This window comes from Malaclemys terrapin, chromosome 1, assembly GCF_027887155.1.
Source record: "Malaclemys terrapin pileata isolate rMalTer1 chromosome 1, rMalTer1.hap1, whole genome shotgun sequence".
In the NCBI taxonomy this organism is placed as follows: Eukaryota; Metazoa; Chordata; order Testudines; family Emydidae; genus Malaclemys; species Malaclemys terrapin.
The window spans coordinates 137,232,553-137,303,723 of record NC_071505.1 but is presented as its reverse complement, the minus strand read 5'-3'; the positions used below and the strand labels follow the sequence as shown (position 1 = coordinate 137,303,723).

General features: G+C 47.4%; 1 protein-coding gene and 1 long non-coding RNA gene across 17 annotated transcripts; one reads left to right on the top strand and one right to left on the bottom strand.

Moving 5' to 3' along the window:
• Positions 1-13,961: 13,961 nt before the first annotated feature.
• TAPBPL (TAP binding protein like) lies at positions 13,962-37,558 on the bottom strand. 2 transcript variants are annotated; one of them, XM_054040537.1, is made up of 7 exons: positions 37,419-37,558; positions 36,357-36,608; positions 19,599-19,874; positions 18,288-18,629; positions 17,744-18,073; positions 16,892-16,987; positions 13,962-15,832 (listed from the first exon to the last, which is right to left on the bottom strand). In XM_054040537.1, exons 1-7 carry the CDS (start codon positions 37,465-37,467, stop codon positions 15,792-15,794), a joined length of 1,386 nt encoding a protein of 461 aa, XP_053896512.1. In that variant the 5' UTR covers positions 37,468-37,558; the 3' UTR covers positions 13,962-15,791. The 2 variants fall into 2 exon arrangements, with proteins under 2 accessions (XP_053896512.1, XP_053896521.1); XM_054040546.1 differs by having other exon boundaries at positions 36,357-36,605.
• Positions 37,559-40,097: 2,539 nt separating this feature from the next.
• LOC128843562 (uncharacterized) lies at positions 40,098-56,719 on the top strand. Of its 15 annotated transcripts, XR_008446314.1 has the most exons (8): positions 40,098-40,403; positions 46,615-47,024; positions 52,207-52,250; positions 53,069-53,315; positions 53,421-53,523; positions 54,289-54,407; positions 55,010-55,098; positions 56,448-56,719. It is a non-coding gene; the product is annotated as an uncharacterized LOC128843562 (long non-coding RNA). The 15 variants fall into 15 exon arrangements; XR_008446313.1 differs by lacking the exon at positions 53,069-53,315; XR_008446298.1 differs by lacking the exon at positions 53,069-53,315 and having other exon boundaries at positions 51,979-52,250.
• The last annotated feature ends 14,452 nt before the right edge of the window (positions 56,720-71,171 follow it).

The window sequence follows — 71,171 nt, the reverse complement described above, 5'->3', positions numbered from 1 at the left end:
CCTGATGATAATAACCCACCTTAATTATAGTTGGTATGGCAGCACCCATTTTTTCATGTTCTCTGTGTATATATATCTTCCTACTGTATTTTCCACTCCATGCATCCAATGAAGTGAGTTTTAGCCCACGAAAGCTTATGCCCAAATAAATTTGTTAGTCTCTAAAGTGCCACAAGTATTACTCGCTCTTTTTGGTAAAATATCATAGTCACCTAAGACAACAAGTAGCAGGCATGTGGGCTTGCACGTTCCGGGCTCTGATGGTGTGTGAGGCTCATTTGGGTAGTTCAGCCAGAGTAACATGCGGGCCCTCATGCCTGTCACGCAGGTCCTGAACATGCAGGAGTGCCGGGTGGGCAGAGCAGGGCAAGCCCCTGACCCCACTCCCCAGCTGGAGCGCCGGAGCGGGGCAATGGAGCTTGAGGGCCGGATTAAAAGGTCTGATTGGATGGATGCGGCCTACGGGCCGTAGTTTGCTCACCCCTGTTATAAAGAGTACGGTCATCAATTTTTCTCCATGTCCACTGAAGATAGGACAAAAAGCAATCTGCAACAAGTGAGATTTAGGTTAGACATTAGGGGAAACTTTCTAACTATAAGGATAATAAAGTACTGAAATAGGTTATTAAGGGAGATGGAATCACTGTCATTGCAGGTTTTTAAGAACAGGTTGGGCTGTTACCCCAGAATTTGGCATTCCTGCATGTACCCCAGAATTTAATAATACTGCCATCAGCAATTTTGCATGATCAGCCATTGCCAGCTGAAAAGCAAACATCACATACTGTAACGATGCTACCTCTGGCAGGACACAGCTGAGAGTATCAATTCAGGACAAACTGCTTAGAGCAGGGCAATTACAGCCCAAGGCTGGGGTTTCTCCACTTCTAAAGCAAACCAAACCAGCCAGACAGGGAGGACTTTGATTTTACCCAACTGGCTAACCAGAACTCACACAAGCAATTTCCTCAGACACTGTAAAATAAATGCCTCTATAAAAGATAAAAGGTTCTCCCGATCCCAAAGGACCAAGTCCCAGACCAAGGTCAATATACAAGTTAGCTCTTACCCACAAATCACGTTGTTGACAATCCTTTAGAATCTAAAATCTAAAGGTTTATTCATAGAAGAAAGAAATACAGATGAATAAAATTGGTTAAATGGAATCAATTACATACAGTAATGGCAAAGTTCTTGGTTCAGACTTGTAGCAGTGATGGAATAAACTGCAGGCTCAAATCAAGTCTCTGGAGTACATCCACAGCTGGGATGGGTCATTCAGTCCTTTGTTCAGAGCTTCAGTGTAGCAAAGTTCCTCCAGAAGTAAGAAGCAGGATTGAAGAAAAATGGAGGAGTTTCCAGGGCCTTTTATATTCTTTACCCTTTGGAAGGACACCCCTTTGTTCTTACTGTGGAAAATCCTAGCAGCAAGATGGAGTTTGGAGTCACAGGAGCAAGTCACATGTCCCTGCATGACTCAGTTCTCTGCAGGCCGATGCCATTGTTTACATGTTAGTTTGAATGTTACCAGGAAACCTCAGGGTATGTCTACACTACGAAATTAGTTCGAATTTATAGAAGCCGGTTTTATAGAAATCAGTTATGTACAGCCAATTGTGTGTGTCCCCACATAAAATGCTCTAAGTGCTCTAGTCGGCGGACCGCGTCTACAGTACTGAGGCTAGCATCGACTTCCGGAGCATTGCACTATGGGTAGCTATCCCACAGCTATCCCACAGTTCCCGCAGTCTCCGCCGCCCATTGGAATTCTGGGTTGAGATCCCAATGCCCGGTTGATGCAAAACAGTGTCGCGGGAGGTTCTGGGTACATGTCGTCAGGCCCCTCCCCCTCCGTCACAGCAACGGCAGACAATAGATTCGCACCTTTTTACCTGGGTTACCTCTGCAGACAACATACCACGGCAAGCATGGAGCCCGCTCAGCTCACCGTCACCATATGTCATCTGGGTGCCGGCAGACGTGGGACTGCATTGCTACACAGCAGCAGCAGCTAACTGCCTTTTGGCGGTAGACGGTGCAGTAGACTGGTAGCCTTCATCGGCGATCTGGGTGCTGGCAGCTGTGGGGCTGGCAGCCGTAGGGCTGCATTGCACCAGCCCCTTGCCTTTTGGCAGTAGATGGTGTATTACAACTGGTAACCGTCCTATTACAAGTTGGATCATTGCACATTAGCAGAATCTTCCCTGAGCAGCAGATCGCGCAATAGGCCTGAAGGCCATCGTAGTACACTAACTGCCAAGCGCCCAGTATTTGCTGCCAAACACCCAGAAGACGCCGAGGGCTATCAGTCATGCTGCACCATCGTCTTAAGATGTAAAAAATAGATTTGTTCTGTATTCATTTGCTTCCCCCTCCCTCCCTCCGTCAAATCAACGGCCTGCTAAACCCAGGGTTTTCAGTTTAATCTTTGGGGGGACCATTCTGTGTGACAGTTGTTTGTGTTTCTCCCTGATGTACAGCCACCTTTCTTGATTTTAATTCCCTGTACCTGTACGCCATGTCGTCACTCGGCCCGCCCTCCCTCCTTCCCCTGGTCCGTCAGATACTAGTTTCGCGCCTTTTTTCAGACCAGGCGCCATAGCTAGCACTGGGATCATGGAGCCCGCTCAGATCACCGCGGCAATTATGAGCACTATGAACATCACGCGCATTGTCCTGGAGTATATGCAGAGCCAGGACATGCCAAGGCGAAACCCAGACCAGCCGAGGAGGCGATTGCAGTGCGGCGAAGACAGTGATGAGGAAATTGACATGGACATAGACCTCTCACAAGGCACAGGCCCCAGCAATGTGGAAATCATGGTGTCACTGGGGCAGGTTCATGGCGTGGAATGCCGATTCTGGGCCCGGGAAATAAGCACAAACTGGTGGGACCGCATCGTGCTGCAGGTGTGGGACGATTCCCAGTTGCTGCGAAACTTTCGCATGCGTAAGGGCACTTTCATGGAACTTTGTGACTTGCTTTCCCCTGCCCTGAAACGCCAGAATACCAGGATGAGAGCAGCCCTCACAGTTGAGAAGCGAGTGGCGATAGCCCTGTGGAAGCTTGCAACGCCAGACAGCTACCGGTCAGTCGGGAATCAATTTGGAGTGGGCAAATCTACGATGGGGGCTGCTGTGATCCAAATTGCCAGGGCAATGAAAGACCTGGTGATATCAAGGGTAGTGACTCCGGGCAATGTGCAGGCAATAGTGGATGGTTTTGCTGAAATGGGATTCCCAAACTGTGGTGGGGCCATAGACGGAACCCATATCCCTATCTTGGCACCGGAGCACCAAGCCACCGACTACATAAACCGCAAGGGGTACTTTTCAATGCTGCTGCAAGCCCTGGTGGATCACAAGGGACGTTTCACCAACATCAACGTGGGATGGCCGGGAAAGGTACATGATGCTCGCGTCTTCAGGCACTCTGGTCAGTTTCGAAAGCTGGAGGAAGGGACTTTCTTCACGGACCAGAAAGTAACTGTTGGGGATGTTGAAATGCCTATCGTGATCCTTGGGGACCCAGCCTACCCCTTAATGCCATGGCTCATGAAGCCGTACACAGGCAGCCTGGACACAGGCAGTCAGGACCTGTTCAACTACAGGCTGAGCAAGTGCCGAATGGTGGTGGAATGTGCATTTGGACGTTTAAAAGCGCGCTGGCGCAGCTTACTGACTCGCTCAGACCTCAGCGAAAAGAATATCCCCATTGTTATTGCTGCTTGCTGTGCGCTCCACAATATCTGTGAGAGTAAGGGGGAGACATTTATGGCGGGGTGGGAGGTTGAGGCAACTCGCCTGGCCGCTGATTACACGCAGCCAGACACCAGGGCGGTTAGAGGAGCACAGCAGGGCACGGTGCGCATCAGAGAAGTTTTGAAAACGAGTTTTGTGACTGGCCAGGCTACTGTGTGAAACTTCTGTTTGTTTCTCCTTGATGAACCCTCCAACCCCCCCGACCCGGTTCACTCTACTTCCCTGTAAACCAACCACCCCACCCTCCCCTCCCCACTTCGAGCACCGCTTGCAGAGGCAATAAAGTCATTGTTTTTTCACATTCATGCATTCTTTATTAATTCCTCACACAAGTAGGGGGATAATTGCCAAGGTAGCCTGGGATGGGTGGGGGAGGAGGGATGGAAAAGGACACACTGCATTTTAAAACTTTAACTCTTATTGAAGGCCAGCCTTCTGATGCTTGGGCGATCATCTGGGGTGGAGTGACTGGGTGGCCGGAGGCCCCCCCACCATGTTCTTGGGCGTCTGGGTGAGGAGGCTATGGAACTTGGGGAGGAGGGCTGTTGGTTAAACAGGGGCTGTAGCGGCGGTCTCTGCTCCTGCTGCCTTTCCTGCAGCTCAACCATACGCTGGAGCATATCAGTTTGATGCTCCAGCAGATGGAGCATTGACTCTTGCCGTCTGTCTGCAAGCTGACGCCACCTATCATCTTCAGCCCACCACTTGCTCTTTTCATCCCGCCATTCAGCCCGCCACCTCTCCTCTCGTTCATATTGTGCTTTTCTCATGTCCGACATTGACTGCCTCCACGCATTCTGCTGTGCTCTATCAGCGTGGGAGGACATCTGGAGCTCCGTGAACATATCGTCCCGCGTCCTCCGTTTTCTCTTTCTAATGTTCACTAGCCTCTGCGAAGGAGAAACATTTGCAGCTGGTGGAGGAGAAGGGAGAGGTGGTTAAAAAAGACACATTTTAGAGAACAATGGGTACACTCTTTCGTTACAAGGTCGCATTTTTCCTCTGCCTGCCGGTTTGGTATGAGAGATCACTCACGCAGTGCCAGGCAACATATTTCGGCTTGCAGGCAGCCATGGTAAGCCACAGTCTTTTGGCTTTTTTAACCTTCTTAACATGCGGGAATGGTTTCAAACAGCAGCGCATTTCCCATGTCAAGGATGAATTGGGTTGGCCATTGAAAATGGGTTTTCAATGTAAAAGGAGGGGCTGCGGTTTCCGGGTTAACATGCAGCACAAATCCAAGTAAACCACCCCCCCACACACACACACGATTATCTGGGATGATCACTTCACCCCTTCCCCCACCACATGGTTAACAGCGGGGAACATTTCTGTTCAGAAGAGCAGGAACAGGCACCTCTGAATGTCCCCTTAATAAAATCACCCCATTTCAACCAGGTGACCGTGAATGATATCACTCTCCTGAGGATAACAAAGAGAGATAAGGAATGGATGTTGTCTGCATGCCAGCAAACACCGGGACCATACGCTGCCATGCTTTGTTATGCAATGATTCCAGACTACGTGCTACTGGCCTGGCATGGTAAAGTGTCCTACCATGGCGGATGGGATAAGGCAGCCCTCCCCAGAAACCTTTTGCAAAGGCTTTGGGAGTACATGAAGGAGAGCTTTCTGGAGATGTCCCTGGAGGATTTCCGCTCCATCCCCATACACGTTAACAGACTTTTCCAGTAGCTGTACTGGCCGCGATTGCCAGGGCAAATTAATAATTAATCATTAAACACGCTTGCTTTTAAACCATGTGTAATATTTACAAAGGTACACTCACCAGAGGTCTCCTGTGTGCCCTGAGGGTCTTGGGTGAGTTCGGGGGTTACTAGTTCCAGGTCCAGGGTCACAAAAATATCCTGGCTGTTGGGGAAACCGGTTTCTCCACTTCCTTGCTGCTGTGAGCTACCTACAGTACCTCCATCCTCATCTTCCTTGTTCCCTGAACCCTCTTCCCTGTGTGTTTCTCCATTGACGGAGTCATAGCACATGGTTGGGGTAGTGGTGGCTGCACCCCCTAGAATGGCATGCAGCTCCGCGTAGAAGCGGCAAGTTTGCGGCTCTGCCCCGGACCTTCCATTTGCTTCTCTGGCTTTGTGGTAGGCTTGCCGTAGCTCCTTAATTTTCACGCGGCACTGCTGTGTGTCCCTGTTATGGCCCTGGTCCTTCATGGCCTTGGAGACCTTTTCTAATACTGTGCCATTTCTTTTACTGCTACGGAGTTCAGCTAGCACTGATTCATCTCCCCATATGGCGAGCAGATCCCGTACCTCCCGTTCGGTCCATGCTGGAGCTCTTTTGCGATCCTGGGACTCCATCACGGTTACCTGTGCTGATGAGCTCTGCGTGGTCACCTGTGCTCTCCACGCTGGGCAAACAGGAAATGAAATTCAAATGTTCGCGGGTCTTTTCCTGTCTACCTGGTCAGTGCATCTGAGTTGAGAGTGCTGTCCAGAGCGGTCACAATGAAGCACTGTGGGATAGCTCCCGGAGGCCAATAACGTCGAATTCCGTCCACACTACCCCAATTCCGACCCGCAAAGGCCGATTTTATCGCTAATCCCCTTGTTGAAGGTGGTGTAAAGAAATCGGGTTAAAGGGCCCTTTAAGTCGAAAGAAAGGGCTTCGTTGTGTGAACGTGTCCAGGCTTAATTCGATTTAACTCTGCTAAAGTCGACCTAAACCCGTAGTGTGGACCAGGCCTGAGTCTCGGGCTGCCTCAAGCAACAAGGAGAACATTCTAGATGAGGAAGAGGAGGAGAATGAGAGACAAGGGTCCATTCTCCCCAAGAGCCAGGAGCTATTTTTAACCCCAGAGTCCAGCTGTTTGCAGGACAGCATGGTGGTTGAGCATGATGCTGGGGAAGGCACCTCTGGTAAGTATGCAATTTCAATCAAACTGTAGGGGTTATATACTCTTATATTTTATGTTTAATGTAAAGAAAACGTGAAGTGTAGTGAGTATCTGCTTCCCAATGGCTGCTCCATCTACGCAGAGGGTGGCCCCCTTGAAAAGACTGTTTATGTGCACCGGGATGCCCAGGAATCCTCCATGGAGATCTCTAGGAAACTTTCATGGAGGTACTCTGCAATCCTTTGCAGAAGGTTTCTGAGGAGGGCTGCCTTATTTCTTTCACCATAATAGGACACTTTCCCATGCCACTCCAGTATTAACTCTCCTGGCATCACTGTGATACACAGCAGAGCAACATAAGGACCAGGTCTGTACCCAGACGCTTGCGGCATCCGCTCCCTTGCTACCTCTGTTACCCTCAGGAGACTGATATCACATAGGGTCACCTAGGGGAAACGGGGGAAGTTTTCATTACAAGTGCTCATAACGCAAACAATAGAGCATGCGATCCAGCACCCTAAGTGATTTCAGGGTCCCTCAACCATGTTTTCCCTAACATGTAGATGGTTTGGTTGGCAGGGATTGGCATTGACCTCAGATTCTGCACGTTTACGGCAACTACTACCTCCAGCGTGGCTGTACTGCCCTCAGCCCCACACCTGTCCCTTCCATGCAGCTGTCTGAGTGGCTGCATCTCCTGTCTGGGGTCTGTACACCCTCACCGGAGGACAGGGCTGGGGGCAGTACTGCGGAGCCGGAGGAGCTGCCGGCGTGGGGTGCAGGCTCCTGAGAGTGGTGGCTTCATGTTCTGCTCCTTTCGCCGCTGCACTTCCCGGGAGAGCCCTGCGGGTTCTGCGGATACCGATTTATATCCGCGGATATCCGCATCCACAGGTATAAATTTGTATCTGCACAGGGCTCTAATTAGAAGGGGGGGAAGAGGATGTGTGTGTGTCGTTCTACACCCCAGGGAAATGCCCTGTAACCCTCATATTCATTATTTGTATATAATTGTGATATTTCAGGCAAAGCATGCCATGTGAGGTATCGTGGGAAAGATTATGATCTGCTCAAACCCACTGTTCCATCTAAATATGCATATCATTAATGCATATGAAGTTATGCAAATTGTATTGTATGACTGTCACAAAAATATGCTGTGGGTTTGGGAAGTCACCAGCTCACCAAAGACAATAACCAGGGGGATAACCAACACCCAGGCAGGTGTCGAACAACCATCAACAGCCATAGTCTAAGAAAGGGAGCCACAATGCAATGACTCAGCTGCACAAGGCCACACTTGCTCAACCTTGCCTGGTGACTCAGCAATGCCCACCAGACATGCCTGGACTTGTGTTCTCCAAACACATGGTGGGACTAAGGATATAAAACAGACCACAGTGCCCCCATACTTCACCTTTTCTCCTCCCCTCACCTATGCTGCAAGCAACAAGGACACTGAGAAGACTGAAGACTCCAACAGAGGAGACTGGCCCAGGTTTCAAGGGTGAAACCTGTGTACTATGAACTGCAATATCTAGTGGGGTGAGAAAAATTGCTTAATCTAGATGTTGCCCAGTCTAATAGGGTTGAGAGTTTAGATTGCATGCTTATATTTTAGTTTATTTTGGTAACCACTCTGACTTTTTGCCTATCACTTATAATTGCTTAAAATCTATCTTTTGTAGTCAATAAACTTGTTTTACTGTTTATCTTTACCAGTGAGTTTGCCTGAAGTGTTTGGTAAATCTGCACAGGTTTACAAAGGCTGGTGTATATCCACTTTCCATTGATGAAGCGATGAACCAATTAATAAACTTGTATTGCTCATCAGACAGTATATTCCTGAGGTACAAGGCTGGGAGCTGGGGGGACTTGGCTGGTGCCTTTCTCTGTGTGATTCATGAGTGGCTCTGGGAGCATTCATGCAATCTAGCTGGGTATGGGACTCCATATGCTGTCGTGCTGAGTGATAACATCACCTGAAGGGGTTTGTTGCTTGTCACTAGCAAAGCATTGTAAGAGCTAGCTCAGGCTGGAGAGTTCAGGGGGAACAGTGGTCCCACAGTCCCAGGCTGCACCCCGGGGATCCTATCACAGTGTGATGATATGTTTAGAAAGACAATAAGGCCTCTGGGACAGCTGAGACAGGGCTAAGAGCTTGGAGGATTTCATTGTCTGAAAAACTGGACATAGACATGGAAAGCAGGAGAGCATTCCAGGAGCATGAGCATGTCATGCAGGATGAGATGCTGTGGATTATGAAGAACTAATCCGACATGTTGAGGCATCTGGTTGAGCTTCAGGAAAAGCAGCTTGAGGCTAAAATCCCTCTGCAGCCCCTGCAGAACTGCCTGCAAGCATTGTCCTGTTCCCAATCCTCCTCCCCAAAACGTTCCAGGAGCTGGGGGTGGGGTGTGCAGTATCTCTTCCACTCAACACTGAGGAGGGTACTAAGAACAAAAGGCAACCATTCAAAGACCTTTGATGGGCAAGACTTCTGTGCTTTCACAGACAAACTGACTTGGTTTCTCCCGCCCCCCCCCCCAACAATATTATTCCATCATTTGCCCAAAGTTAAAGAAACAGAAAGAACAGGAAAATAATGTATGTGTGTGCAATAAAAGTATTTGTTTCGAGAATGAAATGCTCTTTATTTATACCAATCATTGAGGTTTGGGTGGGGGAGGGGGTACAGAGAAATTGATTCAATGGAGGGGATGGCACAACACAGATAAGCGGTGCACATTACTGAAACAGGTTTTCAAAGCATCCAAGGGTACATCTACACTACAGCGGGGAGTCGATTTAAGATACGCAAATTCAGCTACATGAATAGCGTAGCTGAATTCGACGTATTGCAGCCGACTTACCCCGTTGTGAGGACGGCGGCAAAATCGACTTCTGCCGCTTTTTGTCGGCGGCGCTTACTACCACCTCCGCTGGTGGAGTTAGAGCGCCGATTCGGGGATTGATTGTCGCGTCCCGATGGGACGCGATAAATCGATCCCCGAGAGGTTGATTTCTACCCGCTGATTCAGGCGGGTAGTATAGACCAGACCCAAGAGATGCAGAGCTCCTTGCTGGGCTCTTCTTATTGCCCTGGTATCTGGCTGCTCAAAATTAGCTGCCAATCTATCTGCCTCCATACCCCACCCCTGCAGAAACTTCTTTCCCTTTGCCTCACAGATATTATGGAGCACACGGCAGGCAGTGATAACAATGGGGATATTGATTGCACTGAAATCCAACCTAGTAAGCAAATTGTGCCAGCAACCCTTTAAATGTCCAAAGGCACATTCCACCACTATTCTGCATTTGCTCAACCTGTTGTTGAAATGCTCCTTACTGTTGTCCAGGTGGCCAATGTTTGGCTTCATGAGCCACAGGAACAAAGGGTAGGCTGGGTCTCCCAGGATCACGATTGGCATGTCAACATCATCAATGCTTATTTTGTGATCTCGAAAAAGTCCCTGATTGCAGCTTTCTGAACAGACCTGTTTTCCTAAAGATGAGCGCATCATGCACCTTTCCTGACCCTCCCACATTGATGATGGTGAAATGCCCCTTATGATCCACCAGTGCTTGCAACACCATTGAAAATTATGCCTTACGCTTTATGTACTCTTTGGCAAGGTGGTCTGCTGCCAAGATAAGCATATGCGTGCCATCTATCACCTCACCGCTGTTAGGGAACCCCATCGTGACAAAACCATCCACTATGTCCTGTACGTTGCCCAGAGTCACTACCCTTCTTAGCAGAAGTCGATTAATGCCCCTGCATACTTGGATCACAACAGATCCCATGGTGGATTTACCAACTCTGAATTGATTCCCACTGACTGGTAGCAGTCTGGCATTGCAAACTTCCACAGAGCAATCACCACTTGCTTCTCCATAGTCAGAGCAGGTCTCATGTTAGTGTTGCTGCACTTCAGGGCTGGGGAAAGCTCTGCACTAAGTTCCTGGAAAGCGGACTTATGGATTCAAAAGTTCTGTAGCCACTGCTCGTCATCCCATAGCTGCATAACAATGCAATACCATCACTCTGTGCTTGTTTCCCAGGATCAGAAATGGCGCTCCACCCTTTTCAGCTGCTGCACGACTGCCAGCAGCAACCAGGAATTTTTTCATCCTATGGCTTGCAGCAGGGCTGCTTGCATGCCTTTCTCAGCTGTGGAAATACTGCAGGATAAGGCAAAAGGTGTTTCTAATGCTCACAACAGTGCACAGCTGAATGAGGTCCATGCTTCTTGGGGTATGACATGCACATGGCTAAGCCAGGCTTTCGGAAAAAAAGGCATGAGAAAGTGCCATTGATATCAGGGTAAGGAGGGAGGTAGGAAACTGCATCATGGGAAGCCAAAGCCATGTTCCCCTTCCCCCCGCATCAATGTTTTGGTCCCATGAGGCACTGTAAGCTCTTCCCAAAACCCCCTGTGGCTAGTTGCACTGTGGGATAGCTACCCATAGTGCACTTCTTTGTGTATCAATACAAGTGTTGCTAGTGAGGACACACACACAACCAACTTAATTACTGCGGCGGCTGGATGTCAACTTACCTTAAGTTGACTTAACTTTGTAGTATAGACATACCCTCTGTTACATTTTAGCCTGCAGTACACCAACCACCAAACCCATGGAGATAACTTTCATAAAATTAATACAGATATCTCCCAGTTTCTTCACAGCAGTATTTTAGTAGTGGTTTTACCAATGAAGTCTACCAGTATACACTTCCCTAGTACTACTCATTACTCCCCTCCAAGGAACTTTTTGCCACAACATTGCTTTGGGATTTCATGATTCCTATATCCCTTTCAGAGCCACTTTTTTCCAGGAGATCTTATTTGGTTGCATTCTTTCTTCTTAGATATATGACTTAAACTTTTGCTGTATTAAAATGCTTTCTGTTTGAATGAGCTCAATTTACCGAGAAATCCAGACCATCTGGATGACTGCCTTGTCCTCATTTACCACTCTGCTAATCTCTGTGTCATCTGCCAATTTCATCAGCAGTGATTTTATATTTACTTCCAGACCTTTGGTAAAAATATAAAATGTCATCTGCCTTGTAGAACTCCAATAGAAACACCTCCATTCAAAGATTATTCCCACTGATCATTCCTTTTTGAAATCTGTCAGTTATATCTGTCCATATAACATGAGCTTTATTGATATTGTCTAGATTTCACCAGCCAACTCTTTTAGGGCTCTTGTTATCTGGTCCTGATGCTTTTAGAGCAGTTGTCCCTAGTAGATGCTGATTTAACATCCCCCTTAGTTACTAATAGATGGGGAAACAGTTCATCATCCTCATGCAATCTGAATACATCAGTTGGCTTCCTTCCAAATATAGAACAGAAATATTTATTAAACACTTCTGCCTTTACTGTATCATTTTATTGACAATTTTACCATTTTTACCTAGTAATGGGCCTGTCCCATTATTGGGATTTCTTTTGTTCCTGGTATACTCAAAAACCTCTCCTTATTGTCCTTAGTTCTGCAGCCATGATTTTTTTCTGGATGTCTTTAGCTTTCCTTATCAATTTTCTACACTTCATAACCTCTAATGTATATTGTTTGCCATCTGCCTCACTTTTTTCCATAGATATATCTGCCAGATGGAGTTGGCAGCAACAAGGGCTAGGGCTCAATGTCTATGGGTTCCTCTTACCAATACAAAAGAGAACCATCTCAAGCCCCTATCCAATAATCTGATAAAACTAATTAGCACCCTTGGGCACCTCTAAGAGTCAATACTTACCCACTCAGAAGCACTGAGTCTGTGTATAACACAAGAAAATTTTTGTTAAAAGGGAAATAGAAGCCAGCATTACTTTGGGAAAACACCACAACCATGATTCAAAAGCATGTAACCATAAACAACACCCACCTCACAGTGCATTGGGGCAGTGTCCTTTGTCTCAGTTTCCCATCTTGCAGCATGAAAGTCTGACAAATAGATGTTCCTTTAACACACCACTCCCCTCTCCCTGAACTGCACCCTACTCACAGTTGGCTGTCCTTGGTCAGCGAAGACCGTTAGTTCAGAGGTGCATTCACCTAGATTCACTTCCCACCCCTGAAAAGGAGCGGGCGTGTCAAGCAATGTCTGCTGCTGCTGCTGCCTCTGCAACAAGCTGACTGCTTGCACTGTACTTTGCCATCACTAGCTATGTGCTACCACCTCTGTTGCTGTTATCTCTGCTGCTGTACAGCTCTGCTGCGGTCGTCAGTGCTGCTTGCCACTCACTGCCACTTCTGTGATGCCCCATTCTGAGGTTCTACCACTTAGCCCAGCTCTTAGTGATTTCTCTGGACAGTGAGGAATCTCTCTACTGTTGCCTCTTGTCTTCCATTGCCACACTGTCTTCACACCAGGTTGAAGACTTAAAGCTGCTCATCAGTGATTTCAGCTCTGATAATCACTCAACAGAAACAAGAACTTTTAATTGAGTTTACTCAACTCTCCCTTTGAACACTAAAGAGAAGAGAACCAAATAGTATCTAGAACCCTTCAAAGCAGAGCCCACACCACTAAATAAGAACATCTGTCCATAACCATCTAACTTTCGCTGGGATGTGACATCCCTACTCCCTACTTAGCAAGTGGGTTTGAGGTTAGGGTGACCCCCTCAATCAGGGCATGCTAAGCACAGTTCTGCTGCCCTTTACTCATACAGTAAGGATAACAACATTTCATTACCCCTGCATTCTAAGTGATTTGTATCCCCAAACCAGCCAAAATTTATCACTTTGGCAACAGTAGCTCTGTCTGCTGAACACCTAGGTGTGTGTATGCAAATATAATCTGGTCCTGAGGTCTTCCCCCCCCCCCCCGTTTCTTTTTGCTGAATTTTCTTTCTGCTGCCGTGGTTGAAACTCCTGCATGGGGATGGGGATCATTACTGAGACAGCCCCTTTACCCCAGTTTGTTTCCTATTGGTTACACTTCATATTGCTTGTTAGGATATAGATATTCAGGCCTATTTCCGATCGAAAATAAGGAGAAAGGAACTTGGGATTTAAGCTTGCTGGAAGTTCACCCCAATAAATATTGAACTGTTTGTACCTTCGGACTTTGGTTATTGTTGCTCTCTGATCATGCAAGAAGGAGCAGGGAAGTGGGAGGGTGAAGGAATAAGCCCTCTAAACATTGCTCTTTACAGAATGAGGCTGGGAATGAAATACTTAATTTTTACCTTATTACTTTTGCAGAAAAGGACAAAGAAGAGAATTGTATAATAACTAGTAAACCTCTATTGTGATCTGTCACTTTGCAATTTCACCCTTCCACCTCTGCTGAGAGGTGGTGGCATGATGATTCTCCCTCCCCAGACCTTCCAATTCAGGTGAGTTTGGAGTTAAAGTGGAAATGTGTTAGAAAAATAACAACAGGGTTTTATTCAGAAGTCAAATTCAAACTAGCACAAAGTGCAGTGAATACCGTATCTCGTTTGAGCCAGTTACAGAGTGAACCCCACTCCTCACCCACACCCTCTCCCACCCTGAGCTTCCCAAATACAGTATTTTAGCAAGATACTAACAAGGGATGTAACTGGCTCTCAATGTCTCCTGCTGAAGAGCCTCTTCATATAAATAATTAAATATTCATTGGATAAGAAAGAGGAGACAAAGCAGGAGTTTGACTCTAGCTCAGTGGTCAGGGCAATCCCCTGAGATGTGAGAGAGGCCCAGCTCCAAAAATATTTCATCTATATCAAGTGGAACAGCTTCAGCAGGGAAGACTGAGACATAACCACCCCAGAATACTCAACAACTCAGTAGTTAGAGCACTCACCTGGGATGTGGGAGAACTGACTTCAAGTCCCTGCTCCAACTCAGACAGAAAAGGGATACAAACCTGGGCCTCTTACATTATAGGTGAGTGCTCTACCCACTAAGCTAATAATGTTATTAAGTTGCATTATTGTAGCACATAGGATCTCTAGTTGTGACCAGGATCCCATTGTGCTAGGCACTGTACAAACAGAACAAAAAGACAGTTCCTGCCCCAAAGAGCTTACAATCTAAGCGTAAAGCAAGAGACTTGTAGGGGAATAAAAGGAAACAATGAGACAATAATGGTCAGGCTGATCAGCATTCTAACCATTGTCAATATATTACAGGCATCATGGCAAAGGAGAGTTTTGCGGATGTATTTGAAGGTGGATGCTTTGTGAATGTTTTCAGGGAGCCCCTCCCAAGTGTGCTGAACAGCATGGGAGAAAGTAGAAAGATGCTTGTCTGAAAATGTAACCCGTGGCCAATGGAGGCTGGCATGATGGGCCCATCAGAGATGAGCATCAACATTCAATACCAAATGAGAGATGCTAGGTAGGGTGGGAAATGGCCAAGAAGGGACTAGAAGATGAATACAAGCAGTTTATATTTGATGTGATAGAGAAGGGAGAGCCAGGGGAGGAATTAAAAGCTAGGGATGACATGGGCAAAGTGATGGTGTACACATACACCCATACGTGTATACATACACCCACCAAATTTTTGACCTGCTTGCTCCTAGCTGTCTTTGTTCAAGGCCTGATCTGAATCTGATAGGTATGCTCCGAACATGCCTCTGGGATCAGGCCCTGCAGGTGACAAAGGCAGGGTATTGCTTAGGTTGACAATCCTACTAGGGGTTATGCATGAGCTAGGGAACCAAGCAGCTCAGTGGCATCAGGAATTAGGTGATTTTGTGTATGTCCACAGGCAGAACTTAGGTGCTTAGGGGACTTTTCCAGCAGAACCTTAGGTGCACTAGGAATTTAGGCAGCTAAAGGGTTAGGCACCAGCTGAGCAGAGGTTTGAGGATCTCAGTGGTGCCTAAATGTTGGACTTAGGCACCTAAAATGCCTACATCCCTTTGTGGATCTAGCTCTGTGTACCTGAAAGTGTGAGAAGAACAGTGTTACATGGAGTTTAATGATATTACCCCCACGCACATGATGGAGACACCCCCTTTTCTCTGACTCCACCTTTCCAGGGTCACAAGGGTCCTCCTATTCCTTCCTACAGAGCTGCAAGGGAGTCCCTGGAAAAGGTGACAGCTCCATTAATGTAAAATGGGAGGTTAATTTCAGAGTGGTTGGGTCTTCATCTGGTCTGGGGTCTGTCAGAGGGGGCGCAGGAATAAGGGTAACTGAGTTAACTGTCCCTTTTATCCTGAAGTGTCCAGAGATTTCTCAGACTTTGGATCAACTGAAAAGAGAAAAATAATGAGATTCAGGGTGACAAAAACAATCAGTAAAATGTCATTCTCTTCCATGTTCTGCAGCTACCAGGGTGATGGTAGGCTAATATTAACGGCTTTCCCTTCCCCCTGCCCCAGTTCTTGTCATGCAAACAGAAAGCAGAAGACCAGTAGTAGTGCACCTTTGATCCTACCCCTTATAATTTATGGTCATTTTGGAGGGTTTGGGGTCTGGGGGCTTTAGTACCACTTCTTCTGTATCCCATGGGAGGAGTAAGGAGTGAGGTTGTGCTCCAGTCAGGGACAGGGACTTCTTTGGATTTTAGTATTTCTTACACCTTCACCCCCATTCCTCTTGCCTCTCCCGACTGGCTGCTTGACCTTATCTCGGGAGAGGAGTTGAGGCAGGACTGTCCTTCAAGTGTCTGCTCGTATATTACACACCCATTCTGCCCAACAACACTTTAGCTCTATCTCTTCTCTCTTTTCACCTGATCTGCTTGTGAGCAGATGTAACACACAGTGTCTTTGTTCATACATATTAGTAAGAATATAAAAATATCAAAAGTCAAATGGGCAAACAAGACCTAAAATTCTGTCTCAGGCAAATATACAGGCCTGAGTACTACGTTATCATCACTAACACTCCTAAGAGCTACCCCCTCTCCTCCCTAGCAAGAGGCACTGTAAGAAGAGAAGCAGGAGAACTAGCTACGGAATGATCTCCCGGTTACTCCATTTCCAGCTTCTCCCTCAAGGAGGCACAATGGAAAGGAGGTAGGAGCACGAGGTATGAGGGGAGCTCCCAAATACTCCAGTCTGGGCTTCTTCCAGCAAGGCTGCTGTAGGGAAGGAGGCGGGACAGCTGGTTGTGAGGGAGCTTCCAGCTATGCTACTCCCTACAGGAAGCACTGTAATTAGAGTGGCAGGAGCGCTAGCTGTAGCAGGTGCTCCAAGCTACTCCAGTCTCCGCCTCTCACAGCCAGCGGCACCGTAGGGAGCAGGGCAGGAGCTCTGACTGTGGAACCTCAGACTAGGGAGAGGGCTGAAGTGCTTTACACTCTTACCTGTTTTTCTTCTCCTGAGCAAGAGGCCAACGAGAGCAGCAAGGAAGATGAAAGTAGCAATGAAGGCTCCCACAAGCTCTTTAGATGTTTTTTGCTCTGTTGGAGAAAGAGGGGGAGTCAGTGATGTGAAGCTCATCTGAGTCTGTTTCAGAGAGCTAAAATTCTTCACACAGATCACACACAGGGCAGGGTTGGGATCCTATTGGAGGAGAGATGTGGAAAGTTCCTGGGGAAAGATTAGGATCTCATTAGAGAGAAGTGACAGTCCATAGGGCAGCATCAGGTCCCATCAGGGGGAGAAGTATGTGGTGGGGGGAGGGCAGAGTATGCTTTCAGGCAAAGCTGACTTCTTATTGGGTAGAACAGTGCCACAGGGAGCAGGGACTATGCTGAGTTCCTATTGGGGAAGGAAGGGGGTGAAGGCAAAGAAGGTCCTGGTTCCCTTGGAGACAACAGTGTATAGGGGTCCTTGGGGCATGGTTGGGTTCCCAATAAGGAGTCCGCCGAGCAGGAGCAGGGTCCAAGTGCTGCCTTTTTGCTCCCTTGAAATGACTGCCCCCTTAACAGTGTAAGGTGCTGCACGATGCAGAGAACATGCTTTACAAAGTGCTTTAGAGGATGCAATAAGAGCTGAAGAAGTGCGACTGAGAAGCCAGGAGAGGAAAGAAGGGATGGGGAATGAGGGCAGGCAGGGAAATTGGGAGAAATTGGAGGTGCTCCAAATGGGATGGGGTTATAGTACCCACCAACTGAGAGGTGAGGGAAGAGCTGGAGCTAGGAGATCAGAGGGTTGAAGCAAAAGCTGAGAGGCGGGGCAATAAGGAGCACTCACCCTCCTTTCCCCCTGTTTACCTGGTGCTCTGAGCTGGGCACTAGCTGTGATTGGCTCTTCAAGGGCCAGATGCGAGACATGACAGCGGTAGGTGATAGGTCCCAGCTCTGTGGCTGTGTTGATACTCAGGTATGAATTGATGCTGTAGGTGCCATCCTGGGCTTGCCTATGGCTGGAGAAGTATGTGCTTGAGCCTGAGATAGGGACCTTGTCCTTGTCGTCAGGGGCCTCCCGTGTCCACTTCACCGACACATCCAGGGGGTAATAGCCAGAGATCTCACAGGTCAGGGTAGTGGCTCCATCCCCCTCACGTGACACCAACTCTGGGAACAAACGGACTCTTGGGGGCTCTGGAGGGGGTTAAACATGAAATTAAATCCAGCCGGTGATAAACTGTGTTTGAGGGGATGGAGTAGTACAGAGGAGTCCCTCAGCCCCACTGGGTGGAGCTGGGGAAACAAGGAGGGGAGCAGAGAGATAGGGGGAAGGGTGAGGTTCTGGTGAATGGGGCCTGTCTCCCCTATTGCCCCCTGACTAGGTATCCTTAGAGCATCATTGCCTCACCGACCAACTGCAGCTGGATGATGTTCTGGGCCTGGTGCTGGGGGGTGGACAGTAAACAGATGTATGTCCCTTCATCCCCCACACCCACTCCATGCAGGCTAAGTGATGCATCTCCAGTCTCCAGCAGCTGCACCACATCCACGTGGGCCGTTGACTGTTCTGCTTGTGCCACGTCCCCTGCCTGGTAGTGAAAAACTCTACGTCCGCTGCCTCGGTGCTGCAGCCTCCACTCCAGCGAGGCCAGTGGAGAGGTGGAAGCCAAGGCAAAGCTGCAGTCCAGGGTGACGGAGGTGCCAAGTCGGGTACGCAAAGTAGGTGTGCGAGATGACAACTGGAATTCAACTAGGAACAAAGAGAAGGAGAAAGATGAATAGACTGAGAGAGTGTTAAATATATGTGGTTATGGAAGACTCCCCCTGGCAGGACATCAGGGACTGGGTCACAGTTCCACCCACCTGGAGGAAGCATGCTGTGGACTGATTGGCCATGCTGGGTTGAAAGGTTGGAGATGTGTCTCCCCCCAAGAAGATCCCATCCTGCAGGCTGCAGCACTATTAGCAGGGTATGGGGAGTACATGCATATTGCTCTCCTTGCTACACCAAACTCTTGGAGAGCAGACATAGCACTTGCCAAGGGTCACAGTGGTGTGGCAAATAATGAACATAAGAACATAAGAACGGCCATACTGGGTCAGACCAAAGGTCCATCTAGCCCAGTATCCTGTCTACCAACAGTGGCCAATGCCCCAGAAGGAATGAACTGAACAGGTAATCATCAAGTGATCCATCCCCTGTTGCCCATTCCCAGCTTCTGGCAAACAGAGGCTAGAGACACCATCCCTGCCCATCCTGGCTAATAGCCATTGATGAACCTAACCTCCATGAACTTATCTAGTCCCTTTTCAAACCCTGGTATAGTCTTATAGTGACAGTGGTAGGAGAACAACGGGGCCAGAATTGGGAAGTCAAGGGGCACAGAAATGCAAGGGCACAGTGATCAAGGGGGCACATTGGTGGCCCAGCAGTTACATCCTGCAGATAGCAGGAGGCCCAGAGGGCCTCGTACATTTGAGTTTCCCTCAAGAAGAGGATTATCTATCCTGCTAACTCACAGCATGTGTAGTCCCTTTCTCTAGTTCCCTTAAGTCCCGGACTACAGAGTGGGGTGGTATTCCTGGGGTCTCTAGTTCCCCTAGCACTCCTTGGTGTGGAGGCTTCAGCCCTGGAGTGTCTGGCTCCCCTAGTACTCCCTGGTGCAGTAGGTGCATTCCAGCACTAAGGTCTTTTCCCCTCATTTGCCACTTTCTTTACCTGTGGTCAGCACTGTGCCCTCCTTGCTTACAGGGACCTTCAGCCTTGGGTGCAGCACAATCATTCTGTCATCTTCCTCCCTGTCACTGCTGACCTTCAGCACCAGGGCTATGCTGATCCCACTGGACAACTTCAGGGTCCCCATGAACCAGGAGGCCTGGCTGGGCCCCTCATCTGCCAGGTGTAGGCTGTATGGAGAGATCTCACAGGTCACTTCCTCCCCAGCACAGTCTGCATGCAGCAGGGATTCCGCATACGGGACGGGTACCAAACTTGCTGTAATGAGAAAGAGAAGACATGTAGTTTGATGAATGGAACAGGAAAAACAGGATCAAGTTTCAGTAGGGACCTATTCTGGTGAGACGCCAAGGGCTGTCTACACCTAGTGTAAAATGGGGTCAGGCTGCTGCTATGCAAACACAAGAGCCTTAGCATGTAACATTGGTCTCCCAGCTTGTTTAAAGACGTTCTTGTGGCGAATGAAGGAGTCATATGTATTATTTTTATGAATATCATATATTCTTCAGTTTACCTGTTTGCTTTAACTATGCAGCCAGACTGGATAATCACAAAGGCTGTTGGGGGAAAACAACAGGGAACAAAACAATAACAGATAGACGATACCTTAAGGGAACAATAGGGAGAACTATAATTTGGGAAATACCTACCTGCCTACATACCAACCATGCTAGCAAGGTTTATTCTTCCCAAGCCTAAACCTAGGAGCAAAGGGGATGCTGAAACATTAAAGGTCCCAGCCTGAAAAAGGAAGAGGTATTGAGGGCACAGCAACAGCTAGAGATGTGTGTCTGTCAAAGAGAAAATCTACTTGCCAAATCAATTATTGTTACTGAAGCACATGCCAATCTTTCTTGTTGCCTGCACTCTCTTCAGCTATACTCCACGTGACAAAATATGGGAGTGCTTTTAATAATTTGTTAATACTGTATATTGGTCTGGCTCTGGTGAGGTGGTTTTTGTGAGAATGTCTTTGATTAAGGTCTTCCCAACAGGTGACCATCTGGGATGGTCCAGGCAGATAGGAGAAGATGATCCTGTAACAGTTTTGCCAACTTTTTCTTATAGCCCCCGCTGAAATCAAACATTTGCAAGAAAATTTCAGCTTTGATTTAAAAAGTAAGTTTCTAACCATTGTGATTGAGGAGAAAAACTTTGTTTCAACCGCTAAGTAAAAATATTTTGTTTTAAAATATTTGATTATTTTGTTGGTCATTATCACTGGTCACAGGTTCCCAAGGGAAGGAAACACAAGTGCCCAAAACCTAGCTGGACCTACACCGTGATAAGCAGCTGTCATACATGGGGCACTGGTCCCAGCCCTGATCCAAGTATGGAAGAATCACAAGATTCCATCCCAAAACAGACAAGAGCAAGAGGCCCAAGACCTGATTTGGGTTCGCTGAGAGAGACTAGAAAGGGGACTGAAGTGCAGCTAGTCCTGTAGCTGTGATACTCCCCTTCTTGCACCCTCTCCTCTCCTTGTACCCCACCCTTATACCCCTGGCAAGTTGCAGACCCAGGGTGAAGTGTACTTTCTTCCACAAAGGAACTCTGTCCTCAGTTGAAGGCAGCAGGTTCTGTGGCTTGGCATCTAGGTGGGACATGAGGGCAAGGAAATGTATAGTCTAGACCATGAGCATAGCGAGATGTTTCAGAGATAGTCCAAATGTATAACATGCAGCCAGTTTGAAAGGTGCACAGTGAGGAAGGTGCTTGCAGAGCCCGGTGAACAGGGTAGCTGTAATTCTGCTGCTGGTTTGATGCATATTCATTATGATGATATGATTACATTTTTAAATTACATTATCACACATGATTTTTCTCTGCTTTTATCATCAACTGGTTTGAACTCAGGACTTTCAGATCAACAACACAGACTTCTACCACTTGATCTCACTGGGTATGTCTACACTGCAAGTAGACACCCACAGCTGGCCTATGCCAGCTGACTCAGGCTCAGGGGGCTCATGCTGTAGACATCCAGGCTTGGGCTGGAGCCCAGGCTCCAGGAAACTGCGAGGTGCGAGGGTCATAGAGCCTGGGCTTCAGCCCAAGCACAGAAGTCTACATTGCAATTAAACAGCCCTGCTGCCCGAGTCCCCGAGGCCCAGTCAGCTGTCACGGGCCAACCACAGGTTTTTAATTGCAGTGTAGACATACCCAAGGAAGGAGTAAGTGGTAGCAGAAGTAGCCTGTGGAGCCTACAGATTAGGCACTAGAGGGTAGTGTGACACACTTTGCTAGAGGGTTACATAGCTGCTTGCTTGACAGCATAGAACTGTAGGTATCAGGATTCTCAGGCTCTCTCCTACATTCTCCCTAGACAAACAGCACTTCAGCACTCTCACTGCAGACCATCCTCAAATCCCCAACCACGTTTTTGCCACTTTCATGTCCAACCTTAAACTCTCCCGTCTCTTGTCATTTCCACTTTTCCACTCAAAATCTTGCTGATTTTTTCAGCAAGATTAGAAAAAGCCACTCTTTCCTTCCCCTTTGCTATCTTCTCTTCCTTTTTCACGATCACTGAAGCTGAGACCTCTCATCTGTAGCTTTCCTCCTCTAACCATTTCAGCAGCCCCACATCCCATCCAAGTGTGTCCCCCTTCATCATGTTCTCCTTTGCCCCACTCTCTCCCTTCCTACCCTCCCTCATTCCCACCTTCTTCCTTACCTTCACCCCACACCTTCCCTGTTCTCTACCTCTCTACTATCAACTCCACCATGCAACTTTGCACTCTCTCTCTCTCCCTGTCTTTATCTAAGGAGGAAGGAAGGTGTCCATGTGTTTATGACAGTGGTGGACTACAGTTCAGGAGCCCAGGGTTGCACACTGCAAAACTGCCACGCAATAGCAGCTCCAACTGAGGTGCGGGGTGCAAGTGCACCCTCAGAAACCAGGTCCGGATAAGAACTGACTTGCACTGGCAGGACCACCTGAGGCAGGGTGTGCAAAAAACATCCATCCCAAGATGCCCCTGTCATAACTATAAAGGGAAGGGTAATAGCTGTCCTGTGTACAGTACTATAAATCCCTCCTGGCCAGAGACTCCATAATCCTTTTCCCTGTAAAGGGTTAAGAAGCTCAGGTAACCTGGCTGGCATCTGACCTAAAGGACCAATAAGGGGACAAGATACTTTCAAATCTTGGGGGGGGAAGGCTTTTGTTTGTGTTCTTTGTTTGGGAGTGTGTTCGTTCTCGGGGACTGAGAGGGACCAGACATTAATCCAGGTTCTCCACATCTTTCTAAGCAAGTCTCTCCTATTTCAAACTTGTAAGTAAATAGCCAGGCAAGGCGTGTTAGTTTTCCTTTGTTTTCTCAACTTGTAAATGTACCTTTTACTAGAGTGTTTCTCTTTGTTTGCTGTACTTTGAACCTGAGACTAGAGGGGAGTCCTCTGAGCTCTTTAAGTTTGATTACCCTGTAAGGTTGATTTCCATACTGATTTTACAGAGATGATTTTTACCTTTTTCTTTAATTAAAAACCTTCTTTTTAAGAACCTGATTGATTTTTTTCCTTGTTTTAGATCCAAAGGGGTTTTGGATCTTGATTCACCAGGAGTTGGTGGGAGGAAGGAGGGGAATGGTTAATTTCCCCTTGTTTTAAATCCAAGGGTTTGGATTTGTTTTCACCAGGGATTTGGTGAAGGTTTTTCAAGATTTCCCAGGGAGGGAATCCATTGAAAATGGTGGCAGCCGAACCAGAGCTAAGCTGGTAATTAAGCTTAGAAGTTTTTTATGCAGGCCCCTACATTTGTACCCTAAAGTTCAAAGTGGGGATCTCAGTCCTGACATGGTGGCAGCAGTGGGATCATTTTAAACCCAAAAGCCAGTGAGATTTTTTTTTCCTTCTAGCTGCTTGGAAAGCCGAGCTGGAAGTAGATAGATGCATATCTTATCTCTCCTTGCCTGAAGGCAGAGGTGTTAAGTTTTTTTTACAGGTCCTTTGTTAAGAGAAGGGTTCAATTAGCAAATGACTGGTAAAAGGTATTTACAAGCTGAATTGTTTTTTTTTCTTTTTACATCCTCGGGAGTAGCTAGTTAGAAAGTTACTGTTAACTCTGCAGCAGCCAGAGCTGAGAGCTTCCCAGTTTGTCAACTGCAAAGGGGGTGACCCAGCACAAGAAAACAGGAAAATGACTACCAAAGAAGAAAAAGCCAAAGAGGAGGCCCACAAGAGAGAGATAGAGCTGAGAGACAGAGAGGAGAAAGCCAAAGAGGGGGCCCACAAGAGAAAGATGGAGCTGAAAGAGAAAGAGATGGAGGAGAGAGAAAAAGAAAGGAAGCATGAACTGGAAGTAGCAAAAGCTAAGCAGGATGCACCAGCCAATGCTAACAACCCCCCTCCAGGTACCACTTCCCATCCCAGAAAATTCCCCATCTACAAGGCAGGCGATGATACTGAGGCCTTCTTAGAAAATTTTGAAAGGGCCTGCCTTGGATACAGCATCACTGCAGACCAGTACATGGTAGAGCTGAGGCCGCAGCTCAGTGGACCCTTAGCAGAGGTGGCGGCTGAAATGCCTAAGGAACACATGAACAGTTATGAACTTTTTAAAAAGAAGGCCAGACTCAGAATGGGGCTAACACCCGAGCATGCCCGTCGGCGGTTCAGAGCCCTAAAGTGGAAACCGGATGTGTCATTTACCCGTCATGCCTACCACATTGACAAAAATTGTGATGCCTGGGTATCAGGAGCAAATGTTAAATCTCTGGAAGATCTGCTTTCCCTAGTAAAAATGGAGCAGTTTTTAGAGGGTGTTCCTGAGGAAATAGAAAGGTACATCCTAGATAGGAAGCCCAAAACTGTAACTGAGGCGGGGGAGATTGGAGCCCAATGGGTGGAGGTGGCAGAAAAGAAAAAAACTAGTAGCAGTTGGAGCGAATATCAGAAGGGGCAAGCCGAAACAAAACCTTACCACCGGGGACAACCCAAGGCCCCACCCACATCCCAAGGGAAACCCCAGACGCCTTCTCACCCCACCACACCAGTCTCCACCAACCAACCTCGTCCCGGTGATACCTTAGCAGGGCGATGTTTTAAATGTAATGGACTGGGACATATAAAGGCTCACTGCCCCAAGAACCCCAACCGATTACAGTTCATTACACCCCAATCACACCAAAGATCCCCAAACCCAGATGCCTCTCTCATACCCTCGGAGCGAAGGGAAACCTTGAGAGTGGGCGGAAGGAAGGTTACCGCTTGGAGGGACACTGGGGCTCAAGTGTCAACTATCCACCAATCCCTAGTGGACCCCAAACTCATCAACCCAGAGGCTACAGTGACAATTCAACCCTTCGTGTCACAATCTGTAACCTTGCCTACAGCCACGTTGCATGTCCAGTACAAGGGCTGGTCAGGAATGTGGACTTTTGCAGTCTATGACAATTATCCCATTCCCATGCTGCTGGGGGAAGATTTGGCCAACCATGTGAAGGTAGCCAAGAGGGTGGGAATAGTCACCCGCAGCCAGGCTAAGCAAGCTTTCACCCCCATCCCTGTTCCTGAGCCGTCCACCAGGGCCCCGTCTGTGTTACCGGAGACCCAGACAAAGGTGGTGGAACTGGATCCTCTGCCAACGACTGCAACAGCCGTAGTGGATCCAATCCCAGAGACCCAGCCAAAGCCAGTCCCAGAACCGGAACTGGCAACGCAACCAGCACCAGAACCATTGCCAGCCCTGAGTCCAGCGCTTGCAAACCCGTCTACAACTCCAATGCCAGAGGGCACCAGCGAGCCTGAACTGGCAGAAGCAGCAGATAACCCTACCCAAGAGGCTCAGCCAGAACCTGAGTTACCACATAGTGCACCAGCGGACAGCGGTTCACAGTCAATGGAAACAGCCCCAGCACCTGCATCGCTTCCAGAGGGACCAAGCCCCAGTCCACAGTCCAAGGAGGAACTGATGTCTCCAGCATCAAGGGAACAGTTCCAGGCCAAGCAGGAAGCAGATGACAGCCTTCAGAAAGCTTGGGCGGCGGCGCGGAGCACCCCACCGCCTCTCAGCTCTTCTAACCGATCCCGGTTTGTTGTAAAACAAGGACTTTTATACAAGGAGACTCTTTCTGGTGGGCACCAGGAAGACTGGCATCCTCAAAGGCAGTTGGTAGTTCCCACTAAGTATCGGGTAAAGCTCTTGAGCTTAGCCCATGATCATCCCAGTGGCCATTCTGGGGTGAACAGAACCAAAGACCGGTTGGGGAAGTCCTTCCACTGGGAGGGAATGGGCAAGGACGTTGCTAATTATGTCCGGTCTTGTGAGGTGTGCCAACGAGTGGGAAAACCCCAAGACCAGGTTAAAGCCCCTCTCCAGCCACTACCCATAATTGAGGTCCCATTTCAGCGCGTAGCTGTGGATATTCTGGGTCCTTTCCCAAAGAAGACACCCAGAGGAAAGCAGTACGTACTGACTTTCATGGATTTTGCTACCCGATGGCCGGAAGCAGTACCCTTAAGCAACACCAGGGCTAAAAGTGTGTGCCAGGCATTAACAGACATTTTTGCCAGGGTAGGTTGGCCCTCCGACATCCTTACAGATTCGGGAACTAACTTCCTGGCAGGAACAATGGAAAACCTGTGGGAAGCTCATGGGGTGAATCACTTGGTTGCCACCCCTTACCACCATGAAACCAATGGCCTGGTGGAGAGGTTTAATGGAACTTTGGGGGCCATGATACGTAAATTTGTAAATGAACACTCCAATGATTGGGACCTAGTGTTGCAGCAGTTGCTTTTTGCCTACAGGGCTGTACCACATCCCAGTTTAGGGTTTTCACCATTTGAACTTGTGTATGGCCGTGAGGTTAAGGGGCCATTACAGTTGGTGAAGCAGCAATGGGAGGGGTTTACGCCTTCTCCAGGAACAAACATTCTAGACTTTGTAAGCAACCTACAAAACACCCTCCGACATTCTTTGGCCCTTGCTAAAGAAAACCTAAAGGATGCTCAGGAAGAGCAAAAGGCCTGGTATGATAAACATTCCAGAGAACGGTCCTTCAAAGTAGGAGACCAAGTCATGGTCTTAAAGGCAATCCAGGCCCATAAAATGGAAGCGTCGTGGGAAGGACCATTCACGGTCCAGGAGCGCCTAGGAGCTGTTAACTATCTCATAATCTCCCCCACCTCCAACATAAAGCCTAAGGTATACCATGTTAATTCTCTTAAGCCCTTTTATTCCAGAGAATTAAACGTTTGCCAGTTTACAGCCCAGGAAACAGATGACGCGGAGTGGCCTGAAGGTGTCTACTACGAAGGAAAAAAGGATGGTGGCGTGGAAGAGGTGAACCTCTCCATGACCCTTGGACGTCTGCAGCGACAGCAGATCAAGGAGCTGTGCACAAGCTTTGCACCAATTTTCTCAGCCACTCCAGGATGGACCGAACGGGCATACCACTCCATTGACACAGGTAATGCTCACCCTATTAGAACCCCACCCTACCGGGAGTCACCTCATGCCAAAACTGCTATACAAAGGGAGATCCAGGACATGCTACAGATGGGTATAATCCGCCCCTCTAAGAGTGCATGGGCATCTCCAGTGGTTCTAGTTCCCAAACCAGATGGGGAAATACGCTTTTGCGTGGACTACCGTAAGCTAAATGCTGTAACTCGTCCTGACAACTATCCAATGCCACGCACAGATGAGCTATTGGAGAAATTGGGACATGCCCAATTCATCTCTACTTTAGACTTAACCAAGGGGTACTGGCAAGTACCACTAGATGAACCCGCTAAGGAAAGGTCAGCCTTCGTCACCCAGGCAGGGGTGTATGAATTCAATGTACTTCCTTTCGGGTTGCGAAATGCACCCGCCACCTTCCAAAGACTTGTAGATGGTCTCCTAGCGGGATTGGGAGAATCTGCAGTTGCCTACCTCGATGATGTGGCCATTTTTTCTGATTCATGGGCAGAGCACATGGAGCACCTGGAAAAAGTTTTCGAGCGCATCCAGCAGGCAGGACTAACTGTTAAGGCTAAAAAGTGTCAAATAGGCCAAAACAGAGTGACTTACCTGGGGCACCAGGTGGGTCAAGGAACTATAAATCCCATACAGGCCAAAGTGGATGCTATCCAAAAGTGGCAGGTTCCAAAGTCTAAGAAACAGGTCCAATCCTTCTTAGGCTTGGCTGGATATTATAGGCGATTTGTACCCCACTACAGCCAAATCGCCGCCCCGCTGACAGACCTAACCAGAAAGAAACAGCCAAATGCAGTTCAGTGGACTAATGAGTGTCAAAAGGCCTTTAACCAGCTTAAGGCAACACTCATGTCTGACCCTGTGCTAAGGGCCCCAGACTTTGACAAACCGTTCCAAGTAACCGCAGATGCGTCCGAGCGAGGCGTGGGAGCAGTTTTAATGCAGGAAGGACCGGATCAAGAATTCCATCCTGTCGTATTTCTCAGTAAGAAACTGTCTGAGAGGGAAAGCCATTGGTCAATCAGCGAAAAGGAATGCTATGCCATTGTGTATGCGCTGGAAAAGCTACGCCCATATGTTTGGGGACGGCGTTTCCAACTACAAACAGACCATGCTGCGCTACAGTGGCTTCATACCGCCAAGGGAAATAACAAAAAACTTCTTCGGTGGAGTTTAGCTCTCCAAGATTTTGATTTTGAAATACAACACATTTCGGGAGCTTCTAACAAAGTGGCTGATGCACTCTCCCGGGAAAGTTTCCCAGAGTTAACTGGTTAACAATTGTTTTTGGAATGAAACATATTGTTAGTTTTTATACAATCAGTAGTATGTCTAAAGGTACATGTGTCTTATTAACTCTGTTTTCTCCTAGAACTCCAGGAAGAAATCACAGCCAGTGTGGAACCAAACATCCAACACTATCTGTGATTTGGGGGGCGTGTCATAACTATAAAGGGAAGGGTAATAGCTGTCCTGTGTACAGTACTATAAATCCCTCCTGGCCAGAGACTCCAAAATCCTTTTCCCTGTAAAGGGTTAAGAAGCTCAGGTAACCTGGCTGGCATCTGACCTAAAGGACCAATAAGGGGACAAGATACTTTCAAATCTTGGGGGGGGAAGGCTTTTGTTTGTGTTCTTTGTTTGGGAGTGTGTTCGTTCTCGGGGACTGAGAGGGACCAGACATCAATCCAGGTTCTCCACATCTTTCTAAGCAAGTCTCTCCTATTTCAAACTTGTAAGTAAATAGCCAGGCAAGGCGTGTTAGTTTTCCTTTGTTTTCTCAACTTGTAAATGTACCTTTTACTAGAGTATCAGAGGGGTAGCCGTGTTAGTCTGAATCTGTAAAAAGCAACAGAGGGTCCTGTGGCACCTTTGAGACTAACAGAAGTACTGGGAGCATAAGCTTTCGTGGGTAAGAACCTCACTTCTTCTCTTGCATCTGAAGAAGTGAGGTTCTTACCCACGAAAGCTTATGCTCCCAGTACTTCTGTTAGTCTCAAAGGTGCCACAGGACCCTCTGTTGCTTTTTACTAGAGTGTTTCTCTTTGTTTGCTGTACTTTGAACCTGAGACTAGAGGGGAGTCCTCTGAGCTCTTTAAGTTTGATTACCCTGTAAGGTTGATTTCCATACTGATTTTACAGAGATGATTTTTACCTTTTTCTTTAATTAAAAACCTTCTTTTTAAGAACCTGATTGATTTTTTTCCTTGTTTTAGATCCAAAGGGGTTTTGGATCTTGATTCACCAGGAGTTGGTGGGAGGAAGGAGGGGAATGGTTAATTTCCCCTTGTTTTAAATCCAAGGGGTTGGATTTGTTTTCACCAGGGATTTGGTGAAGGTTTTTCAAGGTTTCCCAGGGAGGGAATCCATTGAAAATGGTGGCAGCCGAACCAGAGCTAAGCTGGTAATTAAGCTTAGAAGTTTTTATGCAGGCCCCTACATTTGTACCCTAAAGTTCAAAGTGGGGATCTCAGTCCTGACAGCCCCGCATCTGGCCCTCATTTTTAAAGTTCTCCCATGATTCCGTATTACCCTTGGCAAGTCCCAGCGCCAGCTACTTGGCCTAGCAACAGGTCTCACCAACCAATACAAAATTCAGGCGGGCAGGGCAGCAGCCAATCAAAATATGATGTTGCCCTGGCCAATCATTAGGATCCAAGCTCACCCTCCTCTGCCAATTACAGAGCCAGAGAAGGAGTGTTTTTTTCTACCCAGCAACACGGAACGTGTGGCCAATCACAAAAACACACCAATGGAAATATCAGGCAGGCCGAGCCCGCCTTCATTGCTATCCGGCCTAGCAACCTCTCAGGAAGGGTCTAAGGCCTAATAATATTGGGACAGATTTAGCCAATCAGGAAAGGAAGCAAGGTGATTGACAGACCAATATTAACCCCTTGAGGAAGCTAGTGCTGCAGGCTGCTGGTTTGCTGTCCTTGCCTTAAGTAATGGAATTTGGGTGAAGACGGCTCACTCACTGCATTGAGAGGGGGTGAGCCTGGGAGTATGGAGCGGATCTTGGCTGGATCTAGGATGCCCTCACTGATCAGGAGAGCAATTCTTCAAGGTGCTGAGGTTGTTGAATACCTTGTGTGTGTTTTCCTGGACCACAGTGTCCTGTATCCACTGTCCTTGAGAGTAGCTCCTGGGATGCCCAGCTGAAGTAATCAACAGCTGGTGTCTGAGCCACTGTAACCATCTTGTCCAGGGACAAAGAAGATTCCTTTGGTGGTGAAGGCAGCTGGAGCATTTCCCTCACTGCTTCTATCACATCTTCAGAGGTTCCCTCTAGTTCTAGGGAGGGTGCTCTGGCCAGCAACACCAGAGGCAACTGAAATCTTCTCCTCTTTGCTGAGACATTGGAGGGGACCCTGCTCCAAGACCTATGGGAGGGCAGGCCAATGAGGCCATGGTGGCAGGTTGTACTGATACTGGCATAACTGGGTATGCCCCATCCAATGCTAGTTCTGCACCAGGACTCAGTACTGCATGCTTCCGAGTACCCTTGGCAGTATCGACCTCGCTCCTCAGGTGAAGGTCCCTGCTCAGTGTGGTAGAGAAGGAGTATATTGGTGACAGGGATGAAAAGTAGCTCTCAGGAAACGGCAGTGCTAATAGTTGTGACAATGGCTCCAATGGTAGGGCTGATGGTGCCAATATCAATGTTGATGCCTGTACTAGCATTGGGTCTGGTGCCGAGAGGAGCAGTTCCCAGTCAAGGGCATATTTTGAAACTCAGAAGGGCTCCAGTTTTGAAGTTATGAAGTGTCAAAAATTGATAAAGAAAGTTAAAGACATCAAGAAAAAAACCATGCCGGCAGGTGCAAGGACAATAAGTAGTTTTTTAAGTGTATGAGGAACAAAAGAAATCCTAGCAATGGTATAGGCCCATTACTGGATGGAGATGGTAACATTAGAATAATAGGGTTGGAAGGGACCTCAGAAAGTCATCTAGTCAAACCCTCTGCTCGAAGCAGGACCAAACCCCAGACAGATTTTTTTACCGCAGTTCCCTAAATGGCCCTCTCAAGGTTTGAACTCACAACGCTGGGTTTAGCAGGCCAATGCTGAAACCACTGAGCTATAATGATGCTGAAAAGACAGAAGAGTTCAATAAATATTTCTGTTCTGTATTTGAAAAGAAGCAGGATGACATACTCATATCACATGAGGATGATGAAGTACAGTATTTTCAAGAATTCAGTAACTAGGAATTATGTTAACCAATATCTATAAAGCACAAAATAATTTAAATCACCAGGTCCCTAGATAACTGGCATCCAAGAGTCATAAAAAAGTGTTGGCTGAGGAGATCTCTGGCCCGCTGATGTTAATTTTTAATAAATCTTGAAATACTGGGGTGCAATGGGGCATTCACCTCCTGAGTACCTCCTATTGGCTGGGTGCAGTACTGCAGTCCTCTTTTCCCCACTCATAGTACCCTCTATAGGTTGTCAACCTCGCTAGGCAGGTCTTCAGAGGCTCAGCCTTCTGGCCAACTCACTGTCCTCAACAGATGAATCCCTTCCGGGGTAGCAAAAGTCCAACAATCTGCCCACATGAGGGTCTTCAGCCCCATCTCTGGGACCTTTAAATCCAGTCCCTTCGCTCAGGCTTCTGAAGGAAACTTGTCCCCTTCTTGGGGCTTAAGCCACTTTGCTAGTGGCCAGTGGGGGAACACAGGCCCACCCACTACTCCAGGTCCCAACTCAGGAATCCTATAAACCACAACCAAAATACTGCTGCCTCCAGTTTGCTGCTATTCCCTGGACCTTTTCCCACATAGCTCCCTTCTCTTCACCCTTCCCTCAGGGCTGAAGTTCTCAGATCTTCTTCCTCCTCATGGAACACAAGTACCACCAGAACCCTCCCTCTAGTTCTCTCTCAAGCTCCTGTGACCAGCAAGGAGCACCCTGCCTTGTTCCTCTGGACTCAGCCAGAAACTGACCTGCTCAGGCCCAGCAGCAGCTTTTATTTGATCCTCCTGGGCTCTGACTGGCTGCTTCTATGCAACCCTTCTAAGCAGGCCTGGAGGACCCATCTTCACTGCTCCTCTCCTGGGGCAGGGTGAGGTAGGACCACAAAGCCTCCAGCAAGGGGCTTTGAAGGGCCAGGTACATCCTGTCACATGGGAAATTCCAGAAGACTGGAAGAGTGGTAATGTTGTGCCACGTTTCAAAAACAGCGAGTAGGATGACACAGGCAACTGTAGGTCAGTTAGCTTGATATCAATCCCCGGCAAAATAACAGAATAGCTGATACAGGATTCAATTAATAAAAAATTTAAATGACAGAAATATAATTAATGCCTCTCCACATGCTTTTATTTTAAATAGATTTTGTCAAACAAACCTGAATTCATTCTTTGATGTGATTGCAAGTTCGGTTGCTAAAAGCAGATGTAAGACACTTAGACTTTTGTAAGGTGTTTGACTCAGTACTGCATGCCAATATGATTTTAAAAAATAGCATTAACACAATATCAATACAGCACATGTTAAATGGATTAAGAACATTTTTGTCAATGATATGGAAGTAAATATAAAATCACTGCTGATAAAATTTTCAGATGACACAAAGACTGGCAGAGTGGTAAATAGCAATGAGGATGGGGCAATCATACAGAAGGAACTGGACCAGTTGGTAACCTGGTGTGACATTATCTGACTAAAATATGACCATGTAGCTCGGGGTGGGCAAACTATGTCCCGCAGGCTGGATCTGGCCCGTCAGGGCTTTGGATCCGGCCTGCGGGATTGCCACCCCCATGGCACCTCGGGCACCGCGCCGCTTCTGGGAGCGGTGTGGGGACAGGGCCGGCAGGCAGGGAGCCTGCCCTGGCCCTGCTGCACCCCATTGCCAGCCCAGAGCCACCCCAGGTAAGCAGTGCCAGGCTGGAGCCCGCACCCCAAACCCCTCCTGCACCCCGCACCTCAACTACCTGCCCTGAGCCACCTGCCACACCCTGCCTGCATCCCTGCTGCACCCTGCACCCCAAACCCCTGCCCTGAGCTCCCTCCCACACTCCTCCCTGCACCCCTGCCCTGAGCCCCTTCCTGCACTCTGCACCCCCTCCTGCACCCCAACCCCCTTCCCTGAGCCCCCTCGTACACCCCGCACCCCTCCTCTGCCCCAACCCCCTGCCCTGAGCCCCTTTCTGCACACCACACCCCCTCCCAAACATTGCACTCCCTCCCGCACCCCAACCCTCTGCCCCAGCCCTACATTCAAGGCCCTGCATGCAATTTCCCCACCCAGATGTGGCCCTCGGGCCAAAAAGTTTGCCCACCTCTGATGTAGATCATTGTTGCTACCACTGTTATATAATTGCAACAAATATTGTACAAAGGTTATCAAGTAAGGTGTCTATGGAAAGGTTATGATTTGCTGAATATGATTATGCTATTTGTATGCACGTAACATTTTGTATTTGAAGTTATGAGCATTGGTTCTGTACCTGGATTTCAAATGTCTTTGCCTGGGGTAGCGCTGACAAGGTAGTTAGCCAGCACATCTTGGAAGAACTGTTGAAATTGAGTGGCCCATCAAAAGAACATTTAACTCACAATGGAAGACACCCACCTACCCTAAATGGACTTTCCTGTGAACGTGCTGTTTGAGGTATAGGTAATGGCTTCTACTGTGTCTAATCATGCACAGACATGTGACTTGCCTATGTGACTCCAAACATCATCTTGTCAACTATGATTTTCCACTAGCTGTGCTGAGGGCTTTGTTTGAAACAATGGGTTTCCCTCCACATGGCAGAAGCTATAAAAGGCCCTGGAAACACCTCCATTTTTCCTCTTTCCTGCTCCAGCTCTTTCCTGCTCAAGCCTCTGGACTATGGAATTATATCAATGGGAGCATTCTAACCAAGGGATCAAGGACCTTCTATTGATTTGGAAGCAACCAGAGACTTGACTTAAGCCAGCAGTTTATTCCATCACTGCTACAAGCCTGAACCAAGAATTTTACAATTATTATATGTACCTGATTCCTTTAACCAATTTTAACATTCACCTTTCTTTCTTTCCTTTTATAAATAAACCTTTATATTGTAGATACTAAAGGATTGGCAACAGCATGATTTTTGGGTAAGATCTAAGTTATATATTGACCTGGGTATGTGGCTGGTCCTTTGGGATCAGAAGAAACTTTTGTTTGATTAAATTGGTTTAAAGAACCACTCATCTCTAAGGCTAGTGTTTTCGGACTTGGACTGGAATGCCTAAGGAAACTGCTTTTATGACTTCTTGTTAGTCAGTGTGGTGAAACAGAAGTTTATTTTTGTTGCTGGTATTGTATATCTCATGGGAGAATAACCACTAGTTTGGGGTATGTCCGCCCTATTTCTCAGCAGTTTATCCTGAATTTGGTATTCTCAGTTGTGACCCACAAAGGCACTGTTACACCTGGGCGCATTCAAAAATTTGCATTTGAATACAGCCAAATGCAAAACTGTACATCTAGGAACAGGAGATGCAGGCCCAAGTTATAGAATTGAGGCTATATCCTGAAAATAGTGACCATCCAACAGATTTAGGGGCTGTAGTGGACAAACATTCAATATTAGTTCCCAGTGTGATGCTGTGGCAAAAAGGGTTAATGTGATCCTTGAACATATAAAAAGGAGTGCAGTGTGTATGCCCCTGGTGAAACTGATAATGGAATACATGTACAGATGTGATGTCTACATTTTAAACAAAACATTGAAAATTTTGCAGAGGGTTCAGAGAAGAGCCACAAAAATTATTTGAGGGCTGGAAAAAATGTTTACAATGAGAGGTTTAAAGAGCTCAATCTGCTTAGTTTACCAAAAAGAAGGTTGAGAGGTTACTTGATTCCTGTGTATAAGGGCCTCCACGGGGAGAAAATATCAGGTGTGAAAGAGCTCTTTAATCTAGTGAGAAAGGCTTAACAAAGAACTAATGGCTGGAAGTTGAAGCCAACCAAATTCAAATGAAAAATAAGACATATTTTCTAACAGAGAAGGTGATTAGCTCTTGGAACAACTACCATCTCTTTAAGTCTTCAGATCAAGATTGGATGCCTTTCTGGACAAACACCAGTGATTGGGCTCAATACAGAGATAAAGGGGAGAAATTTTATGGCCTGTATTATACAGGATGTTAAACTAGATCAGCCGTTCTCAAACTGTGGGCCAGGACCCCAAAGTGGGTCGCAACCCCATTTTAATGGGGTCGCCAGAGCTGGCTTAGACTTGCCGGGGCTTGGGGCTGAAGCCTGAGCTCCACTGCCTGGGGCCGAAGCAGAAGCCATGCATGAGGGATTCAGCCCTGGGCAGAGGGGCTCAGGTTACAGGTCCTCTGGTTGGGACTGAAGCCCTTGGGCTTCGGCTTTGACCCCTACCCTTTCCAGGGAACTATGGCTCAGACTTTGGCTTTGGCTCCCCACCCAGGACAGTGGGAATCATGCGGACTCAGGCTTCGGTCCCCCCTCCTGGGGTCATGTAGTAATTTTTGTTGTGAAAAGGGGGTTGTGGTGCATTGAAGTTTGAGAACCCCATAACTAAATTATCTAATGGTCCCTTCTTGCCTTAAAATAGCTGAATATATTAATTAAAATCTATGAATATTCTGGTCCATGGCCTTGTCTATATTGGGACTTTAGCTACTGATATAACTGGGATTTTAGCCACAGTGCAAACTCTCTTCTGTATGATACGATTTATATCGGTGCAGCCAGATTATCACCAGGGCAGTTTATTCGCGTTTCAGTCTCCATCAGTGAAAATAATGGCTTTTCCTTTTTTCACTAGGAGTACCAATGCAATTATCTTAGAAGGGGACTGTGATGGTAACTCATTAATAAGTATGTGGTGCTCAGATATTGTGGTGGTGGGTCATGTGGGTAAGTAGTGTTGTTGTAGCCATGCTGGTCCCAGGATTTTAGAGAGACAAAGTGGCTGAAGCAATATCTTTTATTGGAGCAACTTCTGTTGGTGAAAGAGACAAGCTTTCAAGCTACACAGAGCTCTTCTTTGGATCTCAAGGAGGGCTGAATAAGAGCTAGCTCTGTGTAGGTCAAAAGCTTGTCTCTCTCACCAACAGAAGTTGTTCCAATAAAAGATTTTACCTCACTCACCTTGTCTGTCTAATGTAAGTAAGTTGATAGATAGTGACTCTGTCTCTATTTACACAGCGCCCTTCATCCTGCTAGCCCTTTGTCCATCACATTTCCTGTGAGCCCCTGAGGCAGGGCTCTGTGTTTTGAGTCTGTGCAGATTTCAGTTCACTCATGGATTACTGTGGCTGGCATGGAAATTTTCCTATCCCCAGCTCCTCACTCACCTGAGACTTCAAAGATGATGGGAGAAGCGGAGTCAGTATTTGTGCCTGGCGCCTCATAATTGGTGACACTGTCCAAGCTTCCATCATCAGCAATGCTGACACCTCTCAGCACTAGGGTGGCAGGGTCTGAGGAGAATGATCCAGCAAAGGCACCCGGAAATCCACCCACAGCTTCCTCTATATAATGACAGTCCAAGACCACATCCACAGAGCGTAATTGGGACCCTGGGGCCAGCTCCACTGGCAGCTCTGCTGAGAAGAAAAAGAACCAGCTGAGAGGTGGGGTGCACACACACACATACACATACCTGCTGCCCCATTGGGACAAGATATTTGGCACTGACATCTTGCCCTTTGCTGGGGCAGCCCTATAGAAAAGGGGACGATCCAGGTGAGCTCTGGGGCACGCTACCACTACACAATTCCCCTCCTTCCCTGGAACACCTCCCCTTAAGTACCGCTTCCCAGTTTGGTATTACTTGCCCATCCCCCACTGCCATCATCCTTTTGGAAGTCCCCAGGCACTCTCCCATGATGATCAACTTATACTATCACACCTCCCTCTGGTGTCACCACCACAAGGTCCATCCATCTCTGGGGGGGGGACATGGGGGCCCATTTGTCTAATCCCTTCTGGGACACAAGCTGCTAATCAAACTGTTCCCCTCTTGCTCCCTGAGGCTATAATGCAGGGGTGGCCAAAATGTGCCTCATGAGCCACATGTGGCCCTTTTACCATTAAGTGTGGCTCACAGAGCCCCCGCCCCTTCCCCCCATTCTCCACCTAACAGACGGGGGGAGGGAGCTTGGTCCCTCTGCCTTGCAGCAGAGTGGTGAGATAGGGGCTTCTGCCCAGAGGAGGGGGGGGGGGGTCTCGGGGCTTCAGCAGGAGCAGGGCTGAAGCACCAAGCGGAGCCCTGGCAGGTGCTCTCTGGCTCTGGAACTTCTGAAGATTGTGCTATGCGGCTGGGAGGGTTTGGCCACCCCTGCTATAATGGGCCTTCTGAAGAGGCATCCCTGTAGACCAGCCAGAATCCCACAGCTGACACCTCCTAAACTCACCAGCCTTCAGAGCCAGTACTCCACAGATGAGGATGAGCCCTAGATTCATTTTGTCCCCCAAACAAGGGGTTCCAGACACCCTAAAACATCAGGCGTCTGTGCTAGAATCAAACTCTAAATGAGTCTTCAGCCTTCTATGCCTTTGCTTTCACTTTCACTCTGACAACCAAAAACAGACTGGAGAATATTAACTCTTTCCTTACCTAAGAGAGGAGCTGGTTAGCCTGAGACACTTGGAAACCAGATAACGGGAGATTGCAGGTTAGGATTGAGGGGCATCAGCAAAACTGGCTGTATAACTCTCTGAATTGCATTTTTTGATAAAACTCTCCTGTGTCAGTCTCTTCCAAAATCCATTTTGTGCCACATTTTTTTTTTTTTTTGTTGAGATCCCCAAGCCTCTGTGGAGCCATTTGAATCTGTGTTCAGATGCATTTTTAAAAGATTGCTGCTCACAAAATAGCTTTTGCTGATTATTCTTCAGCTGAATAGAAGTGCTTGAAAGTTGTCTCCTATGAGTTACGTGTAACAAACTATCTGAGTTCAGTGGGTGTGACGTGAATTCCAGAAACAAGGAAAGTTTGTTCTCAGAATGCAAAAAAATAATAATCTAGATTTAGAAAGTGAAGGAAAAAATCCAGCAACTCAACAGAGATGAGTGAGAAAGAGGCTAAGTATTTCTGATATACCAAAGGTTGACTAAGTTTCTCTGTCTCTCTCACATATACTGCAAGAAAATGGCTTTTTTTAATTAGGGAGGAGCATACTGTTATCTTCACACAGATGTACAGGTGTACAGCTATGCTGTGTTGGAAGTGTCACCTTAACTTTGCTTTTCCTTGCTTTATGTTTGTTGTTTGTTTGAGTTTGAGGGTTTGTTTTTGTTTGTTGGTTTTTGGTTGGTTTTTGTTTTTCTTTTCTTCTTTTGAGGCTGTAAAGGGTTTTGCATGTGAACTTCACTTGTTTTGGGAAGAATTGGGGGTAGTGAAAGGGGTATGGTTGAGGTGCATCTGTAGGAGGGCTTCCTGTATACAGTAAGCTGCTCCACAGGTAGCCCCTCAATCATGGCCCCCTTCATACTGGAGCTGTGATTCTCATGAGGATCTGAATGGGTTTAAGGTTTTACAGTGTTCCCCTTTCCCCAAAAAACAATCCAGTGGAATGGCCTTCCATCCCAATATTACCACAAACTGACCTATACCTTGGGAGTGTTTGAATGAGCCCTTTGAATTCCAGGTTTCAGAGTAGCAGCCGTGTTAGTCTGTATCCGCAAAAAGAACAGGCGTACTTGTGGCACCTTAGAGACTAACAAATTTATTTGAGCATAAGCTTTCGTGGGCTACAGCCCACTTCATTCCATTCTATGCATCTGATGAAGTGGACTGTAGCCCACGAAAGCTTATGCTCAAATAAATTTATTAGTCTCTAAAGTGCCACAAGTACGCCTGTTCTTTCTCTGAATTCCAAGGATCCTGCATCTTTTTCTGAATCTGCCATGTTTCCTTTTAACTCCTCTCCACAAGCAGAACCTCCCTACATCCATTCCCCACCCTAAACTGACCCTTACACAGGATCAGTCATGACACATGGCTTCAGAGGCAGATTAGTAGATGTTACAGTCTTCTGTAGCAAGCTGAGTTGAAAGAGAGGTTAGCATGTGAAATCTACCAGGCTTTGTCAGAGAAGCAAAATGGTGCATAGCTTTCCTTCCTTAGTGTAACTCTGGATTGCTAGAAAAAGCCTCAGAATTAAACCTCCCACATTACTGTGAACCCGTTTTCTCTCCGAAAGCACTGGGAGTCATGCTGAAATTATACCTTATGTCCCAGAATTCACTGCACCTCCATGCATCCTCCCAAAATGATGTCACGTGTCCTTTAACACACAGCTTCTGAATGCTCTGTCCCTCCTCCCACCCAGATGAAATGCATTTCTTCCTTCCTGAACCCAACGCCCAGCCCTGCTCCATGTCTCTCCACATTGCCCTTACTTCTGAAAGTAGTGCAACATACCCTTTTCTCCCTGCCCTGACACGCTGCAGTCAAGTACAAGGAAGTACAGAACAGAGCTCAAAAAATGTATGCTGTTATTTCTCCTCTGTAGTGAGGAGCTGTTATTACAGCCAATTGGAAAAGACACCCCAACCACCTCCTCGAGTCCCACCACACCATTTTTTTTTTTTTACAGGTTTTTACTCACGAAAGCTTATGCCCAAATAAATCTGTTAGTCTTTAAGGTGCCACCAGACTCCTTGTTGTTTTTGCAGATACAGACTAACACGGCTACCCCCTGATACTTGACACCACACCATTATCTCTGGCGTCTCTGAAGCAGAAACCTCAGAGCTCCTGGCCCCCACCTCCCAACCGGGTACAGCTAAGAGTGGCTGCGAGGGGAACCTGTCACGTCCCATCATCCAGTCACTGGGGCTGGGTGCAATCTCCCTTGGCCAGTGGCGTATATACAGAGTTCGCTGTGAAATCCTCCCTCTCTTGTGCGTGTTCAACATCTTTTACTGCGTATTTCATGGTGACTGTTCTGTAGTCTGTGCCCACAGCTGTGTGTGTGAACGAGCCCTGTGAGTGTTGTATATTGTGGTGCTGTCTCTTTAAAACGTGTCATGCTGCCATGTCCTCCCCTTGCCAGGGAGCTCTCACGTGAGGCAGAGACACTCGGCGGCTGCCTGCTCCGTCTGCAGGAGCCATCTTGTTATGTCTGTAGTGAAAAGGTACATGTGTCTGGTCTCACTCTGGTTTCCTGCAGTACTCGGGCTGCAGCGCGCTCACAAAGACAGTGACACCCGCAGCTGCGGCTGTGCAAGCAGCGCTGTCTGGCGTTAGCAGTGACCCCAGGCTGCAGGAAGTAACTGTTTTTGCCAGGACACAGCGTGTCAGTAAATGGTGCAAACTGCAACACACACAGACAAGAAGCTGCAATGCACAAACCAGCAGAAACCAAACAGAAGGCACAGAGAATAAAGACACAGTGAGTACACAAAAGTGAAGGCAAAATTAAAGCAGTTAAACTAGAAAATAGTATTAAAAAAAATCCTGAGCAGGGAGGATTGCAAGCCAACCCCACCTTTATCTTTCTTTTGCGATTTTGCTGAAAATTGAAGGAGATGGGAACAAACCTTCCAGATCTGTATGAAAACCTCGGGAGCAGATAAAAAAGAACAGGGGATAAAAGTAGCCATTTTACTGCACATAGTGGGAGAGGAAGCTCTGGAAGTTTATAACATTCTTACAGCAGCCAGCTGAAAATGCTTTAGTTTTGGATGAGATCTTAACAGTGCTTAGAAACTATGGCAACCGTAAGAAAAATGTTGTCTTTTGAACGGTACCAATTCTGTAGTGGTCTCACCTACGCTTAGGGGAAGGGCAGATAGACAAGTATGTCATAGAGCTGAGGCAAAAAGCAAGAAATTGAGAGTTTGGAAATACTGAAAATGATATTCTCAGATACAGTACTGTGTTCAGTGTCACTGATAAAGGGCTAAAGGAAAGGTTGTTGAGGAAAGTGGAAACCTGATTTGGGCTTGCAGAAAGCAATAGGCATTTGCGGAGCCTCACAAAGACACAAAATAGAGATCCCGTCTTGGCCATATACTGACAAGTTTGTAGAGGCTGTTATACAAAAGAATACTCAGGGCTTCATGGGGAGGGCCCAGCTGCTGGTGAGTCCAAGCAAAGCAGACACACCAACCACTTACACAAAATTTCTGTACACACTGTGGTATGACAGACAACCTATGGAAAAACATGTCACAAATGTGGAAAATTAAATCCCTATTCTATTTGCAGAGTTTAATCTTAATATTGGGGTGGAAGCTAAATGTTTTCTAATTCACAGTTTGAGAAAGAGAGCAGGTCACATCCAGATAAAGCAGTCTGTTGTTGTGTTTATAGCATATGGTGATTCCAGAATATACTCTTAAGGGGAAGTCACCTTAGCAGTGGCAACTGTTAAAGCTAAGTTTCAGAGTAGCAGCCGAGTTAGTCTGTATCCGCAAAAAGAACAGGAGTACTTGTGGCATCTTAGAGACTAACAAATTTATTAGAGCATAAGCTTTCGTGGACTACAGCCCACTTCTTCGGATGCATAACGAAGAAGTGGGCTGTAGTCCACGAAAGCTTATGCTCTAATAAATTTGTTAGTCTCTAAGGTGCCACAAGTACTCCTGTTCTTTTTGTTAAAGCTAAGGTCAGTCTTCAATTGAAGACTTCACCTTAGTGATGAAGACTTAATCGCTAAGGCATTTACAACACTACTGATAGGCAGAGAAGCTTGCATACAGGTACACCTAATATGTATGTGGGTATGCTGCATACCAAAGCACCCAGCACTAAAGAAGAATTGATTGCACAACACCTGGAATTCTTCAGGGGACTAGGAGAGTTCTGTGGGAAACATCACAGATATACAGACCCATCAGTCACCATTGTCATGCATGGCTGCAGAACTACACCTTTTGCAGTGACAGAGACTCAGAAATTCACTCAGACAGTTAAGGAAAGAGTCATAGCCAAAGTGAACTCACCCACTCCATGGGTTAGCAGTTTAATCATAACTGAGACAAAGTATGGGAAAATTAGGATTTGTTTGGATCCCCGATGCCTTAATAAGACTATATTGAGACAGCATTACTCTATCCCCACACCAGTAGATGTCCGTTGCTGACTAGCTGGTAAAAGCATATTCATTATGCTAGATAAGAAAGATAAGATAAGTCTCCATGCCTTAGTGAGGAGTCAGTGAAGGCAGGATTCCCCGGGCGGCGGTGGCGAGAGTGCGCCGCGGGGCTCCACAGAACAGCAAAGGATATGCTGAGAGGAAGCCATCAATGACTGCAGATAGGAGCCATGGAACTAGTTATGTGACTAGAAGGAGTTGGGCTCAGAGGCAGATTGTCTCCAGATGAAAGGATATGTGAGCTGTACCATTTCACAGAACTGTATATGGTAAAAGTGTAAGGTGATGGTAGTGTAAGAATTTCTAGAACTAGGGATTATATAGTCACTATAAACCCCTGGCTGGAGATGGACAAGTATCTACTTCCTAAACCACAAGATTTATTTGCAAAACTGACAGAGGGAATGAAGTTGAATAAACTAGACTTGTCCCAAGCATACCAGCAGATGGCAATGTAGCCACATGCAAAAAAATTTCTGTCCACAAAAGGGGTATTTAGGTATGAAAGATTACCCTATGGGGTAGCTAGCACACCTGTTCTGTTTCAATGAATAACAGATCAGGTACTGCAGGAGGTAAATAGTGGTGTCTGTTATTTAGATGATTTATTAATAACTGGGAGGACTTCAGAGGAACATTTAAAATATGTAGAGGGGACACTAAAGAGATTACAAAAATATGTTTTAAAGTTAGAGATGAGTGTGCTTTTTTTTCAAAATTAGGTTACTTGTTTGAGGCATTGTGTAGATGCAGAAAAGGTTTACCTATTAAAAGAGAATATAAAATCAGTTGAGAACACTCCAGTGCTATTGACGGTCTCAGAGCTTAGATTGTTTCTAACCGTGTGAAATTATTATGAAAGATTAATTCCAAATTTACCAACATTAATTGCAGAAACTATAAAGTGGGTTTGGAAGGAAAAGAAACATAAAACTTTTGAGGTAGTGAAAAGGAAACTAGTTCCAGCCTATTGGTACATTGTAATCCTGAGCTTTCCATAACTAGGGCCCTGAGAAATTCGCAACTATGCAGAAATTGTGGAATTAGCCTAGTACTGCAGTTTTTCCTACAGCAGGGAAGTAAAAGTGGGCACCTGTACGTTCTGGTCTCATGCTCAGGAAAATCTGTAGCCTCACATGAACTTTTGCTTCGACGTAACACTGCCTGTGGATGCCTGCTTCTGTCACTCCGTTGTAGGGGAAATCGCAGCAGTTTGGGGTGATTCAATGTCTGCTTTTATACAAAGGAATGTAGCATGGCCTTTCACTGATGGCATTCTGTGTATGTCCTGTGAAATTTGTTACTTTACCTGTGACAGTGCTGTAATTAAAAAAAAAACAAACAAAAAAAGATTTTCTCAGGGCTCTACCCATAATCTAAATTTAAATTATTAAATAAATAAATAATAAATAAATAAACGGAGATATCCTATCTCCTAGAACTGGAAGGGACCTTGAAAGGTTATCCCAGCCCCCTGCCTTCACTAGCAGGACTAAGTACTGATTTTGCTCCAGGTCCCTAAGGAGTTTTTTAAGTATATGAGGAACAAAAGAAATCCTAGCTATGGTATAGGCCCGTTACTAGATGGAGATGGTAACATTAGAATATCAGGGTTGGAAGGGCCCTCAGAAAGTCACCTAGTCCAACCCTCTGCTCAAAGCAGGACCAATCCCCAGACAGATTTTTTTTTACCACAGTTCCCTAAATGGCCCCCTCAAGGATTGAACTCACAAGCCTGGGTGTAGTAGGCCAATGCTCAAACCACTGAGCTATCCCTCCCCCAAAGTACCTGGAGATGCTGGGGAATGAGCCCAAGGCCTCGTACATGCAAAGCATGTGCTCTACCACTGAGGTACAGCCCCAGATCTAACCTAACCTGTGACGCCTCTCCTGGAGGAATTGGGCCTGTCATTTCACACATTTGTAAAGATGGGAGTGAAAAATCCATAGCATTTGCTTGCAGAACATTATCAAAGGCTGAAAGATAAGACTCACAAATTAAAAAAGAAGCGTTAGCATCATTTGGGAGGTTATTAAATTCCATGAATGCCTGTTTGGGAAACAATTTACCTTAATCACTGATATAGAATCATAGGGTTAGAAGGGACTGCAAGGGTCATCTAGTCTAACCCCCTACTAAGATGCAGGATTTGTTGTTTCTAAACCATCCAAGACAGATGCTGTCCAGCCTCCTTTTGAAAACCTCCAGCGGAGAAGCTTCCACAACCTCCCGAGGCAGTCTGTTCCATCGCCATATTGTTATTACCATTAGGAAGTATAATCCACTGGTAAAAATACTGGGCCCAAAGGTGTTCCACCACTAGTGGCAGCAAGGCTGAAGAAATGGGATTTGATCATAGCTGCCTTCCCGTATGACATTTATTATAGACCATCAGAAAAACATGCTACCGCAGAAGCACTCTCCTGTTTGCCCCTTTACACAGGGAAAGAGTGAGGAAAACTCTGCATATGGAGTCTCTTTCCTAGATGACCTTCCTATTACAGCTAATGAAATTGCTCTGGAAATAAGAAAAGATCCCATTTTGGTTAAGGTGATGCACTACGCACTATCAGGGTGGCCAAATCATATAACAGAACAACTTTGCTCTTACTATTTCAGGAAACTGGAGTTATCCCTGTAGGATGGTTGTTTACCATGGGGACTAGGGTTGCCTGGTGTCCAGTTTTCGACTGGAATGTCCGGTCGAAAAGTGACTCTAGTGGCTCCGGTCAGCACCACTGACCAGGCCTTTAAAATTCCGGTTGGCCGCCCACAGCAGGGCAGGCAGGGTTCCTGCCCAGATCTGTGCAGCTCCTGAGAAGCTGCCAGCATGTCTGTCTGGCTCCAAGGCATAGGGGCAGCCATGGGGGCTCTGCACGCTGCTCCGAGCACCAGCTCTGCAGCTCCAATTGGCCGGGAACCCCAGTTAATGGGAGCTGTGGGGTGGTGCCTGCAGGCAGGGGCAGAGCGCGAAGCCGCCTTGCCGCACCTCTGCCTAGGAGCCAGAGGGAGATGTCGCCGCTTCTGGGAGCTGCCTGAGGTGAGTGCCACCCAAAGCCCACATCCCAAACCCCCTCTTATGCCCCAACTCCTTGCCCCATCCCTGAGCTCCTTCCTGTGCCCAAACTCCCTCCCAAACCCCTGCCCCAGCTCGGAGCTCCCTCCTGTGCCCCAAACCTCTCATTTCTGTAGAGCCCGCACCACCAGCCTGGAGCCTGTAACCCCTCCCACACCCTGTGCCAGCCTGGAGACCCCTCCCACACTCCAAACCCCTCTGCCCCAATCCCCAGCCTAAAGCCTCCTCCTGCACCCCAAACCCCTCATCTCCAGCCCCACCCCAGAGCTTGCACCCCCAGCCGGATCTCTCACCACCTCTCGCACCCCAACCCCCTGCCCCAGCCCAGTGAAAATGAGTGAGTAAGCGAGGGTGGGGGAGAGTGAGTGACGGAGGGAGGGGGGAATGGAGTGAGTGGGGGGCAGGACCTCAGAGAAAGGGCAGGGTAAAGTTGTTCGGTATTGTGTTATTAGAAAGTTGGCTACCCTAGTCCTTTGTAAGGCAGTCATGACGTTTCTATGAGAAGCAGGGAATGAGGAGGGAAAGTTGTCTGAAGCTTGAGTCCAGCAGAACTAGCCTTATCTGGATTTTAGCTTTTAGTCCATATTGTATTACAGCCTATATTGGTTTCCTGACAGCCCCTCCTCCAGGTTTTTCTGTTTAGGGTAGAGAGTATTTGTATGAAATTACAAGGGGGGATGAAGTGGGAAGAAGATGCGGTAAAGCAGGTATTGGGATCAGAGACACATCTGGTAAAAGGGGGGGATAATGAAGAGGCGTATAGATAAACTGTTACCAGATAAAGGCTCAGTACAAGTACAAGATGTGGTTCCTGAAGTTGATTTAAACAGAGTCTGAATGAGCTCTTCACTGACATCTAGTGATGAGCTGGGGGAAGAGACTTCAGGAACCAACCTTGTTTGCATAAAGAATACAAGATACAAAGGATACAGACTAACACGGCTGCTACTCTGAAACTTGTTTGCATAGACACGCCTATTGTGCCAAGATGTGCAGCGTGTTGGAGTGGCTTTGCCCAAATGACCACTTTTGGCTGGTGTAGGATTGCAGGTTACTTTGGTGTTGGGTGCAGGGGTGAGGAAAGGTTGTTGTCCTTGTTGTGTGAGTGGGGGCATCAGAACTGTGCTTGGCCTGCCCTGATTGAGAGGGGTCACCCTCAACTAAAGAGCTTTCACTAAGCAGGTGGCAGGTGTGCCAAAAGCTAGTGGAGAGGGGACATAGAAGGCTGTGATTAAGTGTCTTGATGTTTTTGGTCTCGAGATGTAAACCTTGCCTTTGTGTCTGGGACCTTGAAGTGAAAAAATTCTCTAAGTTATATCTGTTCTTATCAGCTTCATTCTGCTGTGTCTAACGAGTCCCCTTTTACTCTCTTTTGTTTAATAACTAAGCTGATTGTACTCACTTGGGAGTCTTTTGTTTTGTTACAGATTGCTAGAGCTAAAGTTGCTGATACCCAGGTGTATGTGCTAAGCTTAGACCTGCTGTGGGGCAGTATCTCCAGTCTGCTTTAGTAGCAAGGCTGCTCTTCTAACTGCTGAAAGCACTGAGAGCTGTGTTAAGTAAAGGGACATCAAGGCATTGCAGAGGTTGCAGTAAAATGGCACAATGGTGGCGTGAACAATGATGCAGGCAGAGGCCAGTGGCCTAGTGCCTGACAATGAAGCAGCCAGCGGCAAGGTGAACGATGAAGCGGTGACAGCAGCAGGCAGCAACACAGCGTGAATGGTGCAGCAGCAGCTGAGGCATTGGTCGGCCCCTCCCCTATCCCACCAAGATGGGAGGCGAACTCACCGGAACGCTCCTCTGAATTCTGCATCTTTGCTGACCAAGTACAACTGTGAGTGCAGTGTAGTGGAGGGAGAGGGGAGTGGCATGTTAAAGGAACACTTTTTTGTCAGACTCACACTGCAAGGTGAGAACCTGAGGCAAAGAACACTGCCCAGTGTACTGTGGGGTGGGTGTTTGGCTCATGGTCACATGCTTGTGGCATTTCCCCAAATTAATGCTTGCTTCCTTTCCCCTTTTTATTGAAAGGTTTCTTTTCTATACTCAGACTCAGTGCTTGCCAGAGGGGAAGTATTGCCTCTTCGAGGTCCCCAAGGGCAGTGTAATTTTTCCCAGATTGCTGGTGGGGGACTCAAGCCGCTTCTGGGTTATATTGTTAAGAGGGATCCCTAGACATTGAACCCAACCCCACCTGGCAGAAGAGTTACATTTGAAAAAACAGTTACTTCTACTCTAAAGAGCTAATAGAGAAAACCTGCATTGCCAGCTGCTTCCTGGCCAACTAGCCACAGGTCGAGCTCTTTCACGTGGACATCTTGTCTGTTGAGCTAGAGGACTATGTGATGGGTTGAGGAGACCAAACTAGCCAGGAAACATGCATGAATCTAAGGAACACCAAATATTACAAGAATCATAATAAAATCATGGGAGTTGACACTGCTAACTCCCTTGAGCCCCTTTGAAAACCCCAGTGGAAGAGTAAAACTTTTATTTCAGGATAAGAGAGAGAGTTCAGTGCAGTGACTTGCTAGCTAACATTCTGCATCTAAACTGAAACACAAAATGGCTACTTCCTCACAGCTGCCCCAATGTCAGAGAGATTGTTTGTCTACAGTGCTGAAAATCTGCTAAAAAAGCATTGTTCAGAACAATTTCTGACTTCAGATCAAATTCGGCGAGTAGTTTCAGCCAAGCAAAAAAATTGGAAATGTCAAAAAGCGTTTCAACATGTTTGAACTGAACTGTTTAGACATTTTATTTTGAAAATATAGTTTCGCATTGACATTTTGTTTAGAAAATGTCACCATTTCATTTTGACATGTCATTTTAAGTTTTTCATTTCATAGAGAAAAAACAAAACTTCTGGTTCAGTTTGAAACTAATTTTTCCTCCCAGATTTTCAGTTTGGTCACTGAACCAAAATATAAATCATTGACCCAGCTCTATACTCCAGTGCTCTGTCCAGTCTGAGTTATAAATGGCTCATGCTGTTGGGGCTTTATTCAGATTACACCACTGTTGCACTTAGGCTTTGGCTACACTGACGCTGTGCAGCGCTGCAACTTGCTGCGTTCAGGGGTGTGAAAAAACATCCCCCTGAGCGCAGCGAGTATAGCGCCAGTGTAATCAGTGCCTACAGTGCTGCACGCTCGCTCGCAGCGCTGCAAGCTAATCCCCTCGGAGAGGTGGAGTACATACAGTGCTGTGAAGTTCCGAGTGTAGCCAAGCCCTTTGTAGAGGAAGAAGCAATGATGTATCTCTCATGGATATAACCACTCAGCCACTCCCATCCCTGTTAAATTCCCAGTCACCACCCAGCACTTACTCCTATAAAATACTTTACCCAGATCCTTAAAGGTGCCTAAATACCTTGTGGACCTGGGCCCTTGCAACTTCTTGACATTTAACCCTGACATCGCTATCCCACTGAATTTGCACCTGTAGATACCCCCAAGTCATTGTGTGACTTTTAGCCTGTAAATACCCAGCTAATCTATGGCTTCTGAAACTGTAAATACCCAGTCACTCAAAAAAGAAAAAAATACTCTTTATATCTTGCTCCACCATGTCTTATCCTGTAATCAGGACATTTTTGCTCTGCCGGTCCCCAGCCATTCCCAGTTGCTTCCTTGCTAAGGTGCACACATACATGTGGCCAGACCAAGGCCAGGACACTAGGTTATCTCTGAGAACTGCCATGGGGTGTTTATTTTGCTCTGGTGAGGCCATGAGAGAGTACAGGACAAGGTTGGGTTAACCCCTCTGTCCTAGCACAAGACCTTGCACACAGCAGGAACTGCACACAGGGATACTACCTATGCTGAAATCTGCTTAGCTGGGGACAAATAAAGCTGGGGTTTAAGGTAGACCCCAAGACGACGACTCCTGAGGAGACCCAGTGCTTGGTAAATGTGACAAACATGGTCAGTAGGGGACCTTGCAGGCTCCAATGATGGAGCAGTGAGGGGGTTGGCATCAGAAGAATGGGCATGCCTGACCCCTGCCTGCTAAGCTATGGGCAAATGTTCCTCTCAGCCAGTTCTTCTAGTCCCCTCCCCCACCATAACACCACTTGCTATGCGTGTAATCTGCAGGTTACTATAGCCCCCCATAGGGAGCACCAAGGCCAGGGTAGACCAGAACACCATGTTTAGCATTTCATGAAGTCACATCTGCTTGTGTATTCCCCTGTCCCCCCCCCCCTTTGTGCTGAGCAGCCTGAATGCATCAAAAAGGAGGTGACCCAGAGCTCCCTCCTCTGCACAAAAGGTAAGGGCATCTCTCCAAATTCTGTACTGCTGAGACTAGAACCAGCAGGGAGGGCAGCAAAGGGAGGGAATCTACAGTGTCTCCCTCAGTTCCCAGCTAACATGATATGCTCAGAATACCCCCACGTAAAACAAACCCTTGGTGTGAACTGGTAGCTAGGACTCTTGCAAAACACTGTGAATGCCTGTTATATTGCACTGCCCCTAATATTACATCCACACTAAGGACCAAGGACAGCCAAAACTCCATCAAAATCCACTCCAGCAAATCCTTCAAAAGGAGCTTGCAAGTGGACAGCAAAAACCACCTGCTGCTTCAGCAGACTGCCCTGCCTGATGTTCCCTGTATGTGAATGGCAATGGCTGTGTCTATGGGCATGGCAACACTGGAAACTTCAAAGCGCTGTCGCAGGAACGCTCCTGGGGCAGTGCTTTGAAGTGCGAGTGTGGTTGTGCGCGAACGCTGGGAGAGAGCTCTCCCAGTGCTCCTGGTAATCCACCTCCACGTGCTCCCAGCACTTGGAGCCTGTTTACACTAGCGCTTTAAAGCGCTCTGACTTGCTGCGCTCAGGGAGGTGATTTTTCACACCCCTGAGCCAGCAAGTTAGAGCGCTATAACATGTAAGTGTAGTCAAACCCTATGTGCAGCTCAAAGATCCCCAGCCCACTGCCCCTCACTGTGGGGCAGCTCCACCCAGTAATGAACCATTCTTGAGTTTGCCTCTTTTTTGTTCTTTGGTACATTCATTCTTTCTTTGTTTCTTTTGTTCTTTGTTTCATTCTTTATTCATTCTTTCTTTCATGTATCCTGTTCCTGTGTTTCCTTCACGGTTTTGAAGGAACTCTTTTTCTTAAGCCTCTTCAGATCAATTCTGCACCCAGAAGAGTAGATTTATTTTTTTAGCTTTAGAATCTCTGAGTGGTACATGAGGCAACCCATTTTTCCCACTGCTGTCTGTCCAGAGCAAATGAGTCACTCCAATGTAAGTTGTCTCCATGATGGCAGCATCATTTTCAATCATCCTGCTCAGAGAAGTAGATGCATTTCCAAGTGAAATTTATGCCAATTACATCCTATTGCGCTCTTTTTGGTTTTCCTCTTTCCCAGGCAGTGAGGTTTCTGGGTGACATTAACTGCAATGCATTGTGTCTCCATTGCAGATACAATCATCTGCAGGGAGGAGTCTGTGTGCTGTAGTAGGAGTCAAAATTGAATCTGGATCTGAACTTAATGTGGAAAAGAGAGGATAGAGGCAGATCTGTCAGAAAGGTGTTTGAGAACTGCCACAGTGTTAAATGCAGGATGGGAGTGATTGGGATTTTATTGTCAGGATTATTTTCCCTTTGTTATAGACAATCCTGAGATACAAGATCCTCGTGCCCAAAAAGACATCTGGGTTCAATCTCTCTCTGCAGACATTGAATGCTTCCTGCACAGCAGCCTTGCAGCAAAGTTTGATCTGCTCCTTTCAGACAAGTCACTTCCCACCATTGCCCCAGCTCCCTGAATGACAAGAACCAGCCAACTGGGAAACGGGGGAGAGGATGGTTTAAAACAGGACTACCGATTATAAATATTGTTACAAATCTGGGGCACCCAAGGACTTCCCTGTTGTCACTCTGCTGAACTGCATAGCCTCTCAGGGCTGCACTATGACTGTGTGCATAGGACTTGGCTTCTCCTACCCCAAAAACCTGGGCCTCAATGACTGGAGTAAAAGGAGATTCTCCACTAGATGTTAGCAGTATAGAGCCTGTGATACACAACTAAGCATTTCTGATTCATCCAACAATGCCCTGCAGTGCATATATATACTAAATAGCTGGGTACAGTGTTAGTGCTGTTTTATAATGGGGATGATTCACCTTTACTCCCTGCAGCCCTTTAGCCCTCCCTGGGCTCAGTCGTTAAATAGTCCCAGCCCTGGTATGGGGCCATATCCCCAGTGCTTCGTCCCTGGAGATACGACCTTCCTACGGCCGGGTTCAGTCCCAGCATCTAGCCAGGAGCTCCTTCCTTGCTCCCCCGGTCCCTACTAGCAAATTGTCTTTGGCTCAGTCCTGGCAGCCAGCCAGGAGCCTCTCGCAGCCCCAGTCCCTTCCCTCACTTAGCTGTCTGTGTGCCTGCTGCTCTTCAGCCAGGCACACACTCCTTTCTTTTCCAGCTCCAAACAGCAATTAACTGCTGATCTGTTCTACAGCTCCTTTTATATGGCCCTCCTGGCCCCGATTGGCTGTTCTAGCAGCCCCGCTGATTGATTGCTTCCGCGCAACCACTCTAAGCTGCTTGGAGGCTCTCTCCACAGCTCCTTTCCTGGGATGGGTGTGGCAAACCCTGAGGCCTCCAGCAGGGGGCCTTGGGCCTAGTCCAACCCATCACAAGCCCCCAGATAACAAAGTCCAATAATTTTGGATCATGTCCCTGTACTATGGTCCTAGTGAAACACTTGAAACATTAGCTCCCTCACTCTGCATGGAACTTACTGTGCTTCATGGCAAAACCCTTTCTGTCTCTAGGTGTTTATAGAGCACCAGCACCACAGAAACCAGGCACTGTATTAAGAGGCCTCCACTCAAGCCCTGTCCCTCCAGGGGGCCTTTCGCTACCCTCTCTCTCTTCCATGTCATTAAGTTATCACAGTGCAACAGGTAAATCAGAAAGATCTTCACAGGCTATTCGTGCTCTGGAGCAGAACGTTTCCTCCTCATTCGTGGTCCAGACTAATCCAGTCTCTCTCATTTCAGTTATGCCAGGACGTGCAATAGCTCCAGTATGGCCATTGTTGATGGTAAGATGCTCTCAGGCTTCATCCCTTCAGATCATCCTGGTAGAAGGTAAAGGATGGGAGTGACTTGAATAAACCATCCCAGGAGCAGAGGGGGTTACGGGCTGTTATACCCTGGGCTGGATAAAAAGGAAAGGACCAGGCCAGCCAACCAGCTTTCTGAGCCATGAGGGCATTCACTGGAGCCCACTTGGCTCAGGACACATTGCCATCCCCTTCACTCCATACAACCAGTAACCCACTTAGGCCACACACTCACACACACACCCAGCCAACCAACCTACAGACAGATTTTATAGGTATCTAGGTATTAAAATACGTTTGAAAATTTGCCTCCAGTGATTTTGCAGTTCCCACTTTGACCACTAGATGCCACTGTTGTTTCACAGGAATAGAAGTGGTGAATCATAATATCATCACATAAAGAACAGGAGTACTTGTGGCACCTTAGAGACTAACAAATTTATTAGAGCATAAGCTTTCGTGGACTACAGCCCACTTCTTCGGATGCACTCCTGTTCTTTTTGCGGATACAGACTAACACGGCTGCTACTCTGAAAAATATCATCACATAGAATATCAGGGTTGGAAGGGACCTCAGGAGGTCATCTAGTCCAAACCACTGCTCAAAGCAGGACCAACCCCAACTAAATCATTCCAGCCAGGGCTTTGTCAAGCCTGACCTTAAAAACCTCTAAGGAAGGAGATTCCACCACCTCTATTGGTAACCCGTTCCAGTGCCATTCACATGGGCATTTCTGCAGGATCTGGGATGCCTCTTATATTTAATGCTTGTTAATAATGGATCCTCTTTCCCATAGCCTTGTTTAAAGCTTCAGGATGATCGTGTGATGATGCAGGTGGAAACCAAGAACTGTGTCCCCTTCTACATGGAGAACATAAATTCAAAAAGAAATTTTTCCCTCTGGTGTTATATATGTCTACAAGTTTTAAACAGATGCCTTTTGAAAATTTTTAGTCTCAAGGCCAAAAATCTTAACAAGACAACTGTAAAGAAACTGATCAGATGAACAGGGACTCTCTGGGCTCTCACCTCTGCCATGCAAGGTGAGAGCCCTATGTATTTGGAATCCACGTCAGTAGGTCTTTGGTAAAGAGAAATTGATATTAAAAGAAAACATCTAATGCTATCCACTGTCCTCCCATTCCCAGGTCTCTCAGAAGAATATCAGTTTATCTTTCTCAGCTGAGCAAGAACTTCCTGTGTCCAACATCAAACCAGTTTCAGTGCTGATCTACGGTTACTATAAAAGAGGTAGGAGGCCTGGCTGAGATCCTTGTCTATTTCCACTAAACTGGGTGATGTTTATTTGCACTTTGCTGTTGGTACCTTACCACAATTGACAAAGGGCCACAACCAGCCTGTGTGTTGGATGTTAGCTCCATGTCCCTCCCAGGTGCAGCCAGTGGACTCACTGGAACTCACCAGACCCTCCGTGTATGTTGTAGCTCTGCCTTGGGAAGGGATCAATCCAAAATGGAGAGATTTCAAGAGAGTTTCATCAAATATTTAGTGACTTACTGAACATGTCAGATTCTGCCCATGAGTTTATAGATCAACTGTGAAGACAGGTCATTCTGAAACAAGGGAGGCTGTGAGCCAGGGGAACTCTTGGTGCCAACTGGTGGAAAACACAGGGATGCATAAGTGTTACAGGGATCCCCCTGGGCCTGGTATTTACATAGTACTTTGTCAGAGTCTGATGCAAGATCTCTACTGAAATCTTGTGTCACACTGGCCATCATAATCATTGCAAAATTTATGTGTGGTTAATATGTAAGGAGCTATGTATATATAATGAAAATTATGTTTTAAGTTCTGTGAGTTGGGTGCACCTACCAGCAGTGGATAAGCAAGTTTCTTTCAGCCAGAAAATGTTTATCTATTGGTCTGTCTACATTTAAATTGAATATTGTATACTTCAGAATGATCACCTATTTACAGTCTGAGCAAAATGCTAATCAAGTGATTGCAAAGTCTCTAGTGAAGACAATGGCTTTTTTTTTTTTTAAACTACAGCTGTAGGGACAGAAACAAACTCTGCATCTTTCCACCGAGGAGGCAAGAGGTCAGCATACTTGTATCATGAATGGAAAATCACAGCCTAGGTTGGCTGTAATACACTGGAAGGATTTGGGGTGAGTTTTTGCTCTGACATGACAAGTAAAGTATAGGCTCTAGAATGCATGTTATGATTTTATTTTATATGTAACACTGTTTCCAAAATTTCTGCTTTTTATCACTTAAAGAGCAGAGATTCCAAAAAAAAAAAACCCTCTCTCTGTAAACAAATCTAAGTGCTGTGTGTAAAGCAGAGCCATGTTCTACAGTGTAACTGACCCGCTGTGCTGTACTGCTCATTGGGAACGGCAGATTTGGAGAAGCTGAGAGTGTCCAGTGGATCAGGGGTTTAGCATTGCAGGTGGATGCTTGGATGGCTCAAGGGTTGGATTGTATCTCTCATTAACCAATAAAGAGAGCAAGGCCTGGAAGGTAGTGCTTGTCTTGCCAGGGGCTGGTGGTGTTGGGGAACTGACCCACAGCAGGTGCAGACAAGGCTTCCTCATGCTCAGGGTGGGGAGTAGCGAGGTCCCTCACATCCATGGATAGCATCACACAGGCTTCAACTTCTCAAAGGTGTTTGTGAGTTGGGAGTACTCTAACTGGGGCAGGGGACATTTAAGTGGCAGTTACAGCAGTGGTTTGATAGAATGTGACATTTGGGTTTTTTCTTTTCCAGGCAAACACGTCTTGTTGAGTGCCGCACAGCCTGTGGTCAGACATCTCACCCGGAAAGCAGCTGCAAGTCTGCAGCGATTAGAGCAACATGTGAGTGATACTCTACATAGAGAGCGATAAGAGTGGGGAGAGGGGAAGGGGGGAGGAGGAGAGAGTGGGTGGCATGCAGAGATGTAGTTAAATGAAAGGAAGAGCTGTTCCAAATCCAAAATGCTCTGAGACAGTTTGTAAGGTATTTGGAAATGAGCCCATGTCACTGGAAAAATATACAAGATTTTGCAGATGTTGGGCTTGGAAATGAATCCCTTTTTACAGTGAAAATAAACCTATTCCTGAGCAGAAAATGGGCCCATCAGGTGGGATTTTCAAAAGCAACTAAATGACTTAGGAGCACATGTGCTATTGAAAGTCAGTGGGCAGTGTACAGCTGAGGCACTTTTGAAAATCCCACACATCAGCTGAAGGTGACTCTGGGATCGGAATTCTTGCATATTCAGGATTTGAAATGTCTCACGGTGCTGATCCTGTAACAGCCACTTCAGGGAGCTTAATGGAAAAGTGAAACATGTGGGGCATGAAATTGTCTAAAACATGGTGAAAATCTCTGTGCTGAATTCTACAGCTGCAGTGGTTTGTAGAGCAGGAAACAAAAGGAAGTGGGATTAAGTGTGGATTTTTTTCCCTCCTGGCACAACTAGAATTCCCATTAAAGCCAATGGAGCAGAGTCTGATCTCTCGCTCCAGCATAGATCAAGCGTAACTCCCATGAAGTCCACAGAGTTACATCAGTGAAGGAGAGCGCATGGGTGGGGCCCAATGGGTGGGGATGTAGGATTGCTCTGCATGGGCCCAAACAGGCTGATGTTTCATGTAATTAATAGAACCCCCCTTTCAGGACTAGCCTGTTTAGCTGTACAGAATGATATTTTCTGGGGAGAAAATTGGGTTCTTTTTGGTGCAGACTCCCCCTTTTCATTGCTGTGACAGAGTGCTGAGGTCTGACCGGTGGGACAGCAGCTGCATGGCTTTAGCCTCAATTAGTTCCCCCGGGGATAGCTGCTAGTGCAATTAGCCAATCAGAAGGAGAGGCTGGGGAGCTAAGAAACAAATTAGACCTCAGCTGGCTAACCTGATACGTCAGGAAGGAAGTGCTACAAGGAAAGGATGACTTGGCTAGCTGAGTCCAGACTGAAAGAGTTCCCAAGACAAGGAAATCTCTTCCCCCTAGGGCCCTGGTAAAGATGGACTGAAAGATGTAGGATTAAAAACTGTGATGTTGCCCTGTACTAGTGTTGGTGGAAGGGTTTGGAATAAAATACAGACTGAACACTAACAGAAAGTGGGTCTGAGCAGTTTCTAGAGCATCAGAGGATGGACAGAGCATCACCCTGTTACAATCACTCATGGTTTTTACTCTGTGTTTTTTTTCTTCTTCACAGGACAAACATGGAATGTGAACTGAGGAAAGAAGCCAGACAGCTTATTTCCCTCTGACTATAGACTCTTAGTAAATGTTACACTTACAATCTGATTGACTGCACGCTGTGACTGTCCAGTGGTAACTTGGCTAGATTCAACCCTAGTGTTTATATCCCCTCCATGAACTCCCTCCAGATCTAAAAGACCACACATGACCGTGGTTCCACACAGACTGAGAACAGTAGTTGGTCAAAGCATGTAACATTCCCCATAATAAACTTTTCAAATTCCACATGTCTGGGTCCTGGTTATCTTGTTCTCTCTGCACACTTTAGTGGCATGAAACTGAAGAACACTTATTGCTAGTAAACTCAATATTATTGCACTACAAAAGGGAAATGCTAACTTATGAACACCCCAGCTGACCAATTCCAAAATTTCAGGGAATGTTCTAGGCATCAGTGGGCAGAACCTTGCAGATTTTGAAGAAACATGGATAACTGGAAAAGCCTGATTTCTACTGGTGCATGTGTAATTTAAAGTCAGGCCTAAAGCATGCCCATTTGCTGCAGGCAGAGAAATCTCTGGTGCCCCCTGCTGCTGCCTACACAAATCACAGGCAGCGTGTTTAATATGCTGCTGTCTCTCCATTAGGTGGATTGCTAGGCCTATGTAAGCAATGATGTGTGCAATTTTTAGTTAGAGCGAGAGGCAATCCCAAAAAGACAATAACAAAAGGGCAGTGGAGTTGTGCATGACTCTTGGGTGAACCATCAGGAATATTGTGGGCAAGGCAAAGTATCTATTTCACAGCTCTGCCAGTGGCCCTCAGGCCTGCCCTGCAGCCCCTGCTATTCCAGTCCTGGGCTCCCCACCCAGCTCTGCCAATGCTTCTCAATCCTGCCCTGCAGCCCCCCTGCTTTTCCAATCCTAGTTGGATTTTAAGAGCACTATTTCACTAGGTCTTCCACAAATTTCCATCCTACATAAAACCTGAGCACTGGGATTAAAAAAACCCACACACCTCTCCTTTGCGAGTAAGGGGAAGGTAAATAAGAAGGGGACTGTACCATTTAAAGGACAAAGCGTCCCTTTGCCTTGTCCACCTCACAACACCTTCCCAATTACTCAGCCCATTACAGGGAAAACAAAAGGAAAGTTGGCACCACTGCCTTTAGTCTCATTCGGCACTGAATCAGTCACCCCCTCCCCTCCACCCCCTTCCTTTCCTTGATCCTTGTCCCTAGGATGTACGAGCTTTAGGTCAATGCTCAGTTCAGAGAATACCGCAATTACCCTAATGCAGGATAGGATCCACACAATCAGTGAGTTGCTTGTGTCTGATACAGCTGGAGCCAGTGATTATGGGGCCCCTGTCATGTGACTGTCCCCTTGTCAATCTGACCCACATCATGTTTTTGGGACCAACACATACAGTCTAGATTGGTCCCTGTACCCCTTCACATCAGAGCATTAAAACAAGGAGGGGAGGTCCTGACTGACCACTAGATAGTGTAGCAAGGCACCTCCTCCACCCTAACAGGCTCACTGCTTCCCCCTCTGGCAGTGGGGGCCTGGAGTAAGTCAGCCCCGCTCTGGATGATGTTTATTCTCCTACTTGAGGTTTATTTCTCAATAGTTTCCAAGTAGGTCTCAGAGCAGGCCCAAGGAGTGCCCGTCCACCAAAAAAAAAGAAACATGTTCATAACACAAACCAAAGGGGAATACCTTTTCCTACCCCTCTCTGGGGGCATGTGGCCTCTTATTGGCCCTGGAGTACCAGTTCTTCCCCTAAACAGGCAGGTAGCTTCCACAGTAAAGAGACAAGCAACCATCCAACCTGGAGAAGCCTTTCTCCCTGCTGCCACTAGCCCTGCAGCAGCTTGTCTCTCACCTGAGGAGTGGTTTTTAAAAGTCTCAGGTAGTCCTTAATGGGACTCAGGTGTCCCTACTTGACCTGAGGTAACCCCTTTTCAGCTTATAAGGAAAAGGGTCTTTCTCATTCTGGGGCTAATATACCCACCTACTTCCCGGAATCCAACAGGACCCTGCTCTTACACCTCTCCAGCCTGACTTTGTCACAATAGTAACAAGCTAACAAGGCTGACTCTAGGGTTAAATGCTGTGGGCATGCCTACATGGCCCTGCAGTTTGAACTACAGTGGGGTAAATAGCAGTGCATGCTAATGTGCTACACTGTAACCGCACTGTGTAGAGCGGGGTGGGCAACTATAGCCCGTGGGCCACATCTGGTCCGCGGGACTCTCCTGCCCAGCCCCTGAGCTCCTGGCCCAGGAGGCTAGCCCCCGGTCCCTCCCCCGCTGTCCCCCCTGCCCCAGCTCACTGCGCTGCTGGCGTAATGCTCTGTGTGGTGTGCTGTGAGCTCCTGGGGCAGCACAGCTGCAGAGCCGGGGTTGCATGGTAGCGGCGGCATGGCCCGGCCCCAGCCTAGCGGCGCGGCTGTAGCGCCGTCAGTCATCAGTGCTCCAGGCAGCGCAGTAAGGGGGCAGGGAACAGGTGGGGTTGGATAGAGGGCAGGAAAGTTCAGGGGGGTGATTGGGATGGGGGTGTGGATAGGGGTCAGGTTGGTCTGAGGGTGGGGAACAGGGGGGTTGAATGGGGGAAGTGGGGGCAGTCAGGAATGAGAGGAGGGGTTGGATGGGACAGCAGGGAGCAGGCAGGGGTTCTGGGGGTAGTCAGGGGACAGGGAGCGGGGGGGGGGGCCGTCAGGGAACGGGGTTGTATGAGGCAGGAGTCCCGAGGGGGGGGGGCGCAGATGGGATGGGGGGTGGGCCACGACCCCCTTCCCTAACTGGCCCTCCATACAATTTCCAAAACGCGATGCGGCCCTCAGGCCAAAAAGTTTGCTCGCCCCCGGTGTAGACCCTGTGAGCGCAAACTATAAGTTACGTAGTTTGCATTAATGTAGTCCTGTTTCAGGAGTATGGCAGTGCAAATTTTGTACCTTTTATTTGCACTTGCAGGGTTTATATGGGGCAGTTACAGCAAAGAATACTAGTGCACAGTGCAGTTTGCACCCCTCTAGTTCAAATTGCAGGGCCATGTAGTAAGCCCTTAGAGAAAAAAATAATGAAAATACAGTAATGATTAGTGTAGACAGCATTTCCACCAATAGATGGTGCTGTATCTTTATCTTAGTGTTACGTTGTTGTCTTGTGTGTTATGTTATTGTATCCGATGTGGGGAGTTTAGCTGGGAGTTCAGTCCTGCCTGTGGTGCTGCAGTTATTACTTGCAGTGTCCCAATAAATACTTTGGGTTCTACAAGCAAGTATTACAACTGGTGGCACCAGCTTCAAGATGGCAAAAGCAGATTTGCCTGAGAAGAAATGAACTGATCTTGCAGACGAGACTGGAGTCTGTGAATAGTTGGCAGACTTTAAGCTGTTGCTCTCTGTTAATGAGTGGTCTGGTGAAAAAGCAGCACATACCTAGCAGTGTGTTTGGATGGTGACTACAACTAATTTTACCTTCCCTCTGTGGGAAGGTAAAATCATGTTTTTTATAGACAGTAACAAGAACATTTGTATGACCACCATGGGGGGAGATGCATCATTTTGAAATACTGGAAGGAATGGCAAGCCAGGAAGTGGCAGGGAGGGGAACATCTGAATCTGGAACTGGCAATGCAGAGAGGGGGCCTATGCCTAGTGGCGAGCTGTGAGAGAATCCCATTTATAAACTGTTCAACAGAGGAGCTTCATAAGCTGATGATGAAGAAAGATCACATACTGGACAAACCTAAGGGCCAAATTATACACAGAATTACAAATGTGGAAGCAGAAAGTTATGTTTCCTTAAAGGGATCAGCTGTTAATTCCCAGCCCCAGGGTGACTCCTGTGCAGCAACTCTAGAAAAGATTGCAAGGGAAATGGCTAAAAAATTGGAGGAGGCCCAGGTGCAAGCTGTGCACGGACCTCTGGTAGGTCAGAGAGAGACTGTTTCCCAAGTGGGTCCCAGGCCAGATGACGTTTGCGGGTGATGCAGAGGCAAAGACCTTGGGAGATGAAATTGCCCAACAGTGGGAAGCCACACCCAGAAAAACTAGAAGTTGCTGCAGCAGTAGGGCCACCCTACTAAATGGGCTTTTTTTGTGGTGACCGACATTTCCAATGATGTTGTACTGGGAGTAGATTTCATCTGAGGGAATCACAAAATCCTGGTGTGGATGCTGGGGGGCAACTTCTGGACCTTCAAGATGCCTCTACCATGCCTACAGGGTGATAGCCCTGTGGTAGCTCAGAATAAAGCAGCCGTAGAAGGCAATGAAAGGACCTGATTAGAACAGCTGCTTTAATGGCATGCTAGTGTATTTCCCAAGTTTTTCATTATTCCTGGAAGATAGGATTGGATGCAATATCAGACCGTTCTTAATCCTGGGATTGTTCCAGTGGGACAACTTCAGCCTGGAGCTACAGGAGGAGCAAAGGTGGGGGTGAGGTGGGAGGGCAGAACTGATGTGGGGGCAGGATTGAAGCAGGGTTGAAAAGCAGAATGAATTGCTGGGCAGGGTACAGGCTGATGTGGGGGTGAGAGTTCCCATAGCAGGAGCCAAAAATCACCTTAATAAATTCAGGCGAGAGGGCTACACTAATTGTCATACGGACGTTGACACACACACGGATGGACTGACACAGATGCACTGGGTATAAGCAGGGGGCGTTCAACAATCAAAAGTTAGGCAAAAAATGCAATACAATATTTTTTTAAAAACTTGGTTTGGGGCCAATGTAATGATTTTTGGGCCCTGACTCATTATTTTTGAACTTTGGGGTTGGCAATACTAGAAATGTCACAGCTATAACCCCTATGGAGTGTGAAAGGGTGGGAAGAGGGCACGAGGGTGGGAGTGAAGGAAGGGGGGAGGCTGATGTGAGAGGATGTGGAAGGGGCACAGCTCAGCAGGGAACCCTGCTAGCAGTTGCCCAGCTCCACAATGTTTAAGGCCTGTCCATTACCTGTGTAATGGAAACCCCGGGCCAAGCAGCTGCAAAGAGTGAGACAAGCACCAGCCCCCAAACTTTTCCTTTGCTCCAAAGATTGGAGGGAGTGTGGCTCAGCTGCCCTATAGGGAACCCCACCAGCAGATGGTCAGTCATTTACTGTGTGTTGGCCTAGCTCCATGCTCATCATAGCCAGAGCAGCAGCAGTTCACCCTGTGTGAGCTGCAGGTCTGCTGAGCTGATCCCACACTCTCCCAGTAGGTGGGGGCACACTCACTGATCAAGGAACACCACCTGGCAGCATGAGACAAGGTTCAGTCACCAAACAGAAGGAACAAGAAGACAAAAAAATAAAAATTAAAATGTGAATAAAAAAAATCAAATATTTGAAAAGAATTAAAAAAAACAATTTTCTAATTGATTTTTTTTTTCACAAAAAGGAAATTTCTTTGGCATTTGTAGTCTTCAAAACAGGAATTGTGATGAATAATTTTTCATTAGAAAAATATTTCCTCAGCTCTCCTGTGACATGCTTGGGCAGGAGTTAGTACATTTCTGACTAGCAGAGGAAGCTTTTGAAACAGACTGGTGCATACAGGAAAGAACACACACATATCCTGATCCAGAGAGATTTGTCTCAGGTGTGTTTAAAAAAAGGGTCCCAACAGTCTCTCATGTGAGATACAGAGATTAATCCTTATAAAACTCAGACTGAACTGCAGAAACCACAGAACCTCATCTACACAAGTCTCAAACTCCCGCAAGGCCTGAGTGAGGAAGAAAGTGGTTTCTTTCCCACCACTCATTTCCCCTCAAGCAATGCCGCTCCTTCCTCCCTGCTATTAGCTCCATCTCTTACATAAACATCCTTATAAGAGATAACAGCTGCTGAAAATCACACGTGCACTCATACAAACATACAGCTGTAAATAGAACTGTGAAACCCTGATAATTTGGCTCTTGGGAAGTGTGTGCTCTCTCACACTCCTATATATTTTTAGACTCTAAGAGTTTGCAGAGCAGGGAATATCTTTTAACATATATGTCTGTACAGTCCTCAGTGTACAGTGGGACCCTAATCCTGACTGGGGGCTTCTGAACACTAACATTATTTGTAATTATTTGTATTACTGTATTAATGGGTGATTAGCAAAGTCCATTTTTTAAATTCTCAGCACTAGGCCAATTCTCTAAAAGATTTTCTCCGTGCTAAGAGCATATCTGCAACCATTCTGCAAAATTTCTAGTTTCTACAGCAAACCCCAGAGGTGCTATTGCTGTTCACTATAAGGTGTGTTTTGTTTTGTTTTGTTTTAAGAATGGTAAAAGTGTATTTTTTTCTTTTTCTTTGTGTTTACAAATGTCTGGCCTATTTTGCCTATTTTGTTCTTTAGTCACCTAGATTAGAAAATTTCAGCCTTAAAGATAAAAAGTTATAAAGAGGTGGAAAGGATCCCTTTAAAATGGAAATTGTCCGGCAATGTTACCTTTAGTCTGGAGCACAGGTGTTGACCTGCACTCCACCTACAATACACACAAGAAGACAACCATCCCCCGCACTGCTGGATGTGGCTCTTGGTGGTCAGCTCTTGTTATGAATTCACTCGGTTTTGGCAATTCTCTTGGATAAATTTGATTCAATAAAACTGGTGACCTCATGTGACCTTAATTTCTCCAAAGTGCAGGCTTCATAGTAGAATTGGTTGAATAATGAAAAAGATTTACAAATAATCTCAAACTGTTCTACCCAACTCATACCCAGCTCCATGAAGGAACTTAAGGTGTGTAAATTGCTAGATTGGCTAGTAGGCTAGTTCAGAACAGCATGTGAACAGCTGAAGAACCATTAGTGGAGAATGAGTAGCTTTTAGGCCCAGACTTGTTCCTTGGTGAGGGTGTCCCCAAGCAGGGGCACCTTGGGCTTGGCAACTGCAGGGACCCGGGGTCCCAACTCTAGTTCGGGGGGGGGGGGGGTGAGAGGGGATTACAGGGTGATCAGCAGTCCCTCTCGCTTGCGCCACAATTTCAGGAGGGTCACATGATAGATTCGGCACTCTTTTTGCTGATCTGGCTGGTGGATCTCATAGATAATGGGGCCCACCTGGCGGATTACCTCATGTGGGCCCTGCCATCAGGCTAGAAGCTTGGCCTCCTTGGAGGGGAGCAGTACGTGGTCCTGATCCCCTGGTTCAAAGGTCCGAGTGCGCTCCCCGGTTTTAAGTCCTGGCCTAGGCCCCCTGGACGGCCTGCAAATTCTCCCTCACTAGGTCCCCGGCCTGGGTTAGGTGTTGTTGCAGTTACATGATGTACTGTAGGAACCCCTGGGTCTGGGTTGGCGCCTGTTCCCAGGTCTCCAGTATTAGGTCGAGCAAACCATGAGGTTGACGCCCATACAGTAGCTCAGATGGCGAGAACTAGGTGGAGGCTTGCGGTGCCTCCCTGATGGGAAGCAGTAGAGGGGGAGGATCAGTTAGTCCCAACGGTGCAAGTCTTTAGTTGGAACTTTCAGAGTATCTCCTTGAGGATCCAATTGAAGCACTCGAACAGTCCGTTCATCTGGAGGTGATAGACTGATGTCCGCAGCTTCTTGATCCCTAGGAGGCCACAAATTTCACGGAGCAGCCAGGAGGTGAAGTTTGTCCCCTTGTGTGTCACAATCTCCCAGGATAAGCCCAGCTGAGCAAAGATCTTCAGGAGTTCTGCCACGATGCTTCATGCGGTGGCGTTGCATAGGGGGATTGCCTCGGGAAAGTGGGTGGCCTAATCCATCACTACCAGGAGGTAGTGGTAGCCAGCAGCGCTTTTAGCGAGAGGCCCCATCAGGTCCATCATGACCCTCTCAAAGGGTGTTCCCATCACTGGAAATGGGACCAGGGGAGCTTTCGGTACCCCCGGAGAAACCGGCAGTTGGCACTCAGGGTAGGAAACGCAGTAATCTTTGAGATCTCAGTGTACATCCGGCCAGAAGAACCAGGCCAAGACCCAAGCCAGGGTCTTCACCTGACCCAAATGGCTGGCTGTGGGGACGTCATAAGCCATTCTATGTACTGTCCACCGGTGACACTGGTGGCATGACTAGCTGGGACCAGGGCTTGCAGGTCTGAAGATCCTGGGAAACCCTCATAGGCACTTCCCTGTCAGCTCAAATCGTGGCCACTGAGCTGCATGCTATAGGTTCATTGCCACCCTGGCAATGTAGGCCAGCTGATCATAAGCCCTGCTGAGGGTGGGGTCCTCCCTTTGGTTCTAGCTGAAGTCAACCCCCATATCCAGGGGAGCTTCCCAGTCGTCTGACTGGGTTGGAGTGTCTCCTCCGGGGATGCTGAGACCCCCGCACATGGGGTTGGTGGGTCACCTGGGTGAGCCTCCCTGTACACCTCAGCCTGCCCTCAAAGGGGTCTCCCTTGAGGGCCATCTGCTCTGGCAGGTCCCGAAGGTTTGTGGTGTGCAGAGTCCTGGTGAACTCCGGCCAGTCAAGTCCGAGGATGAGGGGATAAAGCAGCTTCAGGGTGACTCCTACAGTTATTACCTAAGTCACTCCATCCACAATTAATGGGACTCGAGTACTCGGATACACCTTCACATCCCCATGGATACAGAGGAGCCGAATCTGGCCAGGTCACTTGCCGGGGCAAGCCCCTGACACACTAAAGTCTGCCCACAACCAGAGTCCACCAGGGCGTGTACCTGTTTCCTGCCAAGGTCCATGGGAATCAGCACCTTGGCAGTGGGGCGCCAGCAGGCATGGGTCTCTCCTGTGTACACTTGCACAAAGGAGCAGTCCATGGTTGGGCACTGTCGCTGGGAGTGCCCAAAGCTGCCACAAGTGAAACAGAGTCCAATCTTGGTAGGGACAGTCTGGGCCTTGGCTTCCCCCTCCGCTATGGCTTTCAAGCGTCCCATGGGACTTTGGGACAGGTTGTGGCAGGGGACCATTGTGGTGGCCCTTGTCATGGTTCAACTCCCAGTGGACTGCTATTTTAGGACTGGAGGGTCTTTTCTGAGGCAGAGGTTGGGGGGCTTCACGCCACTATCATGGTTCCAGGCATCACAGGGACCTGTCCATCCAGGAAGTCCTCCATGAGGTCAACTGCCACCTTCAGGGTGGTGGGTGTATGTTGCAGGACCCAGACACTCCCTCGGGGTGAAAGGATATGCACAAACTATTCAACAACCACCTGCTCAGCTACTTTGGTTGCAGAGTGCCACTTGGGTTGGAGCCACCACCAGCAGGTGTCCTTAAGGTCCTAAGAGCGGATAGGTCTTCCCCCAAAACTGGTGCCAAAAGGTTTTGTGGGTGAAGTCTAGGTTGTCCAGGATAGCCCTGTTGTCGCGGGTCTCATTGTTGGGGAGGCTACAATATATGGCCTGGGCTTCCCCCATTAGGTAGGGGGCCAAGAGTGTGGCCCATTGGTTTGGGACCCACCAACAGGCAAGATGATCCACTCAAAGATTATTAGAAAGGTCTCTGGGTCATCTTCTGGTTCCATTTTTGTGAGGTGTACTGACAACACGGGGGTCACAGAGGTAGTTGCTCTTCTGGGAGCTGGGCTGGAGGCGCTAGGCAAAAGGCAGATAGTTGCTGGAAACACTGCTGTTGGTACTCCAGCTGCTGGGCCCCAGCTGCCAGATCAGCTGCTGCTTCTGGGCCCACAAGTTCCTGGAGCAGCTGCTGCTGTTATTAGAGCTGGGCGGCCTGTTGCTGCTGGCGGCCCTCAGTCCACCATTTCATCAGCTGATCCAATTCCAGGGGTAACACTCGGCCTGATGGCGGGCTATGAACAAGTGCAGTCCCCCTCTGTCTCAAGGGGCGAGTGCTGCCCTCATTCTGCACCATGTGTAGGAGTGTGTGGTCGTCCCTCCCCTCAGTCACGGAAGGAGGCCATGCCCCATCGCTCTCAGATCCGTAGCAACGCAAGGGTCATTGGGCGATTAGCAGTCTCTAAGGCCCTGGCCCTCTAGGCAGGGCCAAGAGGCACGTAATCCAGCGCTCTGCCTCAGGCAGGGCAGAGCAGCAAGTTAGAGGTTCAGGCCCTCAGCCAGGGTGGAGCACCAAACAATTTAGGGGCTCAGGCCCACAGGCAGGGCGGAGCAACAAACAGTCTGATGTCCTAGCTCTGGCAGACAGCAGACAAACACAGTCCTCCTGACCTAAGGTGGGGGGAGGCTGCCACCCCAGAGGTGGGGTTGGCAGCAGAGGCTAGGGGGGATTCGGCCCATCCTACTCCACTGAGTCCCAGCCCAGGGCCCTAACAGTGGTGGAGTGTTCCGCCACTGGATCAGCACGGTTCCAGCCGAAACACGCTGACTTGAATTCAGGCAACAATACAACCTGGGCTACTTCCTACACTCCCCTCGCTGAGTACCTGTATGTGGGGGTTTTCCTCCGTCTCCCTGGGGTACACCACTAGCGGCATTCCCAGTAGTTCCTCAGTGTCCAGGTCGGCTGGCAGCTCTGACAATCCTGGCAAGTCCTCAGCACTATAGAGGTCCTCTTCAGGTTCCTGCTCTAGCAGCAGATGGGAGGCATATGTCTCCCTTAGCGGCTCCAGTCCAACTGAGATGCTGGGCCCACCTTTTATACTTCCTGTCCTGCCCCTCTGCTTCCAGCGGGGTGGGCATGGGTGTCCTGGCTGCGCCCACCACAGGGCGGGGGGTGGTTCCTCCCCATCAGTCTTGGAGGGAGGCCATGCCCCCTTGCTACAAGGGCCCTGAATCCATGCTGGTGTGCTTGGCTGGTGGCATGGGGCGAAGCAGATGTTAATACTTGACCTACGCCCTTACCTGCCCACTTTTCAGTGTGAAGACAGCAAAAGTACAGGCACCTGGCCTCATGTTTAGAGTCCTCCAATGCCATTCCCACAATGTCCTGCTTCTGTATCTCCTGACATATCTACCTACTCACTTCCCACTTGCCCTCTATGCACTGGAAGCTATCTGATAGCTCTTCAAGTAATGTCCATATGGGTGCTCCACTACAGATGCACATACACCTCTCGAGGCCTTGATCAGAGATTTCTAGCTAGCAGTGCCTGTTCAATCCATGCATGCGTCCTTTGCTTCCTCATGGCAGACACTGAGGCTTTATAGGAGTGTGTAGGGTGAACCACTTGGAGTTCCTTCTCTACCACCTTGGCCCAAGACGGTGCACTCGTGTGTCCATCTTGAGCATACTCAGCCTTTCTCTTCACTTCTTTTAAAGTTATTTTAGTTTAGCTTTACTCCTATGAGATTTGTCTTCTAGTGGGGTATGCCTAATTCCCCAGGCTTCAAATATTGTTTTTTTCTGTTTCTTCCATTGACCTCTCCCCCCCCCCCCCCATTCCCCAATGGGAGAACATGGAGGAAAAAGACTCCTCGGTTTCTGTTAGGGGTTCTCCTACAACCCCTCTGGAAATCTACCTTCACTCAGGGAGGATGTTGCAGTGCATCAAGCATGGTGGAACCGGCCCTATATGCCATCTCCCTCTCCCTTATAGAAGCTCCCCCCCACCCCCCAGTGGCAATCTTGGAACCACTGGATTGCCTATAGGATTTAATAAACCACTGGTACCATCCCGGAGGGAGACCGGAGTTCCACATCCTCCCTTCACCCTTCCAAGACAGGAAAAGACATTTGAGGAGTTGGAAGCTAGGGTAGATGAGGAAGTTACCTCTGAAACTCCTATTTCATAGTCATCGCCGGATAAGGTGCTTATGCCTGCCCCTCCTTCCATCACCAACGACTTCAGACAGTTTCAGAACCTCATTAGAAGGGTAGCGGACACTCTGCAGCTCCCCCCTGGATCCACCTAAGATGGTATGGCAGACACTATTCCACCAAGTGTAAAAGGGCAGACAAGTAGTAGTATGAGCCTGCTAAAGACTGTGACCTTTTGTTTTCCCATCCCCCACCTCACTCACTCATGATGGATGCTGTGAATAAGTGTGACAGATTTTCGTTACCAATCTGCCTGGAGCGTCAGGTAATCAGGCTGATGCCACAGGATCGTTTAGGGAGATGACGTAACACACCAAGTGTTTAAATTTTAAAGCTTTATTGATAAAATAATAAAACAACAGCGGAGAGTGTTGGAAATGCTTCCACATCACTCAAAGGAAGGAAGGAAAAAGCATTAGTGCCCCAAGCCCTAACCCACTTTCATACTCACAACCCACATGACCCAAAGCTGGCCAGGCCCGGATGTAACGTAAGAAGAACGGGGGAGTGCTGTCCTGGGCCCAGGCCGTCCAAGAATCCGCGATGCTCTCCGAATTGCTCCAGATCTTGAGAGGGTTTTTAGGTCCTGGGTTACTTTGGGGGTGTCGTCATCCAGGGTCCTCTGTGCCTGGTGCTCTTTGTACCAGTCCCAGTCGGCTTGCTGTGGCCTTCTCGGCTGCCCAAAGCACACTGGCTCCAGAGAATTTGTTTTCCCTTCTCTTGGCCTTCACCGTCACTGCCTCATTCGTTCTTTTTTCACTGCTATCTTTGCAGCTCTGCTCTACTTAGTTCTCCTCTTCTCACGGCTGGGCAGCTGTAGATTTTTCGTTTGTAGATTTCTCGTCAAGCCCATAACCTTGGGTCTGGGCCAGCATCTTATCTTCACATGGAGCTAGTTAAAGTGCCGAGTTAACCCATTCTCTGCTTTTTTCTTTCTCCCTCCCCCCTCTCTTGGCCTCAAAGGAATCTTCCATTCCCCACTCATACATCTTTGATCCTCCCCAAAATGCTTTGTGATGCTTGCAACAGCGTTAGCCACATACAAGGCTGATGTGTCTTCCCCAGGGACTCCCTGAGGGAGGGGGCCATTGGGGTATGAAATGATCAGGGTAGACAGCACTGTTCCAGGGCTACACCATGTGACAAGGACCAAAATGATTGGACCTCCTTGGACAAAAGTCTTACTCAGCCACAAACTTGCAGTTCTAGTAAACTAGATTGTAAACTATCAGGTGGTCATGGCTAAATATAATTTTACTAATTATAGCAAACTCCTGGGCTTTACTAAACACCTGTCACAGCAGGGAATAATTCCAATCAATTGTTGCTGAGGATCAGCTGTTGGCCAGAATGGCTCTTCAGGCATCCTTTAAATCACCAGCCGGTCTGGTCCGCCACAGCATAGTGGCTCTTGCCGGTACGCTATACCAGGTCGTACTGGCTTACTTTCATCTCTGCTGTTGACTCATATTTAGTTTATAATCCACTATGGACCACAGATCCCTTTCCACAGTCCTTCTTCCTAGTCAGTCATTTCCCATGTTGTATGTGTGCAACTGATTGTCCCTTCCTAAGTGGAGCACTTTGCATTTGTCCTTATTGAATTTCATCCTATTTTCTTCACACCATTTCCCCAATTTGTCCAGATCATTTTGAATTTTAATCCTATCCTCCAAAGCACTTGCAACCCCTCCCAGCTTGTTATCGTATGCAAACTTTATAAGTGTACTCTCTATACCATTATCTAAATCATTGATGAAGATATTGAACAGAACCCAACCCAGAACTGATCCCTGCGGGATCCCATTCGTTATGCGCTTCCAGCATGACTGTGAACCACTGATAACTACTCTCTGGGAACGATTTTCCAACCGGTTTTGCACCCACCTTATAGTAGCTCCATCTAGGTTGTATTTCCCTAGTTTGTTTATGAGAAGGTCATGCAAGACTGTATCAAAAACCTTATTAAAGTCAAGATATATCACATCTACCACTTTCCCCCATCCACAAAGCTTGTTACCCTGTCAAAGAAAACTATCAGATTGGTTTGACATGATTTGTTCTTGACAAATCCACGCTGACTGTTATTTATCACCTTATTATCTTCTAGGTGTTTGCAAATTGATTGCCTAATTATTTTCTCCATTATCTTTCCTAGTACAGAAGTTAAGCTGACTGGTCTGTAATTCCCCGGGTTGTCCTTATTTCCCTTTTTATAGATGGGCACTATATTTGCCCTTTCCCAGTCTTCTGGAATGTCTTCCATCTTCCATGACTTTTCAAAGATAATTGCTAATGGCTCAGATATCTCCTCAGTCAGCTCCTTGAGAATTCTAGGATGCATTTCATCAGGCCCTGGTGATTTGAAGACATCTAACTTGTCTAAGTAATTTTTGACTTGTTCTTTCCCTATTTTAGACTCTGATCCTACCTCATTATCACTGGCATTCACTATGTTAGTTGTCCAATCGCCACCGACCTTCTTTGTGAAAATTGAAACAAAGCACCTCTGCCATTTCCACATTTTCTGTTCTTGTCTTCCCCTCCTCATTGAGCAACAGGCCTACTCTGTCCTTGGTCTTCCTCTTGCTTCTATTGTATTTGTAGAATGTTTTCTTTTTTATCCCTAGCTAGTTTGATCTTGTTTTGTGCCCTGGCTTTTCTAATTTTGTGTTATTTGTTTATATTCATCCTTTGTAATTTGACGAAGTTTCCACTTTTTGTAGGATTCTTTTTTGAGTTTTAGATCATTGAAGATCTCCTGGTTAAGCCCGGGTGATCACTTTCCATACTTCCTATCTTTCCTACTCAGTGAGATAGTTTTCTCTTGTGTCCTTAATAATGTCTCTTTGAAAAACTGCCAACTGTTTTCAATTGTTTTTCCCTTTAGACTTGCTTCCCTTGGGATTTTACCTACCAACTCCCTGAGTTTGCTAAAGTCTGCCTTCTTGAAATCCATTGCCTTTATCGTGCTGTTCTCTCTCCTACCCTTCCTTAGAATCATGAACTCTACCATTTCATGATCACTTTCGCCCAAGTTGCCTTCCACTTTCAAATTCTCAACCAGTTCCTCCCTATTT

Excerpts from the sequence above, each read along its gene's own strand:
- TAPBPL (XM_054040537.1), bottom strand. The coding sequence starts at position 37,467 with ATGAATCTAGGGCTCATCCTCATCTGTGGAGTACTGGCTCTGAAGGCT. Across the intron at positions 19,875-36,356 it reads CATCATCTTTGAAGTCTCAG|CAAGTTTGGTACCCGTCCCG; the intron begins GTGAGTGAGGAG and ends TTCTCATTACAG. Across the intron at positions 15,833-16,891 it reads GCTCAGGAGAAGAAAAACAG|TTGATCCAAAGTCTGAGAAA; the intron begins GTAAGAGTGTAA and ends TTCTCTTTTCAG.